The sequence below is a fragment of the Callorhinchus milii genome, unplaced genomic scaffold, assembly GCF_018977255.1.
Source record: "Callorhinchus milii isolate IMCB2004 unplaced genomic scaffold, IMCB_Cmil_1.0 Scaffold3, whole genome shotgun sequence".
NCBI classification, from domain to species: Eukaryota; Metazoa; Chordata; class Chondrichthyes; order Chimaeriformes; family Callorhinchidae; genus Callorhinchus; species Callorhinchus milii.
In genome coordinates, this window is record NW_024704744.1 from 18,559,036 (window position 1) to 18,625,766 (window position 66,731).

The window sequence follows — 66,731 nt, forward strand, 5'->3', positions numbered from 1 at the left end:
TTTTTATCAATTTGCTGTCTGCAAGATAAGTTAGGTTCCTGTATGAATAATCAGATATTCTTGAGGCGCAAAGCATTGTGAAAGAATAGATGGATAAGCACAAACTAATGGGCCTAATAATCTTCTCAGATAATCTTTGTGTAAATTCATCAATGGATGCTGTTAGCCAACAAACCCCATTTTTATCCTTGCTTCTCTCAAACATTGGTTTGTGAGGGTTCACTAAAGGCACAAATAACCGGCAGGAATTTAGGGCATACAATTAACATTTTTTTTCCTTTAGCTCTCCATTTACGTCAGCTGTCTTGTAATTTGCATAGTAATATATATGTTCAGTGTGTAATTTAAAGCACACAGTGCACTAATACACTGTGTTATGCAGTGATAGGAAGTAAGTCATGCCTGTGATTCTCAACATAGTTAGTTCCTGTCTCTTTCAATATGCTTCCTGACAGAGAGGGAAGTAATTTGGAGGGCAAGCTTGAGTGTTTGTTGCTAACCTTCTAGCAGATCTTACAAGAAAGAACTTTTTATTGTATTTTATCATGTCAAAACTTTTCATAACTGTCTTAATAGGTAATTCAGTGCAGTGACTGGTTTTGTGGTTTGAAGCAAATAATTGATTAATCTGGAGGTTTACTGGCCAGGATATTATCTTCACAGAATACAGAAAAATTTCATGCATATTTTATGTTGTTTTATCTGTGGTTATTCACCCCCATCATGGGATTAAAATAATAGGGTAGTGTTTCTATTGGAGTAATTATAATAATCCTTAATAATCCTTGTATTTGATATAGCACCTTTCACATCAGGAAGACATCTCAAAATGATTCACAGGATATAGTATAAAGTGTTACGTTTTTTTTGTAGGTGAATGGGCTGTTTACAAAATTTTCAACAGCTTAATTACACGTGGGTTGTTGAAAACAACAACAAGTTACACTTGTATAGCACCCTTCACATCGGAAAGACGTTCCAGGGCACTGAGAAGTCAGGGTTTTTTTTTAACCTGAGCTGGGATTTGTGATCAGGTGGGGTGGAGGGCAGGGAGGGTGACTGAAGGTACAGTTAAAGAGGAAGGTTTTTAGAAAAGAGCAGATCCATTGAGTAAATGCTTTTTTGTGTTTTATATTTTCCTTTCATTATCTTGGAAGTTTATAATCTCTTGCAAGCTGCCTAACTGTTACTGGCTGCAGTTACCTGTTAACCTGAGCTAAGGCTGGATTGATTAGCTATTAAATTACTGTAGCACTTTACGATTTATTTAGATATCTCCTTTCAAGGACTCTATTCCAAACTGACTACAACCAAATTTTTTTTCTTGTTAAGCATTTCAGCTTTGTAGCATTACGATGGAATGCTTTACAGTAAACATAAAGTCAGTACAGGAAACTAAAGACTAAAAAATAGTTCTTCCAGCTGTTCAAATAGCAATCCTTTTCTACAAACACTCTCTCGGTTTTCTATATTCCGCAATAGAGAGTAACACATTGAACTTTCTTTCAGTGAGCAAGAAGAGAGCTTCATCTTATTATTTCTATTTTACTCGCTGGCTCTAATTCTTTTTTCTCTTTGTGTTGGGGCTCTTTAACTAGGGCTGAGAAAGTTAGCGGGTGTTCGATATAGGTCTTCAGATTTATAAAGGGATATGATAGATTAAAAAGCAATAGGTTCATTCTACTGGTTGGTGCATCAGAAGAAGAATTTTAAAATAAATTTAAGGGTTTGAAAATAAATCACAGAGCACGATTTGAATGTGGAATTTTCTGAAAAAAATTAAGGTTGAAGTAGAGTCCATAATTAAAAAAATATGAATTAGGCAAATGCTTCAAGAAAAGGAATATTAAAGTAGGAGAATGGGATTAGATTCTGTAGCCATGTTGAGAAAATCATCAATGCAGACATGGGTAGAATGGCCTCTACACAGTAAGGGAAAACTGCATGTTGCTGATACTTAAATATTAAAATTGGTTAAATCCTGGCTCATTTTGTTCATTTTTTGTGGTTTTAATGTCAGTGAGACGTATTTCTACTTGAGCACCCAATTTCACCAGCAAGGGCTTCTAAAAAATTAAACAGTAAGTGATTACTCTGCTAAGGTTAGGGATAATAACCTGCAAAATCATTTTGCATCAGAATTTAAAATTGCGCGGAACTGTGGAAAATTCTGAACTTTACCCTTGAATTTTGAAACTGGTTGTTTTCAAGAACTAGAGAAAAACTGCTTCCTTAATTCTAACTTCAGAAGTCTACTACGGACTTCACTGATGTGGATTTTTTATAATAAGGATGATAATTCTTGATTTGATATATCATTTTTATACCCTCAAAACACTTCCAAGGATTTACTATAAAGTGAAGTTTATTTTTAAGCAAATGTTAATTTACTCACAGGGTGAAATGAATGACCAATTTTATCTGGGCGATTGTTGGCCAGGACACTGAGAGAAACTGATTTTTGTTTCTAAATACTACCATGGGATCTTCAACATTCACCTGAATAGACAGATGAGAACTTGTTTTAACATCTCATCTGATGGATGGAAACTCCAAGCATTAGAAAAATGACCTTGGAGAAACATAGGACTAGGGCTCTTGAAAGAGACATTTCAGAGGGCACCTTATTGAGGTATATAAAAATTTAAATAGGATTGAGAAAGTAAACTCAAAATATAAAAAAATTAAAAAATTAATTATTTAAACTCAAAATGGTACTTTTGGATGCACTAAGACAGCAGGATAAAGGACATAGATTTAGAGTTGCAGTTTCGGGACAGTCACCAGAAAGTATGTCTTTATCCAGAGGGTAATTAATGGCTAGAAAATTTAAAGAAACAGCTTGATGCTGTGATGGGATGACTGTGGTGGGTGTACTGGAAGAATGAGATCAAATAGACCACAGGGCCCCATCATCCAAACCTTTCTTCTGATTTTAAAAATCTCAAACCACTTAATTGGTAATAATTATCAAGTATAATGACTGCATTTTGGTTTCCTGGTAGTTTCATAAAAGATTACAAATGTTTGCCACTTTAGTTAGGAAGCGGAGATAAAGTACTTATAGTTTTGAATTCTCTTTGATATGGAAGTTAAAGCAGAATATTTCCAGGTGGTATTATTATTAGAACATTTAATGAATTTTGATATAAAAATGAAAAAAAATTAGCACTGATTTCTAAATGTTTATGGTAAAAGTTGCTAATTAACTGGTTAACTAACAGTAATTGTATAAATGTAATCAAAGACAACTAAAAATTTAATTTGTAAACCTCATCCAGAAAATATTTGCAGTTTTTAAAAGCATCCAGGTTGATGTATAGATTTCACTTTAAAAGCCATTGGTTAAATGTTTCTTATGTACTTCTTCAAATGAAGGGTTCAGCATCTTCCTCCCTGTCAGCTGAAAAGTAATTATTTATATCTGCACCAGGCCTTGGACTCAAAGTTTAAATACCCAGCGGACACCAGCATTTGAAAAGCTGAGAATCTATTCTGTCAGTAATAAATAAACACACTGAGCTTTATTTATTATAGGCTGTAAAATGCACACTTGCAAACTCTCTTCGGACTTCAATTATTTTTTCTGCCACTGTACATAAGCTTATAAACTTCTCTTGGAAATTGAAAGAGAAAAAAAGTTGTGGGGGTGGGAGAGGTGGTATGGAGTTCTCTCTTTATCCAGAATAGATAGCTCCAGGAGAGGAGATGATACCAGCATAGACTCAATGTGCCAAGTGACAGCCTGGCTCAGGTGGTAGCACCTTGCCTTTGAGTCAGGCGAGGTGCTACTAACCTTCTGGGGCTCAGAACCCCAGAAGGCTAAGGTCTGAGCCCCACATTGGGATTTGGAACTCGTATCGTCTAAGGTGACACTTCAATGCAGTTCTTGGGGTCTGCTGTATTGTTGGAGGTCCCGTCCTGTATAATACTAGGATCCTGTTTGGACGTTAAAAGCCCTCTCACTTCTCGACCACCATTGGCGGTCAGCCATTCAGCACCACTGCGCCCACACTCTGGAACTCTATCCTGCAATCCCTCCACCTCACCCTCTCTCTTCCAAGTCCTGTCTAAAGACCTTGCTCTTCGACCGTGCCTTCGGGCACCCTCCTGCCCCCACCCACCCTGCCCTCCACCTCTCCTGACCCCAACTTCCAGCTCAGGTCCAAAAATTCCTGGCTGTCCCAGGCCCTGGAACATCTTTCTAATGTGAAAGGCGCTATACAAGTACAATTTGTTGTTTTTGTTGTTAAAGATCCCATAGCACTATTCAAAAAGTGAAGGGAATTTCTCCCAGTGTCTTGACCAGCACGCACCAAATAAAATTGATCATTCACTTCAGGGCTGTTTGTAGAACCTTGTTGTGCGCAAATTGGATGCTGTGTTCGTGTATAAGATACACAGTTACTACGGTTTACAGTGCATCCGCTGAAATGCTTTGAAACATCCTCTTGACATTGAAAGGTGCTATGCAAAATGCAAGGATTGATATTATTGTAAGTAGCCTCCTCTTGTATTATAATTTCTGTGATTCTATGTTCCATCAATGTATCTGTAATAATCCAAAATGTTTCATACATTATTGGATCATATTTTCATTTTCCCTTAGTATTTTCATCCTTGTGGAAACTGGTCATTTTACTCTCTTCCAAGCAGGTCTGGTCAGGGAGAGTTTTGTGAGCATTGCAGAGCAGCTGCATTGATTTTGATGCAAGCTTTGAAGGTTGATCCATAGTCACCCACTGTGGAAACAAATCCACTTTTATGTATATGCATACTTAATGGATTTTACTGAGTCAAGTAACCCTGAGTCAATCCCCAGGGTGGTCCAAAGCACTGGCTAGCATTAAAATCAATGGATTTGCTCCATGACATAGAGTAGCTACCTCCATAACTTATATCACCTGAAATGGCAGGTTTCCACGTGGCCAAAATATTGTACAAAAAATCTCCTAATCGATAAAGGACGTCATTTGTCATTGAAAATGAGAGAGAGAGAGAGAGAGAGAGAGAGAGAGAGAGAGAAAGAAAAAGTAATTTGTAGAGAAAGTTCTCTTCTTACTATTTATTTATCCTTTTTCAAAAAAAAATCCAGAGCCTTTGTGGTACTTATGTTATGGAACATTTTAAATGTTTATATGCATAAAAAATCCTGTTAAATGGCATTTCACTTATAGTGCTGCCCATATACAGACATAAGTGACCTATGATAATACTTGGAAAGGTTTGGAAGACATCTGGACAGATTACCTGACATGAAATATTGAAACTACTGAATACAAATAATCAACTCCAGAGAAACAGTACTGTGAGAAATATACGGGACTAAGGTGTAGAAAACTAAAGCCTATATTGATGTGCTCAGAATTAAAATGCTCTAAAATACCCAGTGCAGAAAATCAAGACTCATACAGCAATTTATCTTCTTTATCAAATAAATCCAGAAAATTGTACTGCATGGGATATTAATTATATTTTTTATGCATTCTGGTTGATTGACCGGTGGGCCCAATTCCCTGGTAGCAGCTCCTTAATCTTATTAGGATAGGTAGTTCCTTAATCTTGTTAGGTTAGGTATTTGAATTTGAAAGGGGCTTCACAAATGATCCTCTCTAGCAGTAACCCGGTATCTGGTCAGTAAGGGTTGGAATCATTGCTCTAGTGACTCAGAATATTGATGAGATTTACAAAGAACATACAGCATCGAAACAGGCCACTGTCCATGGCAGTGTTTATACTCCACATGTATGTCCATCCATATCTTACTCCCTCCCACACCTTCTATTCCTCCCTCTCATGCTAAGGTCTAGCTAGCTCTTGAATGCAAAGGTACTAACTGATTCAACCACCACTTCAGGCAGCAAGTTCTACAATCTCACTACCTTCTGTATAGTTGTGATGGTAGAGCAGAGAGGTCAAGGAACGTGTGGAGGGCTGGAGTCAGCTGAGCGAAGGGAGTGGGTCACAGAGTGGGGTATAAGCAGTAGAATGTAACAAATTAGAATGTAATGCAAAAAGCCTTCAAGGTGACTGATGAGTGACAACATCATCTATAGTGTGCAAAGTTGTTTAATGCTCTGGTTCTTTTCACCAATTCAGTGTACAAATGTTAAATTGGTACATTTTGAGACGTGCCTTGAACAAGCGATGGAGTGGTTATAATAATAATAATAATAATCCTTGCATTTGATATAGCGCTTTTCACGTCAGGAGGACGTCCCAAAGCGCTGCACAGAACACACTGTAAAGTGAATTGATTGTATATTTGTGGGCGAACGCGGCAGCCAATTGCGCACAGCAATGTCCCACAAACAGTCGTAGATTGAAAATGACCAATTTATTATTGATTTTGGTTTTGGAGGGATTATTATTAGGCGTGTGGAGTAAGGAAACTTGCCCAAGGTTTGGCCCTCTGCCTGGAATTGATCTCAGGTCTCTCGCTTGCAAAGCGAGTGCTCTAACCACTGAGCTACAGGACTCCACGTTATTCCACAACCCTGCTTTTTACAACAGTTCTTTTATAAAATGTCATAAAGACTGTACCAAAATAATTCACAAAAAAAATTGATCACTCAATTCACGACTGTGTGCAATTAACTGCCGCATTTCACCCACAAAATACAGTCATTTCACTTTACAATATATTCTGTGAAGCACCTTGAGACAGCTCAACAACTTGATAAGGCGCTTTATCAAATGCAAGGATTATTATTATTATTTAACTCTGTTTTGAAAGTTCCATGAGAGATTTTTTCTGTTTCACATATATCTACAATACTTTATATTTGCATTCTGTATCTGGTTTGATTGATAAGAGAGCTGAATTTAGAAGCTCAACTGCTGTCTTTTTAATCTTATCTTTGAGCTCCTGTTGGTTAACAAAATATTCTGAAGACCTGTCTAGAAAATCATGATAAATATTTATACATTGAGTAGCATTTGAAGTTGTGTAATAAATGATTGGCAATAAAGCAGAAATTCAAAGGCTAAATGTGTAAATTTTTAAAATTATTTAGATCCTTTGTTGTAACAATCAGGAGTGATATAGAGTCAACACTAGAAAAGCTTTCAGCCCACAGAAAAACAGTAGCAAACAGCAAAGCAAAAAACAACAAAGGCATTCAGGATTTATTGCATTGAAAGCTGGAAATTACATTTTGTTTTCAAATTGAAGATTGCACAGCATTTTGGAACATTCTTAGATTCAGTCTGAAAATCAAAGGTGGTTAATTTTAATAACTGAGGATCACTAACTTCCAAAATAAGGCTCTATTGAATGCTTGTAAAGAAAACTAAAATAAAGGAGAAATACTTATATTTATTGAAGATATAGAAAATCATTCAAAGCCTAACTAATGGTTTGCTTGACTGAAGTTTTCTCCAATAATATCTTCATTTTTTCTATGTATCCAACCATCACCACGGTCATCTTTGCAAGATGTCTATCCTTGTTGTGGGTATTCTCCAGCAGCATCCTATTATACAATACAATTTATATTTATACAGTATCATGCCTTTCATGACGGAAGCATATCTAAAAGCCGCTAGCAATGCTGGTGTGGCAAGCAAGCTGGAAGTAGGAGCTGAGGTAGATGGGGATGCGGAGGGGGAGGATGACTGAAAATGCAGATAAATTGGTACATTTTGAGACGTGCCTTGAACAAAGGATGGAGTGGTTATACCACAACCCTGCTTCTTACAACAGTCCTTTTACAAAATGTCATAAAGACTGCACTAAAATCATTCTTGAATTTAGAAGCCTGATTTTCTTCATTGTGTCGCCTTCTAGGAAAATAGGAACAGAAGGAGTCCGTTCAGCAATTCGAGCCTGTTCCGCCATTTAATTCGATCATGGACGATCTGTACATCAACTAATACTTTCAATTCCAATTTCCCGCTATAGGAACACAGGAAATATTCTAAATGATCCAGGCATCCTTTGCAGAGGAATGCCAAGTGCAATTCTGGTCTTGGACTCTGATTGAAACTCTGCTTGGGATCTGTCCCAGTTTCTAGCATCTTTACTTCTGGGCTTTGAAATGTAGGGCACATTGTTCAGAATCTGGTGCTCAGTGCAATACCTACTGGGGTTATCGAATTCTAACAGGTAGAATACTGTTGTGAAAATTCAGATTCATAGCTCACAATGTGCAGTTCGGTGCAGATAGATTTCAATTTTTCTTCAGTCATGTGACTGGTGACTAGAGTCAGAGAACGAAACACATTTGGTTTGAGAAGTTGATTTCTGGTAGAAGAGTTATAATAATAATACTGATAATCCTCGAATTTTGCTGAAGCACTTTATCAGTTGTCAAGATGTCTCGAAACGCTTCGCAGGATATACTCTAAAGTGATGTGACTATGTGTATTTTGTTGCCAAATGCGGCAGCCAATTTGCACACAGTAATATACCACAACAGCCAAGGCGTGAATGACCAATTTTATTTGGGAGATTGTTGGTTAAGACATCAGAAGAAATTCCCCTTATCTTTTTGAATAGTGCCATGGGATCTTTAACGTCCACAGAACCTCGGTTTAACGTCACATCTGAAGGATGGAGTTAAAATCTCTGAAATCAATTTTGAAGTCAATTGGAATAAAATAATTTGCTAAATATAGATTTTTCTGTCGGTACAGTTTGCTCACTTCAAGGTGTTCACCCATGAACAAGGCACCTATGGAAGAATTTGAGATGTAAGCTGCACTTAGAGTTGAGGAAAAAAACCTTCTACCGATTCACTTTATTCACTTCATTAATGTGGAGTTCTGTAGCAACTTGCTTAGCACACTGGCCTCGTAAGTCAGAGGACCTGGGTTTGATTCCTGGGCATGACGAAACCTTAGGCAAGTTTCCTTACTACACACACCTCTGTTTACCTAGCAGTAAGTAGGAATATTAGCTCATTGGCTGATCGCTTTCCGGGGGTAATAATCTCTCAAAAGAAAATTGAGTCACTCAATGCACGACCATTTGTGGAACAGTGCTATGCACAATTGGCTGCTGGTTTCACTCACAAAATACACAGTCAATACACTTTACAACATATTCCATTAAGCGCTTTGAGATGTTTCAACTACACCATAAGGCATTATATCAAAATACAAGGATTATCAATGTTATTCTCAACCTCACTACAGATGAACCAAAGCCATCATGAGGCTCAGACAAATAGACAGTCAGAGAGGTTCCAGCTCTCCACGCACAACCTCGGTATCTGCCCGATCTTCCCACAGCGACTGCTAACCGCACCTCCACCCACCTTCCTCAGGTTGTAACTTGGTAATTTCACCTCAGTGCCAAACCATATACTCATTGGCAAATTTATCAATGATGTGATAATTATCAACAGCGCTAATTAACACATCACGGGATCCAATTTTCACACCTACAACTCTGACTTTTACACAAGGGACAAGACAGTACAGTCAGCGTATATTCAATTTTGTTTTCTATTTCTGGACAAGGTGCAGAAAGACGACTTTAATTCTTGGTTCTAAATGAGGTAATCAAACAAATTCCTGTTGTACAGCTCAACAGAGAACCAGAATGAAACAAAAAATCCAACTCACATGCACAAGGGACCTGCTAGTAAGAAAGTTCAAGCAAAATTAACTGAAGGTGTAGCAATTTTAAAGGATTTGAATGAATGAATAGTAATACCAAATATTTTGCTCTTTTAGCTTTAGTGAAGGAGATTTCTTCTGAAACTTGAACAGCTGAATTAAAAATGAAGGGCATAGGATTTCAGAATATGCAGCTGTCACAAATTGTTGTATTATGCCAGTGCACAGAGGATTTTTCAAGCTGAAGGGATCATGATTTCTGGAAGATAGAAACTAGCTGCAGGGATACACAGGGATTTTCTAGTATATTGTCTATGTGCTTGGATAATCCAACTCAAAGACGATTACATAAGGGAGCATGGAATGAGCAGTTAATAGGTTGCAGAGCAAAATTCTAAGGTACAATAAGATGCATTGGTACTATTATATTTTAAATGCCGAGTGAACAATAACAGAGCAATTCTCAAATAATTCCATATTATAATATATAATAATCCTATCATTTGATATAGTGACTTTTCACTAAGACAACAATAACAATTGAGATGACAACAACAACAACAACAACAAATTACATTTGTATAGCACCTTTCATGTTGGGAGGACATCCCAAGGCGCTTGACAGCCAGGAACTTGGCACTCAAGCAGGGGGTTGGGATCAGGAGGGGTGGAGGGCAGGGAGTGTAGCGGTAAGAGGGGCCTGAAGGCGCGGTCAAAGAGGAGGGTCTTGAGATGTGCCTTGAATGAGGCAACGGAGGGAGCAAGACAAAGAGTGTGGGATAGAGTTCCAAAGGGTGGGGTCAGAGAGATTGAAGGCCCGACCGCCGATGGTGGGGCGGGCCAGGCAGGAGATATGGACCAGGTCCGGAGTTTGCTGAGTGGAGGGAGTGGACAGGTTGATATGACGGGTTTTCACAGAATATATTTTAAATTGGATTGACTGTATTTTGTGGGTGAAATACACAGTCAGTTTTGATGATTTTATGCTTGATGACTACTTAAATAATTATCAGTTGTCAGTTGACTCACTCCCCTTTGTGGTCAATTTGAACTCAGAGATAGTGGTAACCTTGCATGGTTCTGAGAAAGTGTTGAGCGACATATTATCTGTTTGGTACAACAACAACAAGATTCCATTTATAGAGCGCCTTTCACGTCAGGAGGACGTCCCAAGGCGCTGCACAGTTGGGTCATGACCCGAGCAGGGGGGAAATGGTCAGGGTGAGGGGAGGGAAGGGAGGGAACGAGGAGGGGGAAGAGAGTCGAGAGGGGAGCTGAAGGCACGGTCAAAGAGAAAGGTCTTGAGACCGGCCTTGAAGGAGGAGAGGGAGGAGGCAAGGCGAAGGCACTGGGGGATAGAGTTCCAGAGCCTAGGGGTTGAGAGGCTGAAGGCCCGACCACCGATGGTAGGGCAATTGGGGCGGGGGACGTGGAGCAGACCGGAGCCGGTGGAACGGAGGGTACGGGCAGGTAGGTAGGGGTATAGTAGGTTGGAGAGGTAGGAGGGAGCAAGGCCGTGAATGGCCTTGTAGGTGAGGATGAGGATCTTGAAATTAATCCTCTGGGGGATGAGGAGCCAGTGGAGGCGAGCGAGGGTGGGAGTGATGTGGTCGCGACTGGTACAGTATTACAGAAGGCAGCGTTCTGATAAAATGTGTCTGAGTTGAGCTGAGAAATAATAAGATATCTTATATCATGTTGAGAGTGTAGTAGATGCCGTCCGTTAGTAAACAAGAAATCAAGGACAGAGTTTGCATGTAATTCAGAGAGGTCAGTCTTCTGAGATTCTATACTGCATGAAGGGTGCTATCATAAATGCTAGTTGGTGTTGTTGAGTTGGAACAATAAGCAAGCCTGGGATTAAATTTAATGTAGTCTGATTAAAAATTCAAATACTTAACAACAAAAACAACACAAGAAGATGTCCCAGTAAGCTGATTCCATCACTTAAGATGTTGTAGTTCATTCTGTCATCTTCGTGTTTTCTGGATAAAAGCACTAAAGATCGAATGCTAACAGAATCAAAAAGTTGTCTCAGTCAGCACTGAAGGTGGCAGTGTTGAGGTAATGTCAATTTTGCTTTCTGTCCATTTGTTCCAACTTTGTGCTTTGGATTTCAGAGGATCACAGCTCACCATGGTAATCTGCCACAGCTCGCCCACTCACACACTCGCCCACTCACACACTCGCCCACTCAGACACAAGCACACTCACTTACGCACTAACTCATACACACAGACACACAAGCGGGGGAATCTGGATTTGATTCCCGGGAGACGGGGCCAAACCTTAGGCAAGTTTCCTTATTGCATTCTTTGCATAAGTCATATTAATCATCTTCTAACTCATAAGACAAACACACTCACACGAGCATACACAGACACACTCACACACACACAAGGGAGAGGATCAGGGTTTGATTCCCGCGCAGGGCAAAACCTTGGGCAAGTTTCCTTACTCTAAACGCTTCTGTTTACCTAGCAGTAAGTAGGAACCCACTTGTTAGTCGATTGGCAGATCACTTTCTGGGTGTAATAATCCCTCCAAAAATCAATAAGTAATAATAATATGGTGAATTAATCCATGACTGTTTGTGGGACACTGCTGTGAAAAATTGGCTTCCGCATTTCGCCCACAAAATACACAGTCTAAACAGAGTCTGTTCTGACTAAGGGTCATGGACCTGAAACGTTGACTCACTTTCCTTTCTCCATAGATGCTGCCTGACTTGCTGAGTTTTCCCAGCTCTCTCTGTTTTTGTATCAATTTTTTTAGGCAATTTTCACCTCCAAAAGGCCTCAATGTCACAGGATAACAGGCATTCAGACTTTCAGGGAAAATAAGGGATGGAATAGATATGATAAAATGTAATGAATACCAGTTCGGTTCAAATAATAAAATAACAAAAGTGAGAATAGGGAAAAATGAGAAAAGGTAAGGAAAGTGAAAATAAAACAAGCAAAAGCAGTTTAAAAAAAGCTTAATTAATTAATTACTAAAGCATCAACAATTAATGAGTAATTAACAATTAATTAATTAATGACATTAAATAAGGTAACATATTCCATTTCAGTTTATAGGGATAATTAATTTTTTGCGGGGTCAGTCGGGTGTATGACACAAGCGGAAACCCATCGCCATGCTCAAGAGTACCAAACCAAAATGAGAGTTTCATGCATTCCACCTACACATGGAAATTTCAGAGATATTTATTGGAATAGAATGTGCACCCCCTCCTGTAAGGGATGTGTCCTGCTTACCTAATTCCTAGAGAGTATTAGGATAAAAATGATGAAACTACCACTGACATTGTTATTGTGATTTTAGGGTCTGTTTTAGTGTCACAGTTGATAAGCGCCAATTAGAATAAGAAAGAAGGAGCTTGCATTCCTTTAACGTCTTTTATCATAACAAAAGCATCAGAATACTTCACAGATAATTGCTTTTTATAAAGCATAAAGCAGCAGCGATTTGTATTTTTATTGTGTTTAAGTTTGTTATTCACTCCTAAGAGAAGTAAAGAACTGAATTATGGTGAGGCTGTAAACAGTGGTGTGTTTGGACATCATAAAAAAATCTTTTATTTATTGTATACATTCTGCCTTTCTATTTTCAGCATGCTGACCAGAGTCCTAAAAGGCAATAAGAATAAAAATCGTTCATATAAAAAATTGTTTTACCTCCGCTTCCAGCAAAAGTTGTTTTATGACTACATATTATTGACTGGAGAAACATTAGATTCCAGCAGTAATAGGACTGTAATGCTGTTTGATTTTATCAACCAATGTTGGCCTGAATCTTGTCCAGAGCTTTTTTTAACTGCACACAGATAAAAAATTGAACACAGCCCAAAACATCAAGATTTATGTTATTCTCACAGAAATATAGCACATATTTTAACTATCTGAAGAAAGGCAGTTATCCAATCCAGACATTCAGAAAGTGTTACCTAAACTTTTGAATCACCTGATATTCTTGATTTAATTTCATATTTCAATGCAATGAAGGGCGTTAAAAATGCAAGTTGCTGTTGTACTAGCAATTAGTTTGTGTGAAAACAATAAACAGGTTGTTTATTCAAATTAGAGAGTAAAATAAATGTTTCCATGGGGAACTTCCAACCCAACCACAAAAATTATAATGTGGGCAGTATTAGCCATAACAGAGAGAAAATGGGAGCATTTATTAAGCAATTCCCAGCCCACACTAACCTGACAGTAGAAGGCAATCAGCTGGAATACTTTTACCTATTTCAACCTTAGTTCCACTGGTCCTTATTCTGCAAATGTAAATTACTCAGACAACATTTGCATTTGATTTGACTGGATAAAGGGCAATGTCAAGTGGTAAGGGATATCTGAGTCATGCTCCAATAGGTTAGTCTCCCTTATCACCAACTGAATATTTCTATAATGATAATAATTCTGGCATTTGATATAGCTCCTTATATCCTCAAGATGTCTCAAAGCGCTTCACAGAATGTACTGTAAAGTGAATTAACTATATATTTTGTGGGTGAAATGCAGAAGTCAATTGCGCACAGCAGTGTCCCACAAACAGTCATGATTGAAGTGACCAATTTATTATTATTATAGTTTTTATTTAAGGAATTATTACCCCCAGAAAAGCAATCTGCCAATCGACTAACAACTGGGCTCCTACTTACTGCTAGGTAAACAGAGGCGAGTAGAGTAATGAAACTTGCCCAACATTTCGCCCTGCTGGAAATCAAACCGAGGTATCTCATTTGCGAGGCGAGTGCTCTAACCACTGAGCTATAGGACTTCCATTACAACAACAACTTGCACTTATACAGCACCCTCCACACAGGGTAGCTTCTCAGAGCGCTTACCAGTGTCAGAGCCTGACACCAGGCCAGGGGGAGGGGGGAAGTGGGAGGTGGCCGTAATAATAATAATAATAATAATAATCCTTCCATTTGATATAGCGCTCTTCACGTCTTCTGGACGTCCCAAAGCGCTTCACAAAATATACTGTAAAGTGAATTGACTGTATATTTGTGGGCAAACATGGCAGCCAATTGCGCACAGCAATGTCCCACAAACAGTCATGGATTGAAAATGTCGATCCATTCAGTGATGAGCCAGTGAAACCGGTGAGATATGGGTTCGGAATTTTGGTCCGGGGTAGTAAGCGGCTGCAGAGTTTTGAATGAGAAAGGAAGGAAAGTCTTGTCCTACGTATGAGTGTTAATTATACTCTCCATGGTCTCCAACAAAAAAGGTTACATCCACAAATGTGATTTGTTGCTTCGTTGTTCAGCCATTTTAATCTGATGTGTTGTGTTGAAAGAGAATATTCTGGTATTTTCTGGACATAGTCATGCAAATGCTTTCTCAAAACTCTAAAGATCTTGAAAGTAGCTATTTTTGGAAGTTAGTAGTTAAGAACTCAACATATCCCCCCGGAATGTAGAGGAAATTGTGATGTGGTATTCTGTATATGTTATATATATATATATAACATTCTCCAAGTGAAATATTGTTATCAATAGAAGGTTGGTTCTAAGATGGAACTCATTATATTGCAAAGGCTTGTCAAGGCAACGGCTCAGTGGGAATAATCTTTTCTGTAGTGTTGAAACTAAATCTCTGATAAGGAGAGCTGCTTCTAGCTGTACAGACACAACAAGCAACCAATATTTATATCTAAAAGCAGCAATACCTGCTTTGAAAGAATATTTACCTTCCCAATCCTACCTGCTGTCAAATTTCCCATGGTTGTTTCTTGAAATGTAGCCTGGAGCTTATTAAACAAGAACAACTAGTTGTGGATTAGCATGTATTAAAAGCCTGAAAACAATGGAATTCAAATAGGAAAATAAACCTTTTCTGAACCCCACCTGTTCATGAGGACAAATTGAAGATTTAACTTAAAAATGTAGAAATATTTGCACCAGAAGAAAAGGTCAACGGAATTTGGTGTGTATTTTAACACAAGAAGTCTTTGATTTTTCCTTCAAATTAATTTACTTTCAAATGATTTTGTTGATAGGGAACAGCATAAATTCTAGTCTTAGGTGTCCATATTTATGTATCGGCCTGGCTCAGTTGGTAACAAACACACTGAAGACTCTGCAACAGTAGATAGAGACATTATCCACACTTGTCAAATGCTGGTCCTTCGAAACCTAATAAATAATCACATAGGATTTGAGAGATGTATCTTTCCCTACTTCAAGCAGGTGAGGGACAATGTCCATTCCAACGAAAACCTGGAAAATTCCAAATAAATAGTCAGTCATATCTGCATAATATTACACCAATGGGCTAAGCACAGTGGGCAAAACAGATGGGCTGTCTTGTTTATCTTCTCATTACACTAGTGCATTGCCAACAAACCTGCTTCACACTGTTCTGGCATGAAGCCATTCAAAATAATCTAGAATCATCTGAAGCACATTCCACATCAGGTCTTGGAAGAGGCAGCATCTATACTTAAAGTGTCCCAACAACTTTGCCATCCTCCTCCCACCCACCCACCCACTTACATGGCCAATTATGAATAAGACAAAGTTCAGTTAAAGTAAAGCCAGCAAATACAAAACTAACAAAAAATAATTTTCTGGCTTTGGATACTTATAGTCACCGATGTAATAATATTGCTGTTATTGTCACTGCTCATAATGTACAGTCATTACACTTTACAGTAAATCCTCTGAAGTACTTTGAGACATCACAAAGATTATTATTATTTGCACATAATGTGCAACTTACACAGAGTCATCTTGTATATAACCTTCATTGACTTTCAGGTTGTTAATCCAACCTCCTGTTTGTCTTTCAAGCAATGTTAGAGATCCCCATGGTACTATTTGAAAATAGAAGAGAATTGGTCCCAATTGAACCTGAAATAGTAACTTAAGTAAGAATCTTTGCACCTGATATACCATCTATATAACAAATGTAATGACTGTGTATACGTAGGCCAATGAAGCAGCCAATTTGTGCACAACAACATCCCACAAACAGTCATAAATTTAATGACTTTTTTTATTTGTGGGTTTGTTGGCCAGGAAACCCAGAGAAAATCCCTTTCCTTTTCAAATACTGTAGTATCAGGGATCTTTAACATCCACCTGAACAGACAGATGGGACTTTAGTTAAAGGTCTCACCTGAACAATGGCACCTCCAACAATACAGCGCTCCCCCAGTCCTCCATTGGGATGTCAGCCTTGATGACTTGAGCTGAAAGATCTGACATGGGGTCTAAGCCCAAACCTGTGCTGCCAACGGCCTCAGGCTGACATCTTAAATGGTTCACAAATGGCAAACTAATGGGATCTGTAGGTACTAAAATTGTAATGGTCAGTAAACACAAAGGAGCGAGGGGGAGGGGGGATTCTTGTCTACATTTAACTGAAGAAAGTTAGAGCTCATCCAGGACTTGTGTCTAACAGGCAATTGGTCACAAAAGCAATGACCCTGGAGTCAAGGGAAGAAACAGAGAGATGAAGTTAGGTGTCATCTGAGTACAATAAAAGTGAACCCCATGTCTCTGGATTACTTTTCAAGACCTAACCAGTGCACAATACAGTTTGAGTATGACATCTGGGATCTGAACTCAACTTTGTAATATAGCTCAGCAACTTGGCTTTGGCTTGCTTATTGCTCCCTCAATTATTTTGACATGGTGTGCGATGAGTCAACTAACACCCTAGATCTCTGGATGGGATGTAAATTGCTTTAGAAGGCTGAAAGAGATTTAGAGTGTTAGTTGACTCATTGCTCACCATGTCCTGTAGCTCAGTGGTTAGAGCACTCGCTTTGCAAGTGAGAGATCTGAGTTCAATTCCAGGCAGGGCGAAACCTTGGGCAAGTTTCCTTACTCCACACGCCTAATAATAATCCCTCCAAAACCAAAAACAATAATAAATTGGTCATATTCAATCCACGACTGTTTGTGGAACACTGCTGTGCACAATTGGCTGTTGCATTTCGCCCACAAATATACAATCAATTCACTTTACAGTATATCAAATGCAAAGATTATTATTATTTTATTTATATTTCCACTCCATCTCTGCAAAGTGCTACAAGACATTACCATAGAAATTTACGGCACAGAAAAAGGCCATGATACTATCCATGTGAAAGGCACAAAGGCGCATTATAAGAGCAGAGACATTATACAGAGTCTCTATCCCCCTATTCCGGTGTTTCAGATGGATGTTAAAAGCCTGATGACACTATTTTAAGTGGCACTGTATTCTTCCTGAATCATCCAAGTTCATGAAAAAAGATTAATTGGTTATTCATCTCACTGTTTATATAACCTTACTGATGGAGACCAGTTGCCACATTTTCCTATGTAGTAGTCAGCACACTTGTTCGAATGGAACATTTTTGTTGAACCAAATAACATGGTGAATTATAAAAATTGTAAGTATGATTATTTATTATAATTAGAATTTCTTGAAGCCAGTCTTGAAGGTAGTCAGACAAATAGACAGGCAAGATAGAATTTCATAAACGTTTACAATGTCCACATTTCAAAAAGTAAAAGTTATGATGTTAAAATTATTTAAATTAGTGTCTTACAAATATTATTTTAAAAAATCTCTCATCCAAACTACTGATCTCTTTTAATATTTATTTTCTCTGTTTACAAAATACCCTATTCCAAGTGCCATTTGTTCCCATGATAATTCCTTGGACTAGAAACCGAAAGTGGGTGAGATCAGACAGCTTGACAGGTGTAATTATTACATGATGATGTTACCTTCTCGATGACAACACATTAAACTCACTCAACTAAAGCATAGACTTCCTGAAGGACAGGGCAGCTTTCACATTGAATCTTACGGCTTGTGGTTCACAGTCAAGCACTTGAGCTCCCAGGATGTCTTCAACATATTTTTGTAACACTACATTCTTTTTCAGTTTTGCATTGCATGTCCTAGCCCGTGGAGTTATCATACAGTTCTAACTTGGAGAACTTCTTAGCAAAACATTAAATTCAACAAGATCGATAATTTGTCTCAACGGACAAAAAAGTATAACTGGGACTATATGGTGCACATAAAAGATTTATTGTTGACACAACCAAGTTTTACATCAGCTCTTGATTCAGTGTAAGACTGGTGATACAGGTGCTCCAGTTTGTTAGAAATGCCCAGTTTTTAAATGCTGTAGAAATTTTTGTACACCTTTTCTTAAGGCATTTGCTGTTCAAAAGTTAGGTTGGCTCCTTGTCAGGTCAGCTTTATGAAACAGTATTGAGAAATCATTTAAATTCATTGAATATTACATGCAATTAAACAGACAAACAAAAATGATTGAAATCTGAATCCCATAAGCACAAAATCTACAAAGTAACACAACACTGTCAATCAAAACGGACAAATGCATATATCAAGAGTAAACAAACAGGAAGTAGATAGCCAGGTATCGGGCTTTTTATAAATATCAGAAAGGTCTTCTTCACAAGTATTTGTGAGTCACTGAACATCTGTCCATAGCATTGAAACCCAGGATTCCCCCATGTCTTCCTTTAAAGAGAAAAAACAAAAACAAAATTACAATTTGTATATTGAAGTACAAATCATTCTTGTATATTTATTTTGTCATCATTGTAGCACCAGGTTAGCATTATCATGTTGTTGGGATTCTTTAAAGCACTTTACACAGCTGGCTGGACACCCGAGCCGGGGGGGAGATGGGTTGGGTGGGCGGTCATGGGGGTATGGAGCTGTAAAGGGGTAGGGGGGAACCTGAAATTTGCCCTCAACTCCATAAGATGTAATCATCTTTGAAAACTTTTGGACGTCCCTTTTTTATCGAATGCCTTTCTAACAAAATAAGCTATAACCACTGGATATCTTTTATCCGGTTGGACTGACTGCCAGGTTTTGCAATGAAGCCTGCCATCCTGATGGTTATTGTAGAAGTTAATTATAATAATAGCATCATGTCACAATTGGGGGCTCTTTTTAAAGTTAACACTTCCTCAAAGAAACCCAGTAGATTCATTAGGCGTGACTTTCAGGCTTTCCATTTCTTCCCGATACGTACTCTGTTGCCACTGTTTTTATTAAAGATTCTGAAATGTGAAAACTGTTGTAAAAAAAAACAATTTAACACGTGTGTCATTTTACTTTTCCAAATCTGTTCTTAATTATTTGTCAGCTGTCTTCGGGACTTTGTATTCACATCCAATGATGCTCCAATGCAGGGCTGCGGAGCACTATGTTGTCCTGTGGCTGAGACGTAGACCGGGGTCCCATCTGCCTGTTCGGGTGTTTGTCAAAAATCCCATGGCAATACGTAAAAAGAGAAAGGATACTATCTATGTATCATATGACACCTGGACAGTATTTTGCACAGCTTAATAGCCAGTATCCCACCCAAAGCATTTGGATTCAAAGTCAGGTAGAGGTGGTCAAATTCACAATGGATTAAAGTTGGATGGAGCAGGTCTGAGTTTGTGAGGGGATGGGGGAGAGTGAGCAAGTCTGAGTGGATGTGAGAGCTGTGGGAGGGTTAGGATTTGGGTGAGTCAGAATGGAGCTTGCTGTTGGTGCTGCCTTGAAGTACTCTAATTCTTGCCAATTATATTGTTGTATTGCGTGCGCGTGGGCTGACGTGATTTGTGCACGACTGTGCTGATGTAATTGCAAGCACGTTGTAATTTTTTCTGCAGTCCCACTCTGTGCAATGGTCAAATGCTCCAGAGATTATCTGTGGGGATTGAGGACAGATTGTACAGTGTGATTGGGGAGCAATGGGGTTCCTCCCACACATGGGGAGTTTGAGTGGGTATGGATAAGCACTTGGTATTCCACCACTATATGTGCATTTTTGAATGTGCTAAAAGATAAGAAAAATAAAGAACCTAAAACTAAATGTGCTGTGCACCCGGGATCAATATCACTTACTTATAATGTTAGGCTTCAAAATCAGAATGTCATGCAAACTTCAAGCAATGTCCACTGGCCTGATTGACAACATTTTATTACCTGGTGAAGTGAATAACCTATCAAGCTATGTTTATTTTGACTAAACCTTTTGTCTCCTTAAGAGCAGAATTTTTTGTTTTGTTTTGCTGCTGTATGCCAGATAATGGAACACTGCTCAAAATTAAACACTGCTCAAAGAACAGCAGGATTGGGAATTCATTTCTCTTGGTTGTGACCTGAAGATCGACGTTCCAACCTTAAGACATTTCAGTTCAAATCTCTGAAGACCATTTTCTCTGCTAACAATTGGAATGATCTAAAACATACGGTACCTTGTAATTAAAACATCCTTTAAGGACTCCATCACTCCAACTTCAGCAACTCCACATCAAAGATAAGAGTGGCATTGGGTGGAATGACACCAGGAAAGCCTCTTTCACCATATGCCACATCAGGAGTACAGGTCAGCTTTGCCCTTTGCCCCAAACTCATCTGTTATTCATTTAAAAAAGAATCATTTATGAGTTATCAGACTGTAATCGCATTGATCAGCTTTCAGATTAGTAAAACAAATCAATAACTAAAACAAATTGCACTTAGATAGTGCCTTTTATGGAGGGTGAACTATCTTCAAGTGCTTTGCTAGGATGGAGGATTTCCCAACCAGGAGGAGGAATTTAAGGGTGTTGACCGAAGACAAGGAAAAATGAAGAAAGTTTTGAAAGTGGGAAGAGAGGATGGGAAGCACAGGAATGTTGTGAGAAAGCAGGAGCATAGTGGCTGTAGGCTCGGTTACTATTGGTGGGAAGGAGCGAGTGACAAATGAGCAGTAGAGCAGAGTGAGAAGAGCAGAGGATACAGGCGGGAGAATAGGGCAGAGGTGGAGCAAGGAAAAATTTTGAAGGGATTTGACAATGTCCTATAGGTTGACGAGAATTGTAAGAAAAATTCAAAGTATTCCCCACATTCTCCTTGACTTGGATCCCTCTTCTAGAGGGTCATCCGCCTTTATCCATCTGGTCAATTGTCTTCATTATTTTAAACACATCCAACCAACCAAACCTTTTATTCAAACATCAGCATTACTCTTTCTCCACATTCAAATAGGATAATTGACCTTGAAGCTTGACGTATTATCTAGTGCATTATCTGACATAAAATTGTATCAGATGCCATACACAGCACTAGTTATACACATATAGTTACACTATCATACAACTCTTTACCATGGTTACCATGATAATAATATGTCTAATAACATTTAGTTGGTTAGAAAGATAACATTTTAGAATGTAGACATAAGTAGTGCGAAATACCTGCGCTACACCTTCCTCCCAGCCTTTAATTACTTCTTGTCTGCCGATCTTGAACTTGAAAGGCTTGTTCCTGTCTCTGGAAGAATCAAACTTCTTGCCACACTGTAGCATTCCTGTAACCAATACAGAATTGTCAGAACACCAGTCCATAGACAAAACACAAAGTGGTCTAAGGTGGCTTATTCATCTAATTACATTCCTAGGTGTCTCTTCAGTGTTCGTCTACAAAATACACAGTCACAAATCTTACTTGACAAGAACTAGCTGTTGAAACACTCTAAAGATGTTGGGATTTAATGTTGAACATAATAATAATAATAATCCTTGCATTTGATATGGCGTCTTTTCACGTCGTTGAAACGTCTCAAAGCGCTTCACAGAATACACTGTAAAGTGGAGTGACTATTTCTTGTGTGTGAAACTTGGCAGCCAATTGTCCCACAAACAATCATGGGTTCAACAGCCACATTGTTTTTTGAAGGGATTATTATTGCCAGGTAAACAGAGGCATGTGGAGTAAGGAAACTTGTCTAAGGTTTTGCCCTGCCAGGAGCATTAGCTGTGCAAAGGTTTTATTCTACAATTTTTTTTAATGTATAACATACTTCAACTAGATGGACCGAATGTTTTAACTACAGAATATAAACACTGTAAACTTATAATGGCTGTTTACTGGGACCAACACTAAAACAGGTTAACCCTGTTTTATCACAGTGATCTGGGTCCAATATCTCAGATCCTCACATTAAAATAGAGTGTGAAAAAAAATTGCCACATTCCAGCTCATCAAATCGCAGCTCACGTCACATCCAGTGTGTTGAGTATGTTTGTATTATATATGAGAAGCACTGCTGATGTAACATCAAGTGATATCAGTGACACTTCCTGCACGTAGTGTGATGTCGACAGTGACCTGAAGAAGAAGTTACTATTTAATTAGGCCACAATTTAGCACAGGAAGCCAGCAGTCCATTGAGGGAACCAAGGCTGAATGTGCATTCTGTAATCCAGTACTGAAGCTAATTGTGACACATCTATTGCTGGATTGGCCTAGATTAGCTAAGTTTAGCTCAAAAACAGGACTCTCCCAGACTGTATGGTTCAGATAAAAGTTGTTGAGCCATTACGGGAGCCTTATTTTTCATATGCATCAACAACAACAATAAATTACACTTATATAGTGCCTTTCACGTCATAAGGATGACCCATAGACCCATAGCGCTGGATAGTTAAGGGTTTGCGGGAGGGGTGGAATCAAGAAAGATGGGAGGACAAAGGATAGGGGAGATGGGGTTTGGAGGTTGGCCGAAGGCACTAACAAAGAAGAAGGTCTTGAGATGGGCCCTGAAGGAGGCAAGGGAGGGGATAAGGTGGAGGGATTCAGGATGAGGATAAAGGATGGAGTTCCAGAGGGTGAAAGCAAAATAGCTGAAGGCATGCCCACCAATCATGGGTGGGGGAAATGGAGCAGGCCAGTGCCTGCCGAGCAGACGGAGAGGACAGGTTGGTATGGTGTTAATAGGTGGCAGAGGTAGGGAGGAGCATGACTGAGGAGAGCTTTAAAAGTGAGGACGAGGCTGATCAAGTTACAGATTCCCATATGCACTACACATTTACATTCACCATGTTTGTGCACCGGTAAATATTCATGCACCAGTAAATGCGTTACTCTGGCACTCAGTTTGAAAACAGTGTGGGCTTTTTTCAGTTCTCTATAAAGATACCTCTGCCTTCTCCCACCCCCTCAACCGTGGGCTGAATTGGTTGCATTTGAATCAGCAAATCACTCAAGTTTGCTGTTACCATAAATGTTGCATCACATGGATTCAAGGCTGATCTGCAAAATAACTTTATGTAATTGAGTTACATGTTGTGAAAGCCATATGATTTAGAGGACCACCTCCCCACCCCCACTGCCCACACCATGATTCAGTCAGTCTATTTCAATGACAGATTTGTGTGTCACTATTTGAATCAGTCCAGAATGAGCATAAGGTGACATATTCCACCTGGGTCTAGATTTACTTTATTTATGTAGTATTTTAGAATGTCCAGATTTTGGCAAATTGTTGAATTCAATATCGACTTTGAACATTTTTTTTCTATAAAGTTCATAATTAAAGCTGTATTTAAAAACTTGCCATATTCTGAACACTCTGGGCTAGAATAAATCTAGACCAAAATATAATTTCTCTCTCATAATGCCTATAAAAACGCTCTCACAGAACAAGCCCTGAATGTTGTCGTTTACACATATCTGATTCAAGACAGAATCAAAATGCTTATTTCTTATATTTTTGAAACAAAATGAATAAATGTAATGTTACTGTTGACAGTTGCAATTTGCGTTTTCAAAAGTTTGGTTCTGCTTGACAGTTACTGAGTAACACAATTTACTGGAACACAAAATGTTACAAAAAAGGATTCACATTTTACTTAATTAAGTGTAAGGAATGTGCATTTCCTATCTCTGCTAATAAACTGCAGGTATTTTCAAACTAATGTTATTAGAAACATGATTTTTAACAGGTAAGGTGTTGTGTGCTTATTGTAGCTGCAGTAAATGTAACTATAATAAGCCACTGTAGCTTTGCTAGTATGTTGCATCCACCAGCATACAAATCTCATCCACCACAGACTTTCCAGTATTGTTCAATTGGGACTTTGCAGTGTGACTTGTGTGCCAAACAGACTATTAAAAGATTAATTGAATTACATCACATGACTAACCAAATTATAGTTATGAAAAAATGTGACAAATTTAGCATGATATTTAACACGCTCCACAAGCTGCACACAAAAATATCTTACTAGTAAGAACTGCAAAATGCTGACCTATTTCTGCAGAGTTGGCTGTAAAATGTAGGTCATAGTCTTGCCTTTGGTTGTCTGACAGTGTGCATTAGAGACCACTCAATTGTTATACAGTGATCCATAAATTCACAGAAAATAAATGTCACTATGAATCTTGTAATATTAAAAAACTATTCCCTATGGTGCTGCATTCTGCATTCACTATAGTAACAATACCTTTCAAATAAGCAGTCTCAAAATGTCAATTTCTTGATGTAAGTTGCTTAGTGCAAGTGAAAGCAAGCAAAAAAAGTTGCACATTACATAAACAGTGAACAAAGTGGAGAATATTACTTTCCCATTAAAAATAAATTCACACCATTAATACCTAGACATAAAATTTTGACTGAGCAACATTAACCCATAAAGTACTGATGACATCTATTTATGTCATGGAGCTACCTCTACCTGGATGCTGTCTGCATTTATCTATACAGCTATTGTTACCATTTGAGGAGTCCCATAGTGCAGTGGTTAGAACACTCGCCTCCGATGCTGAAATATCTGTGGTGGATGAGATTTGTATGTCGTATGCAAACAAGAGGACCTGGGTCTGATTCCCGGGCGGGCAAAACCTTAGGCAATTTTCCTTACTCCTCTGTTTACCTAGACGTTAGTAGGAACCTGGTTGTTAGTCGATTAGCAGATCACTTTCTGGGGGTAATGGTTTCTCCCAGTGCGGTTAGCAAGTGGTCTGCTCGTCTCAGATATTCCTCGACGTCAGGTTACACTGCTTGCTACTTAAGAGTGTGGCAGCAGTTTCTACACTATAAACAAATTCATATACCCAGGTGTTCACATTGTTTGACCTACCATCTTTGGATACCATTATTGTAACCATTATTGTTACCATTTATTATAAATATTTTATACATATAAGCACCAAAATTCCATTTAGTTTTAGCCCGTTCAATCAATTTGTCTTAAATTTTAATATTGTGGCAAATTCTTAAACTTTGGTCTTAACTGTGCAATCTTACATTTTAAGACAAAATGACCTTACAGGCTAGGACAAGGTGGAATTTCAGGTTTGCAGTGAGGAATTCAAATAATAACAATTGAAAGGGAAATGGATACATTTTTGAGGAGGAATAATAATAATCCTATAAATAATAATCCTGCATTTGATTTAGCGCTGATTCACATCAGGTGGACATCTCAAACAGTTTCGCAGGACTTACTTTCAGTGTAGTGACTATATTTTTTTTGTTGTAGGTGAACACGGTAACCAAGTTGAATAATAATAATAAGTTTAAATAAGAATTATTTATTAATACGTTGTGCGCAGAATTGTCCCACAAACAGCCGTAATAAAGGGTATGGAGAGAGATTGGAGTGATGAGCTCCAGTAGGGGAGCTAGGTTTGATGGCTCGATGGATGAATGGTCTTCTCTGCTGTGATTTATTGCTATGATTCCACAAATCTATGAATCCTTTCTTTCACAACAACCTACAGCTGTTGTGCCCTTCCAATGACATGGGGCTGAGCCGAGTGAATGGCAGATCATCTCCATTTAGTTTAACAGAGGAACAGATGCTTTGGATTGGCCGAGAAGCACAACCCCATGAAGATACAGTGCTCACAATTCTGAGCTTAGCCTGGGACAGATGGACCTACAACAAATCCCAGGCCAGTCTGTAGTGTCCAAACCCACTGCAAAGTGATCTGCTCTTCTTGCAATGCATTGCACCAACAGACACATTGCTGAGGAAGCATACCGAAAACCTGCAAAGCAATTGGGCTCGCTCATTAAATTATGTGATATTTTTGTAGATATGTTTTTCTATTATTGCTAGAGGAAAATACATTGAACACAAAGTTCTTCTTTCCCATTAAAATTAGTTTGCCTTAAAGTATTTCACTGAAGCATGAATCTCCTTAGATAGGAAACATGTATGAAGAATCAACTGAAATGCTAAATATTTGTGGAATGAAATTATTGTAATTTATGTGAAACAATTTAGGGAACAATGGTATCAATTTAGTTTGATATTTATTGTGATAATTATGCAGAAAGCAGACTCTTCCCCCGCAATGCTGTTTTCAATAATAATAAAATATTCCTTGCATTTAATATAGTGCCTATAATGTCGAAAATATCTCAAAGCACTGCACAAAGTTTCTGTAAAGTGTATTTTGTAAGCACGTACAGCAGCTGATTTAGCAATACAGCAATCTCCCACAAATGATTGACCAATTTATCTGGAGAATTGTTGGCCAGGGCACCAGGGCAGGAAGAAATCCCTCTCTTTTTGAAAAATGGCTATATGGGACTCTGTTTAACATTTCATCCAAAAAATGGCAACTCCAAATACTGCATTGGAGTGAACCCACAACTTTCCGGACATGGGGAGTGAACCCACAACTTTCTGACCCAGAAGTGAGAATGTGACCAGCTCAGCCAGACTGAACCTATAGCTTACACTGAAATGGCTGACTTTATAATTATATTTTTTATAATTATGATGGGTATTTCTTTATGTTTGTTGTTCATTGTTTTGAGTTGCAATGTGTGTCTGGAAGCATATTTCCCTACCAACAACTTATTTTTGAAACACTCCGAAACACTCCGAAGTTTTTGTATTGAAGACAAAGTAAAACTAGGTTATTAGAAATTCATTTTTGTTTCATTTTGTCCAAGATTTCTGTGACAAATTGACACAAACCTATTTAAGAGCAAATCTAGTTTATCATGGGAATATTTTAAGTTTGTTATTTATTTTATGATAAGATTTTAATCTTTTAAGAAAGGAAATGTTTAAAAATTCCTATATGCTTTATTTTCCACTTTCATAAAACTGTAGCACACCCCCCACATTACAGTATATTCTGTGAAGCGCTTTGCGACATCTCAAAGGCATGATAAAGCGCTATATCAAATGCAAAGATTATTATTATTATATACTGTACTGCAATGAGATTCTTGGTGAGGAATGCCTTGCTAATCTGAATTTACTCATCTCCCTTCCCGCATCATTCTTTAGGTCAATTTCTATTATTTTATCCAAAGAAGAGGACTGGATTGTTTCATGGATCTTATCTTAGTAAACTGCTATTGTGGAGAACAAGTTCAATGGAGGAACCTAATTTCCATTATAAGGATGAAACACAAGGTTTTGCTGGTGCTAGCAAATAGTTTATCACTTTTTAATAATAATAATCCTTGCATTTGATATAGCGCCTTATCACATTTTCAAGCCGTCTCAAAGAGCTTCACAGAATATACTGTAAAGTGAATTTAATGTATATTATGTGAAAATGGGTGAAAATTATTTATTTTTTAATATTAAGGTACAGCTACAGCAGCTCTTTGCATTGTAGCTCTGACTACATAAGTTTGCTTCAAATAATAGTAAGCCTTGTGATATTGTTTGAAGCATGACTTTGTGGAAGCTTTCAGCGAGGCTTGGTTTGTTCAAAGTTGGAGAGGCAATTGAAACAAGTTCAGTGGCCTGCTTAGCTTTGGACCGTACAGTTCAAAAATAAGCCTTAAGCATCCTTTTCTCTACAAATGTGTGAAAATGAAAGATATCTCTTAATCTCCCCACTACTGAAGCTTCCAGTCAGCTGTGAAGCGCTTCGAAATGTACCTCTGACATCAAATGTGCTGTAAAATGTAAACTGTTGTATCATGCTTCTTTGTAGCATAGCTTGGGTCAAGAAACTGCCAAACACCATTCAGGCCAATCGTTTTCACGCAAAGCAATTCGAAAGCTGAGTCCTCACTCCTCAACATTCAAGTGGAATTCAGTTTGACTTTCTCCAGACGATCTGGCCGTTCTCATCAGTGACAATGTCAAGGTTGAATGGCCTCTTCATGTGCAGTATGATTCTATAAAATGTTTAATCGGATTATGCGACATTATCGCTATCATATGATATCATATTTTATTATTGATATCTCTTTCCCCTCTGTATGCGCTATAGGTTTAGGCTTGCAGAGTTAACGGCAACTGAGTGGAAAGAATTCCTTCCCCATCCATATCCTACCAAGTCAGACTGGCGGATCTGTCATCAGCAGTGCCCTGGAGTAATGTTCAAGAACTCGACTATCAAGACCGTCACAAAGAATTGACTCAATTCCAACATTCTGTTGCCAAACATGTCACCTTGGAGCCAGTTGAGTTCCAAGGAGACGCTACTTACCTTCCACCCCACTCCCACCTCCTAGAATGATAGTCACTCCTGGTACATAACAGCACAATAACATGTAGTCAGTCTGGCTCAGTTGGTAGTACTTCCGAGTCAGTTGATTGTGAGATCAGGCCCAATCTCAAGACTTGAATTCATATGACTTCGACGACAACTTGCATTTATATAGCGCCCTTCATGCGGGGCAGAGTCCCGGAGCAATTCAATGCAGTACCGAGTCTGTGCTGCGTCATTGGAGGTGCCGTCCTTCTGATGAGATTTTAAACCACGGTCCCATCACCCTGTTCTGGTGGATGTTACAGAATTTCCCGATATCCTGGCCAACAATCCCCAAATAAAAAATTGCCATTCCCTTCTTGGCAGTTTGTGGGACATTGCTGTAAGCAAATTGACTATCCCATTTGCCCTCAAAGTATACAGTCACTGAACATTCCAGTAAATCCCATATAGCTGCAGTGTTCACTATAAATAATATAATAATCCTTGCATTTGATGTAGCACCTTATCACGTTGTTAAGATGTCACAGAATATACTGTAAAGTAGTGACTATTTTGTGGGTAAAATGCAGCAACCATTTTACGCAGCACATAGCAATGTCCCATAAACGATTGTGCATTGAGTGACCAAATTATTATTATTTAAATTTATTTTTTGAAGGGATTATTACCCCCGGAAAAGCGATCCGCCAATCGTGGGCGAAAGGCGGCAGACAATTTTATAATTTAGAAATTGATTGTACGATTCATACAGATCAGACTTATGCGAGGATAAATGCATAAAGCATTAAAAAAAACAGACATGACCGAGCTAATAGCCCCTGAATTCCTGTTTGAACAGGAGCCGGCTTGCTTTTGGGCCATTCCCTGAAAATTCCGATAAAAGGATCGGATTCCAGATCGTGGAATCATGTTTCATTCCTGCAGTTTCCTCTCTCCACTGTGCTCTCCCCTCCCTTACACTGGATCTCTGGTCCTCACAGTGCCATGGCTCAATCACTCACTATAACTTGATCTGATCTGTGCCCTTTGATACTGCAGTGGCAATTATTTCTTTCAATTTTCAAACAATTTTTTCATGCTTTTCACTTGCCCAACTACTAGCTGAAATCTTTTACCTTTGATGCTTTTGCTTAATGCTTTTTCAATTTGCACTGACATTTCTGGCCTCACTATCTCTTCTAATCTTAAATGCTGTGCTCACACTCTTTCACCACTGAAGCTGTCCCCAAAAGCTTGTTTTCCCCTTTTGTTTAAAATAATTAAATTCCCCACAAACAACTCTTAACTGTTTATAAAGCCCCAGTTCCCTCACGTCCATTCATGACATTAATACTGCTTGCATTTCTGGGAGATTGTTCCAGTGACTCTTTCAATGTAGCAAACAGAATACAAGAAAAAGACTTGCCATTTGATATATGATCTTTCACTCACCTCGGAGCTTCAATCTCTTTCCATTGCAAACTTTCTAGTCTCACAATCTGATGCGTTTTAGTCATTGTTCCTCTGAACTTTTGTCATTTTCCTCCCAAGCTGCAAATATGATATCCTCTTCGCTGTATATTTATACTGGAATTGAAATAATGCATCTGAACCACTCTAAATTATTCTGTCTCTGGACCCAACGATTGTGGAAATTCTTGCCTCCTTCAGTTTTCTCTTCCTCTGACAATTCAGAAGCTTTTAAAGCCCAATATTGAAGTAACCTAAATATCAATTCTCAATGTACTTTATTTTCTCTCCTATTCAGTCAGCCTAACTTCTCTCTCCCCTGAAGAAGTTCTGCTCTTTTCTTTGACGTGAGGGTCGTGGACCCGAAACGTTGACTCACTTTCCTTTTTCCATAGATGCTGCCTGACCTGCTGAGTTTTCCCAGCTCTCTCTGTTGTTGTTTCAGTAGTGGGGAAACTGCTAGAGATATTAATCTGGAACAAAATAAATTTTCGCTTAGAAAACTATAGGTTAATAAAGGACAGCCAACATGGATTTGTTAAAGGCAAATCATGTCTAACGAACCTAAGAGTTTTTTTGATGAAGTAAAGGAGAGGGTGGATGAAGGTAGTGCAGTTGATGTAGTTTATATGGATTTTCAAAAAGCGTTTGATAAAGTGCCTCATAAGAGGCTAGTAAGCAAAATAGAAGCCCACGGTATTAAAGGGACAGTGGCAGCATGGATACAGAACTGGTTGGGAGACAGAAAGCAGAGAGGGTGGTGAATGGTCGTTTTTCTGACTGGGACCACTGCTGTTTTGTCACTGCTGATCCTCCGCCTCGCCCCCTCCCTTGCCACCTTCAAGACCCATCTGAAGACCCTCCTCTTCGACTGTGCCTTCGATCTCTCTGCTTTCCCCCTTAACCTCCATCCTCCCCGACCCCAACCCCCAGCTCGGGTTTGAATCTCTGTCTGTGCAGCGCTTTGGGACGTCCTCCCTACGTGAAAGGCGCTATACAAATGTAATTTTGTTGTTGTTTTTCATCTATATTGGGTATCGGGAGTACAATTTCCCAGTTTGCAGATGATACTAAGCTAGGGAAAGTAGTCAACAGTGAGGAGGATAGTAGCAAACTGCAAATGGACAGAGACAGACTGGTAAAATGGGCCGACACGTGGCAGATAAAGTTTAATGTGGAGAAATGTGAAGTAATGATTTTGGGAGGAAGAATAAGGAGAGGCAATATAAGCTGATGATACAATCTTAAAGGGGTGAAGGGACAGAGAGACCTGGGGGTCATATAAGTAAATCTTTGAAGATGGCAGGACAGGTGGTTACAGCTGTTAAAAAAAAGCATACGGAATACTAGGCTTTATAAATAGGGGCATAGAATACAAAAGTCAGCAAGTTATGATGAACCTTTATAAAACACTGGTTAGACCTCAGCGAGAGACTGTGTTCAGTTCTGGGCACCACACTTTAGGAAGGATGTCAAGGGATTGGAGAGGGTGCAAACAAGATTTACCAGGATGGTACCAGGAATGAGGGACATCAGTTATCAGGAGAGGCTGGAGAAGCCAGGATTATTCTCCTTGGAGCAGAGAAGGTTAAGAGGAGACTTGATAGAAGTTTTCAAAATTATGAGGGGATTCGATAGGGTGAACAAGGAGAAACTATTTCCACTGGCGGGTGGGTCAGTAACCCGAGGACACCGACTTAAAATGGTTGTTAAAAGAAACAGAGGGGAGGTGAGGAGAAATTTTTTTTGTTCGGATCTGGAATGCATTGTCTGAAAGAGTGGTGGAAGCCGATTCAATAACAACTTTTAAGAGAGAAGTAGATAATTATTTAGGGAGGACAGGTTTACAGGGCTAGGGGGAGAGGCCGAATGGCCTCTTTCTGTGCTAATAATTCTATGATTCTATGATTCTTTAAATTGATGGTGAATTGTACTATGGGCTTTGACCTTTCACCTAAATTTTAAATATGTAAAAATGTACTTTGTGAGATAACTATTTTGTGTTGGTCTGACCCAGTTGGTAGTCTGGTTGCCTGAGTCAGACGTTGTGGGTTCAAGCCCTATGTTTGGACTTGGAACGCATATAATCTTTGCCGACATTCCAGTGTGGGGATATGCTTCACTGCCGTTCTTCAGATGAAACATTAAACTGAGGTCACTTCTATTGTCCAATTGGACTTTAAAGGTCCCATGCTACTATTCAAAATGCTTATCCAGGTGTTCTGGCCAATGGACAGATAAAATTAGTCACTAATTCCATGGCTATTTGTGGGACATTGCTGTTTGCAAATTGGTTGCCATGTCAACCAGAAAAATAACACGTCACAGCATTTTACAGTATATTCTGTGAAGCACTTTGATACTGAACAACATGATAAAGTGATATACCAAATACCAGGATCAATAGTATCTTGAAGGACTAACCCCTCCATATTCCCACTATTTTCTCAGTGCAGTGGCTTGTTGGCAAGTGGAAGCAGATAGATAGGTCAAACATTGTAAGTGGGGAGCAGGTAATGGTTTTGATTGAAGCAAAAGAGCAGAATCAGATAGAAGCATTTAATTACACTGATAGGTATCTTCCTTTTGATTTTTTTCTATGGTGTTTACTCCTCTTTTTTCACTTCAGAGCAGGCTCAGAGGAATTCACCAGCAAAATACAGTTCAAAAGTTTCTTCTGATGCACTGATGAAATTGAAATAAAAGTGACTGCTTTCAAATTTCAAGTGAAAGTAATACGTCTTCAAAATGGTAGTGTTTTTGTTGGTGGGTATAATGCCTAGATAACAGCGTGAAAAGACTTAGATTGGGTAGGGAGGGTGTGTCTAGGGGGGAAATAACAACTAATTTCACTGGAGGATATAACATTTTAAGAGCGACTCTGATCTCTGCAAAATTACAATAACTGTTCCATGAAAATGAAAAAAAAGGATGACTCAGAACAAGAGGAAAGAACTAAGGAAATAACCCAAGGGCGAGAATTTTTATTAAATACAAGGAGGGGATAGTCATGTGTTACACAACATAGCAGCATCGGGTAAAGTTGCCTGAAAGGAAATGTCCTTGTGATTTATCTCTGCTTTAGCTTTTCTGCTCTGCGCATATAAAGGCTTATTGTATCTTTCTATTCTTCATCCTGCTGTTTTTATAGTCCAGAGACTGGCAATGCAGTTTTTAACATATGAGAATTTAATCCAGATAAATGTATTGTTCATTAAGAAACTGAAGTCCTGTATCAAGAGTCAACGATTTACGATAAAAGATTTATTTGCAATATAGTATTTGATCTGCCATCGTAGCTTCCTATCCCTCCCCCATTGAATTAATCACTTATACTACCAATTTAAATAGATTTTTCAAAATTACAGGACATCTCCAGATTATTAGAAACTGAATAAAATGATGGTTAAAGCCCAAACAGACCATTTGTCTAACCAGTCCATGCCAGTATGCAATATGCAAAGCAATGAAAGGAAAGTCAAAATTACTCTCTCTCCCTCTGTATATATATATATATATATTTATAAAATGACCCTATATATATATATAGGGTCATTTTTGCACTGACTAATTGCGTGAAAGATTCCATAGATAGGAAACAAAATGGGAATTATTTCCAAATTGGAATTCTGTTTGGATTAGAATTTTGGGGTTGATTCTACTGAAATATAGCGAAGAGAAATTTCATCTGTTACAATTCTTGACAATGTACACTACAGTATGTTCTAGTAAAGGGATTTGTCTATTAAAAGTGCATCTGTCAAGTTACCGCGCTTAACGGCAAGAGGAATTTAACATACATAGGGTCATGAAGAAAGTTGTATTTTGGTCACCCAGGCGTCTGACACTTGCAAACCCATCACCATGCTTAAGAGTATCCAAAGCAAACAAAATTTCATACATCCCACCTAAACATGGAAATTCCAGAGATGATTACTGGTATAGTATGTATACTTTCATCCCCTCGAGGGATGCATCCTGCTTACCAAATTAGCTAAAGTATTAGGCGCAGGTTGGCAAGAGCCAAATCTTAGGGACCCCAAGTGTGCATTGGAATACTGCTGGATTCTAAGAAGTTAAAATTGCAAAGCTTGCACTGTCTGGCAAGCTTTCCTGCTGCTTGTCCAGCTATGACCACCCTACCAGTTAGAGGTTTGATTTGCAGGGTAAACAGGAGCTGAGTGGAAAGAGTCTCTGCCCCCAGTTACTTGTTTGCCCTTCCAAGTCTTGCCGATGAGACAGACTGGCTGTGCTATCATCAGTACTGCGGACCCAGCTGGCTCAGATACTGGACCAACGAGAATGCCACACAGGGCTTGTGCGATTCTGCCATTCCATTGACAAACAGGCCACCTTGGAGTCAGTTCAGCAACATTGTTGGGTGTGAAGTTGTCTCTACAGTTCCAGCCTGGTAAGCTTCACATCTGTGCCAGTCCTTGTGATATCAACTTAATGTACCCATCCTTCAACAGGCAGAATGTTCTGTGATGTGATTATAAGCACTGGTGATAAGTATCAAGACACACGTTACACTTGATATCATCTGTTTACATGCATTGGGTTTACATATACTGCACTGAACGGTACGATATTTACTATGAAAAATACAGTCAAATCATTTTACAGTAAATCCCGTGACGCGCTTTGACACGTCTCGACAACGTGATAAGGCGCTACACCAAATGCAAGGATTATTATTATAACTGTACTTACTACGTCCTGTACTGTACTTACTGTGCCTTTCTGTTGTGCCATGCAGAACCTGAGGGCTTTACAGACGTTCATGTTACAAATACTATCTTTAGTGCAGGCAGCTGGCCTGCAGTCAGACAGTGTGAAGCAGTTTTACAGCCTTCTCAGAGTGAACAATGGATCCCGATCCTAATAAATCATTCAGTTCCTATTTTTAAAATCAGTAAGCAGTATAGATAAGTCAGCGGTAATCTGGGCTACATCTGTCTCAATCTACATACATGATTTTACACAATTGTATCATTTCAAGTGGAAGCACAGCAAATGGTGTTATATTTGCCTCCCAAGATTCAAAAGCAATAAATTGCATTTATATAGCACCTTTCACGTCGGGAAGATGTTCCAAGGCGTCGAACATTCGAGGGCTTGCACCCAAGCTGGAGTTGGATTCAAGAGAGATGAGGGCAAATGGGGGCGGGTTTGGGAAGATGACCAAAGGTGTGGTTGAAGATGGAGGTCTTGAGAGGGACCTTGAAGGAGGCAAAGAGACTCCAGGATGGGGTTCCAGAGAGTGGGGCAGAAAGGCTGAAAGTAAAACTGCTGACGCTTGGGCGGGCAGGGCAGGGACATGAAACAAGCCAACGCCTGCTGAGTGGAGGGAGTGTGTGGGTGGTGAGGTTTTGGAAGGTCACAGAGTAAGACTCAATACTCTGAGAGATGGGGACCCAGTGGAATAGTCTCATGGAGCCTGGTGCGGGAGAGGACACGAGCTGCAGAGTTCTGAATAATCTGCAGCTTGTGGAGAGAAGAGCTGGGAAGTCCAGTGAGCAGGGAGTTACTGTAGTCAAACCTGGATGTAATGAAAGCCCGGATGAGGGTTTCAGCAGCCCGAGAGGAGAGGGAGATTCAGTTTCACCTTGCACCAAACTTAAAATTAGTGACACCTTAAGTCCACTAAATTTAGCTGCAGCAAATTGCACCTGCCATAGACAAACTAGCTACATTGAAAGGACAACCAAGAAGTTCACAATTTTTCACAGTCCCTATTAATGTGAAGTCTGAATTATTGCACCTAGCTGCCTATGCTATAACCGAGTTGCTCTATACATTGATAAGTTATAAAGAAGCTGCAATTGTATTGTGTTTGCAATGGATTTCTACCTATTCTGCCGATTCTACTTGTAGATAGAATGCCAAATTTAGATGATTTTTTTTCCCCATCGCAATTTAAAGCTTCACTTCTGGCAAGATAAATGTAGTGGAAGATCACGTAGTATCACACTACAACTCTGCATTACATTGAAGCACTTCAAACTCTATTTCAGCATTCTCACAATAAGCATTTTTAGAATCACAGAATGTTTTAGAGAGATTCCCAAGGAACTGGCATAGCATTAAATCAATGTTCTTTTGTTTGAATAAATACTTATCATTTAAACTGCCTCTGACAACTGACTGCTCTTGCAAATGAGAATAAATGGGTGTATGAAATTTGAAGGCACTACAGAAAGCTTTGATAATTTAAGCTTATGAGGGATGCTTTTCGATAAAAGATTAATTTTAAAAAAAACAAAGCAACATTGTCTTTTGAAACAAAGGTGTACAATAGTTAATCAGAGCAGACATATGGTTTGTTGGCACAAGCAAGAGTTATATAGAACTTTACAAATAGCGACTACAGTGAACTTCATCTTGCCTAGAAAGCAGCACAAGAAATAGAAAGAACAGCACCCATTCGGTTGTGAAACATGTACAAATTGAATTTCTCCCTAAAATAGCAGAAGAAATTAGAATCCTTAAAAACAGCTTCTAATAATAATATTATAAAAACAGTTTCTCTTCAACAATGACAAAAGATTTACAATTACATAGTACCTTTCGCATATTTATTCTAAACAAAATACTGACTTAATACTGTGGCAGTTCCTTGGGATCATTTAAAAATATTCACAAGAATATTGTCTTAATAGCTGTAATACTATAGAACACATCTCTACTACATTAGCACAATGTATAATCCCCTATGGTGACTATTTGAGATTAAAATATTGAAATTCATAACATCTTTATATATTAAAGTTTCCTTTTAATATCTTTTTCAAAGGGCAGCCAGAGTAAATGGCTTGAATTTACCAATTAACAATGGTTACTAGACTTCAAAATAACTTGTATAATACATTGAGACACTTGGGAAAATAAAGTGGAATACCAAATATAAATCCTTGCATTTGATTTAGCACTGGAGGGCATTTCAAAGCTCTTCACAGTATTTACTATAAAGTGTATTTTGTAGGGCAATGCAGCAGCCAACGTTCCCCATGAAGTGAATGACCAATTTTATCTGGGAAATTTGTCCATCAGGATATCGGGAGAAACTTCTCTTCAAATATAAGCAATAGTTTCAAAATTACACTTTGCACCCAATTATGCTCTTAAATCACCAAATAAACAATATTAATTACGCCTTTGTTATTAATTTCAGGTGTGGAGTGAGTGACGAATAATAAGATGAGAACAGCCCAAGGCAGAAGAAACAGTTCATAGGAACATAGGAACATAGGAATTAGGAGCAGGAGTAGGCCATTCGGCCCCTCGAGCCTGCCCCGCCATTCAATAAGATCATGGCTGATCTTTCTAACCTAACTCCATCTGCCCGCTTTATCCCCATATCCCTTAATCCCTCTATCCTTTAGAATTCTATCAATCTCAGTCTTAAATATGTTCAAGGACTGAGCATCTACAGCCTTCTGGAGTAGAGAATTCCATAAAGTCACTACCCTCTGAGTGAAGTAGTGTTTCCGCAACTCTGTTCGAAAAGGCTGACCCTTAATCTTAAGATTGTGACCCCCAGTTATAGATTCTCCTACCAGGGGAAACAGTCTCACACTGTCTACTCTGTCAAGCCCCATAAGAATCTTATATATTTCTATAAGATCACCCATAATTCTTCTATATTCTAGAGAAGTAACTTGTATGATACATTGAGACACTTTACTCAACCTATCCTCAGAGATCAATCCCCTCATCCCAAGAACCAATCTAGTGAAACTACGTTGCACCCCCTCTAAGTCGAGTATATCCTTTCTTAAATAAGGAGACCAAAAGTGCACACAATATTCTAGGTGCGGTCTCACCAAGGCCCTGTACAGTTGCAGCAAGACTTCCCTACTCTTGTATTCTAATCCCTTTGCAATAAACGCCAACCTGGCATTAGCCTTCCTAGTTGCTTGCTGTACCTGCATACTAACTTTTTGTGACTGGTGTACAAGGACACCCAAATCCCTCTGAACACTGACACTATCTAGTCTCTCCCTCTCTAGAAAATAATCTGCTTTTCTGTTTTTACTACCTAGGTGAATAACTTCAAACTTCCACACATTATATTCCATCTGCCACCTTCTTGCCCATTCAAGTTCAATGTGGCTTCCCAGCACATCCTCATTCAGATAGAGCTAAACAGGATAAAGAGAAGAGAGAAAATGGTATCCATGGAATTATTGTTGTAAATGAGCAGGTGTTGACATACTAAAGGTCTGTTCGCACTTGCCATTGTTTTAATTCTAAACTTCTGTTCTCAGTAACTAAGATGATTATGTTCCATGATGTGTTTGATGCAGTGAGACATGGGTAGAGATTAACATCAATATTTTACACTGTAAAAATGAAATCATACTTGCTAATCCATTTAATAAATTAAATGCTGGTAGCAGCAATTTGTTTTCAATATGATAAACTCACATGTATTCTGTTCCAATAATAATAATAATAATAATCTTGCATTTGATATAGCGCTTCATGTTGTACAGATGTATCAAAGTACTTCACAGAATGTATTGTAAAGTAGATTGACTACATATAATTTGTGGGAGAAACGCGGCAGTCAATTGCGCACAACAGTGTCCCACAAACAGTTGTGGGTTGAGTGACCAAACTTTTTTTTAAATTAATAAGCCAAATTAACACTCAGAACTCCAAGAGAAAATAATTGGCATATAACCATCGCTTAACCACTACCCTTTCTCTTTGTACATTTCCTCCATTTACAATGTTGGGAGTTTACATTAATATTTATTCCCAGTTTTATAATAGTACAATTCATTGCAGTAGCCAGTAGAAAAGTAAACTGCACAATACAAAGCATGTCATTCAAAAAAAATATTATTCACAAACATAGATCACCTGAGAAGGAAGGATAAAATATTTCAGGGCCAAAAATGAAGGTGTTATTTGCAAACCATTCATCTGGGACTATAATTTTGTCATACATGAAATACAAAAGTGCAACCATAGAGCAAACATTTGTAAGAGCAGCAAACAATTACAGAATAAGTTGTACCTAAAGTGTTTTATTTTCCCCCTAGGAAAATAGATAAAAGAAATCTTACCAAATGAGTGTCACTACTATTTTGTGTTTTTGTAATACATAAGCAGTTCTACACAACAACATTACATGGTTCACTGTAAAATCTGAGGTGAATGAATGGGGAGGATTCAACATTCAGGACACAGTGAGTCTTTTCTGCTATGGCAAAGAGGCCCATGTTTGAATCGTGTGGTCTCTGATTGGGTTCAGGCTCGATCCCCAGAAATGTCCTGGGAAGATGTACTTGTGGATGTGGTGCATTGGTGGGCATTAAAACCACGCTTTCACCATCAGGGTGCTGGCACATTGTAACATCAAAGTTCCTTCCTGTTCCTCAACAGTCACACTGCTTTCTTCAAAAACATGCAGTGAGGTCTTCAGCATTTCTGGCTATCTTTCTACCTCTCCACCTTACTTACTCCCCAATCCACTACCCGCTGCCTCCATTCGACTAGCTCCAGCCTCCTGCTTGTCACTCGTGCCCTCCTCTCCACCATCTATGGCCCCGGTTTCAGCCACTGTGCCCCGAAACTCTGGAACACTCTTCCTCAATCAATCCACCTTGCACCCTCTTGCCCCCTCTTCAGGTCGTGCCTGAAGACCCTACTCTTCAACCACGTTCACAATCACCTCCTCTCTCCCCCAGCTCGGTGTTGTGCTCCCCCACTGTCAGATGCTCTGGGATACTGTCCTGTGTGATGGGCGCTATATAAATGTAAGTTGTTGTTATTGGCCTCCAACTGGAATTACCAGCCGTGACCATGTGGAGGTACAGGAGAATTGTGTGCCAAGTCTCGTACCTCACACTTCTATTCCAAATAACACACAATAAGGTCATGTCTCAGCCCAAAATGTTCAATATTCCATTGTGTTGTTTGTCAGGGAGTTTGTGTTTTGGCACAAATAAGATCATTGCTGGTGAAGCACCCAAAACACAATTTGCCTCAGGACTAGCGGTATTCCAAAAATAATTACCTGTACATATAAATAGTGATCAACAGTCACTAGACCACCATATTTGTAATTAATGGACTATCCACTCACAAGGTCAGCATGTGACATGTACACCCTAACAATGTTAGACTGCTGTATGTATAGTTTATAGGCTATCCCCTCTAACAATGCCCCCAAGATATAAGTGGTTAAATATATACTGTATTAAAAATCAGTTGAAGTGGGGTAAATACCACAATAAAACATGGGTCTGTCTAAATGCAGCTCGTTATTTTTCATAGGTCAGCGTATTAAGGAATATGGGGAGAAAGCGTGAAATTCGAATTGAAAGGATTAGTTGAGGTACAGATCAGCCATGATCTAATTAAATGGTGGAACAGGCTTGAAGGGCTGAATGGTTTACTCCTATATTCCTATGTCCTATGTTAAATTACCTAATTGGTTGGTTCAGACATGCTGGGCAGCCAAAAGATTACACAGGTATTTTTCTCCTCAACAGCCTCTCAGCAGACCTGGTAAGATTGGCCCTACAATTTGGAGCTCAGAATTCAATGACCGGTCAAGACCCAAAGAAAAATTAATCTGCATTTTACTGAAAACACAAGTATAATACCAACACACCACCAATTCAGACTGAAGATGGATAGTATAACACAGATCATCAGATCGTATAGTGAAATAGATTCAAGTTTTATCTATTGCCAATTCCATTACGAGATCCAAATTAACTCTAAGTTACTCCCAAAATTCCAATCTCGCAGTCCTAATGTTACAGCAGTGGCTTTATTCAATTCCTTGTTCTCTCTCCTGCTTCCAAGGCTGAAGCAAGATTTTATGTGGCTAAGAACAGCTGTGAATGACAAAAATCCCAAAGTCTGCATAAAAGCTGTGGCTACACCTTTATACTGGTACCAATTTGTAAAGTAAAAGTGGCATTGGATCCTAACTCGCATATTCAGGTGATAAGGAAGTACATCTTAATAATGTACATCTTAATGATTAAAACATGGCTTGACAAATTCAGAACCTTCTGATCTTTACACATCAAAGGGGTCTAATTACACTCTGGTTTAGTTCCCTGGCTGTGTAGAAAAAAACTTTTTAAAAATGTGATAACACCCAATGGAACAACACAAAATAATTCTAAAATGTTATATGAATTTTGCTCCTAATTCTACTATCACCGAATGGTGTTAAAATGTACCTCCAGTCAAGAAGAGAACCATTCTATCACAATGTTCACTGACACAAGGGAACATCACTATTTCCCCCATAGTTGGGGAGAAATTCCATCTGGATCTAGAATTAATCTACTTACATTTAAATTATCCAGAATTGGCAAAAGCTTTAATTTTGACATTTTTTAATATATAACTACAAAAAAGCAGCTTCAAGTTATTATACTTATTGATACTCCACAAAAGCCTTCAGTTTTCCATACAATTACAATAAAAAAAACTACAAAATTAGATTTGCCTTTCACGTTGGGAATCCTGTAGCTCAGTGGTTAGAGCACTCGCTTTGCAAGTGAGAGACCTGAGTTCAATTCCAGGCAGGGCGAAACCTTGGGCAAGTTTCCTTACTCCACACCCTAATAATAATCCCTCCAGAACCAAAAACAATAATAAATTGGTCATTTTCAATCTACGACTGTTTGTGGGACATTGCTGTGCGCAATTGGCTGCCGCGTTCGCCCACAAATATACAGTCAATTCACTTTGCAGTATATTCTGTGAAGCGCTTTGAGACGTCCTCCCGACGTGAAAAGCGCTATATCAAATGCAAGGATTATTATTATTATCATTAGGACCCGAGCTGGGGGGGGGGGAAGGGGTTGGGATCAGGGAGGGTGGAGGACTGAAAGGGTAGGAGGGTGGCCGAAGAGGAGGGTCTTGAGGCATGCCTTGAAGGAGGCAAGGATGGGGTGAGGCAAAGGGAATATGGGATGGAGTTCCAGAGGGTGGGAGCAGAAAGGCTGAAGGCCCGACTGCCGATGGTGGGGCAGACTGGGCGTGGGACATGGAACAGGTCGGAGCCTGCTGAGTGGAGGGAGCAGACAAGTTGATAAGGGGTTAGCAGGTCGGAGAGGTAGGGAGGGGCAAGGCCATGGAGAGCCTTGAAATTGAGGATCTTGAACTCAATCCTCTGAGGCATGGGGAGCCAGCGGAGCCGGGCGAGGGTGGGTGTGATGGGGTCACTGAGCCTGGTGCAGGACATTTACAATGTAAATGTGAATATATAGGTCCACAAATAATATTCACTGAATCCCTTTTTGCAAGTATCTGAGAGAAATCATTTATTCAGTTTGGTAAATATCCATTGAAGCATCGCTGCGCTAAAACAAATCAATTAGAGGAAGTTTTTAAATACCTTATTGGTATTACCATACCTTATGAATATCTTATTGGTGGACAAGGATACTGACCAGGGAGTGTTTAAACAAAAGTACATTTCGGCACAAACACCAGTTTTCTACATCCCAAATTTCAAAATGATGACAGACAGTCAATGAACCAGCTCAGTAAAAATCCAATAAAAAGATTGAGGTGACAAGTTCATATTTAATGAAACCGTGACCAGAGCATAAATAATTCTCCACATGCCCATATTTGTATAACCTCCAGAACTTCTACAATATGAAATGCATACTGTGTGACGAAGCTTAATAATGTATTCGTATAGTATTGCATACTGAAAAGGTTAATCTCCTTTATAGCCAATTTTGTAATATTACACTAAAACAAGAAACCACTGTTGATTGGGTTTCAAATGGTCCAGTGGAACGAGTGGCACAACAACTAATTCATTTCTTTACAAAGTAAGGAAATACTTATGAGCATCAGAGTATATTTAAAAACACTGAGTAAATTACATTTTGCTACTGTAGTCTTGTATTAGTTCACCTCTTATTATAGTTTAGTGAAGAAGACATTTTTGCAACTGATAAGCTATTATAACTTTAATTTCCTACAGTATATCCTGTGACGTGCTTGGGATTTCCTCCCAATGTGGAAGACACTCTACCAAATGTAAGGATTAATTATTATGAGTATAGCGGATACACTGAACATTATCTGGAACAATTGAAGTGATGAAGGATTTGAGTACAAAAGGTTGAATGTGCAGTAACTTGGTAAACGTATATTTTATTCAGTTTGAAATAACACAAAAACTCTCAGGTCAGAAAGGTACTGTTGTTAACAGCCTTGTGCATGGAACTTTGGGTGCAGGAAAATACATTGAATTAGAGCCGAGCCTTAGTTCAGTTTCCTGGGGGAGAAGGAAAAATATTGAACAAAGAGGAAGCGCTTCCATTGGGGAAAGCAGAATCCAAGAGAAGTTCTGCTTAGTCCCATTGCCATAACCACTGTGTTAGTGTTGTTCAAGAACATTTTGGCCACTGTCCCAAAATTAATCTAATTAAAAAAAACTAAGAATAAATTACTCTAAAACAGGTAGTGAATAGAGTTTTTGTATGCATAATAGTGATTCTTTAGTGCATACATTTCAATATTAATATCTGACCCATTTTATCGTTGAATGAATACATTAAAATGAAAGAAGAAAGAAAAAANCAACCTCAAAGGAATATGAAAGGAAACAGGGAAAAGGCAAGCAAACCAGCACAATACAAACTGGAAATGAATGATACATAAATATTTAACAAAGATAAACATAAACCTAGAAAAGTCAAATTAGCCAGGAAAACAACATGAACGAAACAAACATAAGAATAAGCACGCAGCACTAAGAGCTTTGAGACAGAAAGCAAATGGAAAACTGGCACAAAATGATTGAAAAGAAAGTAAAAGAAAAGTAGTCTAGTTCGGATTTGATTACTTTGACCCAGAATAGCTTTCAAAAACACTAATGTTGGGATTCCAGATGTGGCAAGTTGAAAATCTTGGCTAAGGAATTGGGTGAGGTCCAGGGTAAATCTTAAAGGCAATTCCCTTAAGGGAAGGTGAGAAGCCAGGGGAAATCAAAGGGTTATCACCTTAGAACACACTTGGACACTTCACAGCAATTGGTTCAGGAATGGCATTTGCCAAAGTTCTTGGTTTGAAACAGTGTATGATGGAGGATGACCTAAAGAGGGTGAGAAAATATATTAAAAAATGGGAGAGAATATATCCTAATATAACAAACATGATTCACAGCAGAGGAAGATTTTTAAAATAATTCAGTAGTGTGATGTACCTGAATGAAGGTCGTCTAGATTTGATCTGAAGTAAAGCCCATTGTCAAAAGTGCAGATCCCATAATATTTAAAAGTAGTACAAGTACCACAACCTTGTTACAACAATTGAAGCTTTTGACCAATTATTCTTTTCTTGAAACTGCTCTACCCAAAGTCTCAATGGATATATCCATTGAGTGTTTTCATATAAAGTCTCAGGTTCATCCCAGTCTGTGGTTTTGAACAGGTTACCCAGGCTGGGGAGGGAGGGAGAGGAAGGGAGCAAATCGATTGACTTCAGCATCCTTTTGATACACTACATTTTTAGAGATCCAGCTGAAATAACATGTATGCAGATGTTAGGGTAATACAGAATCTGGCTCATCATCTATGGTGACCTTCACAGTGAAATGACCACTCAATGGTCATCTTTTATGTTCAAACCTGAAAGGTAGCCACTTGGTAAAGTGCTCAGTGGCCAACACTAATTTTGTACCTACAACAACAACTTGCATTTAAATTGCACCATTCATGTGGGGTAGCATCTCAGAGTGCTCAACAGTGGCAGAGCTTATCGCGGGACCAGGGAGAGAGGGGGAGGTGATCATAGGCATGTCAAAGAGGAAGGTCTTCAGGTGTGATCTAACGGTGGGTAAGGAAGAGACAAGGCAGAGGGATTGATGGAGAGTTCCAGAGTATAGTGGCTGAAAGCATGGCCACTGATGGCAGAGTGGAGGGGGGATGTGCAGAAGGCCAGAGCCAGCTGAGTGAGGGGAGAGAGTCGGGGGGGGGGGGGGGGGGGGAGGGGGGGGAGGTGTAGAGGAGTGGGATGTAACTAGGTTGGAGACGTAGGGAGGGCCAGGGTATGAAGTGGAGTCTGGCAAGGACTGGGGTGATGGGGGTGCAGAGTTTGGTATGGATAAGGATATGGTGGGTGGGAGCTCGGAGTTTTGAATTAATTGGTTACCTATAACCTCAGCAAGAGTATATAGTAACAAATATTGCAACAAAGGGGATATTTTATTTCTGAAATTTAATTTTGAATCATTAAAAAAAATCACAATGTTCCATCTGTATCAAGATTAAGACATCTCACTTGGAATTAGAAAAACTTGTGAGGGAATTCAAGCAGCTAGTGCTTGGGCAATCTTTGAATTATCTAACCTATTTTTCTTAGAATTACTTATTATACAAAGGAAACCTACCATAGCATGGAATTCAGCCTGGTCCTGCAGCTCTTAAAATAACTCATTTCAGAGCTCTTTGCACTAGATGCTAGTGTAGTATTTAACATTGACAGGCAATAAAATGTATGAGTCCTCTGCTCAGACAGCTGTGATAGTGAAGCATTTAAGTATGGCAGGAGGAAGCTTTTCCCTCTGTGACAAATATCAGCTGAACATCAAAGTAGTATTTCTTTCAAAGCCAGAGATATAACGGCCGCTAGCTTCCCCATCATCTATTAAATAAGGTTGTGTGAAAACATGAGCTCAGAAAAAAAATCAAGGGAAAGTAAACAAAGCCGGTTTATGCTAATATATTTTTTGAATGTTTGGGTAAAAGATTTTGTGTGCACAAAATTAATCCAAATACTGCATGATGTGATCCTCAGAGCATTTGAAAGGGATGGACCATTGGTGTGAAATTCACATGGTCTTAGACCATAAGCTTAAAATTTAAGAGGTCTGAAATTCAACAGAGTTTGAATGACCAACTCTTTGGGGTTGAGTTGGCTCTAATGTGACATGCCTGGAAATGGAAGATCCATGTGAAGTCATTCTTCTGTGGTACTTTGATACCCAAATCAGCCAGGTCTGTAGTACTCTGAGGCATTGTTAATGAAAAACCAACTAGCCTGGCTCAGTAGCAGGATTTATGGAACAGATTTATCACTGGGACTGGCATTCTTCCCACTTGGCATCTGTTAATCTTGTCAGCCAAAGTCCTAACAGGGAGGTTGTGTTAGCTGGACAGGCAGCAGGAAGATTTCTAGTTTTCGTAATGGTAAGTTCCATGGTGTTAGCTGATTAAACTCTATTTGTACCCCAAAGCACACGCTGGGAACATCAAATTTTGGCTCTTACCAAACTGCACCTAAACCCTCTTAGGTAAAGTATGGTGTGCCCCTCTAGAAAATAGTACACACACGTCATTCCAGAAAAATAAAAAAACAATGTGGACTTCCTAGTAGTTTGGTCTGAAAAAGTTTGGTGCTGTCACATAATTGACAGAAATTTAAAAAATCAATCTTAATTGCGAAGCCAATTCTTTCTTAAAATACTTGTGGGAAAAAAAATTTCCAAATTAATTTTGAGCCTAAAATTGTGAAGAACTGTTGAAAATTCTGAAAGATAATCTTAGTTTTGAAGCCCTTTTTTGCAAATAATTTTAAACTTCTATGTCAAAGAGAGTAAAAATGATTGAAATTATTATGATGGACAAGCAAACAAATCAAGAGGCAGTTATCCTTAATTGGAACTTAGTAAATCTTAACAAGATACTCAAAGTTGTTCAACCCTTGGTGAATGGCATTCAGTTTGGTCATCTTGAAGTATACAAAGCTTTCAAGCGAAGATGTTTTAATCAATATGAAGATTTATGAAGACAATGGGATTTAGAACAGTGAGCAGTGTTCAAGAATGCTACCACAGCAGTAACTGAAAAGCAATAACATTCAGGAAATGAGTAAATTAATGCATGAGCAACACAAGAAACTTAACATAGATGTCAAGGCACGTGACAAACGTGGCTCTGCGAGCAAATCACAAACAAAACAGAACAGGCAGCAGCAAAGGCAAATCAAAGAAGTTTATTTCAAGCTACAGGGATCTTAGCAGATCAGAAAACTGTAAAATTACTCCTAGTCAAGAACAAGGATGAAATTGCAATATATAAACAAAGGCAACAAAAAAAAACAAATGTTGAGTGCACAGTCTGATCCATTGTTTCCACCATCCACTAGTCTGTTTGAAGAATTAATTCTTAACACATCATAAAGGAAAGATAAAATATTTGCAAGGAAACTTCTCACCTTAAAAACAGTGCCCATTAATGTAATGATAGCATTCCAATGTAATAAACTGAAGAGTTGGAACATTGATTCAATCATTGTATATGTTTTTTTCATTCATCTACTTTCCAATTGATGAACAGTAAAAACATCCATCTGAATACACGACAGAACACGTACCAACTTCGCTTTGCAAGATTGACTGAGAAATTACAACAACAGCAGCAACTTGCACTTGTATAGCACCCTTCACTCTGGGTAGCATCTCAGAGCACTTAACAGTGGTGGAACCTGATTCCGAGCCGGGGGTGGGGTAGGGGGGGGAGGTGGCCGTAAAGACAGTCGAAGAGGAAGGTTTTCAGACAGGACTTGAAAAAGGGGAGAGAAGGGGCAAAGTGGAGGGATTGTGGGAGAAGGTTCCAGAGTTTGGGGGCGTAGTGGCTGAAAGCGCGACCTCCGATGGTGGGACAGAGGATGCGAGGGACAAGCAGGAGGCCAGTGCCAGTCGAGCAGAGGCACCGGGTGGTGGATTGGGGAGTGAGGAGGTCAGAGAGGTAGGGAGGTGCCAAGGAGTGAAGGGATTTGAACACGAGCGTGAGGATCTTGAAGTCGATCCATTCGGTGATGGGGAACCAGAGGAGCTGGCCAGAACTGGTGAGATGTGGGTACAGAGTTTGGTTCGGGTCAGTATGTGGGCGGCAGAGTTCTGAATGAGCTAAATTTTTGGAACCTGGGGAGACCGGCGAGGAGTATGTTGGAGTAATCCAGGCGGGAGGAGACAAACACATGCAGGAGGGTTTTGGCAGCATTTGGGGTAAGGTATGGTCGGAGGCATCAATGTGGCGGAGGTGGAAAAAGGAGATCCTGGTCAGGGGCTGGATGTGGGGGAGGAAGGACAGCTGGGGGTCGAACCGGACGTCTAGATTTTGCACTGGCTCAGTGAGTGTGAGGGAGACCCCAGGGAGGTGGAGGAGTTCAGATCCGTAGGAGTGAAGATGTTGACGGGAGCCAAGGAGTATGGCTTCCATTCCACATTCAGCTGCAGCAAGTTTGCGCTCATCTAGTCCCTGATGTCTGCCAGACAAGCTGATACAATATCGGCGGACCTGGAGTTGGTACTAGAGGAGGCAAAGTAGATTTGTGTGTCATCTGCGTACATGTGGAGGTTACCTTGTGTCTGCGGATGACATCGCCCAGAGGGAGCATAGAGATAAGGAAAGGAAGAGGGCCAAGGATAGAACCCTGGGGTACCCTGCAGGTGACTGGGCAGAGGCAGGAGGACAAACTATTTGCCGAGATGAAATGGAGGCAGTTGGTTAAGTAGGACTCGAGCCATGTGAGTGTGGTCCCACTAAGGTGGATGAGGGAGGAGAGGCAGTGGAGGAGGATGGTGTGGTCAACTGTGTCAAACGCGGCAGAGAGATCCAGGAGGATGAGGAGGCAGAGGGAGCCCTGGTCACAGATAGAGAGGGCGTCATTTATGAGTTTGACAAGCGCTGTCTCTGTGCTGTGGGCAGGGCGAAAACCAGACTGCAGGGCTCAAGGAGGGAAAGTTGTGACCGAAGGTGACCTGCAACAATGAATTCCAGGACTTTGGCAAGGAAGGGTAGGTTGGAAATGGGATGGTAGTGTGAGAGATTAGAGGGATCAAGGTTGGGTTTTTTATGGAGGGGTGTGATAACAGCGGTTTTCAGGGGGAATGGAACAGAGCCTGAGGAGAGAGACTGATTGACCATGTTTGGCACGGGGGGGGGGGGAGTTAAGTGACCAGCAACTGGGTGGGGAGGGGGTCGAAGCAACAGGTGGTGAACTTCATCCGGGTGATTGTGATTGAGAGGGAGGAGGAAATGGGGGTAAAGGAGTGTAAGGAGGGGCGAGTGGCAGCAGCTGTGGCGGAGGGAGAAAGGGGTGTGAATGGTCTGGGTGTGGTGGAGGGGACATAGGGTGGGGAGGATGATGTAGCCAAGCGGATGTTTTCAATCTTTGAGGCAGAGAAGTCTAGGCCCTCTTCTCACTTGGTGCTTGATGTGAGGATAGAAGGGTCTTAAGGGGTTGCATGGGGGAGGTGATGGGACAGTGGAAAACAGCATCTTTGGATTGTTGTTTGCCTCCAGGATGACTTTGGAGTAAAAGTCAGTTTGGGCCTGTGAAAGGGAGAGGGGGTAGGTGCGATGGTGCTCGAGGCACAGCTGGCAGTGAATCAAATTTGCTTATTGTTTACACAGAGAAAGTACTCAATTTATGATGCTGAAATCAATAAGCAATAAGCTTGATCATAGGTTATACAGGGCATAGACAGATCTAGCAGATGGATAGATCTTTAGGATAAATATTCTACCCAACACAAATTTGAATTTACATGGCGCCTTTCACATAAGAAGAACATGTCAGAGAGCTTTAGAAAGACTGAATGGAATACCGAGCTGGGAGGGCGATAGGAGAGATGAAGCAGAGAGGTGGCTGAGATAAGTGTTTATATAACAGAAAGGTAGAGAGGGAGAACAGAACAATTTTAGAAGAGAGTTCCAGAAGATAAGTGCAGCCCACCTGCTGATTGAGGGGCAGAGGGTATAAAGCTTTTCAACAACATGATTAGATGTCATATGAAATGCAAGGATTATTAGATTATCATTTCCAATGGCTTCTCTTCCCATCCTTGAACAACCACCTCTCATATAGCTCAGATGTATCTATCTTTGGTCCTTTCCTACAATGCTGCTCCTTAGCAACAACATTCACAAACAGGGTTAATTTCTATAAATCTATATGTTGATATACAACTCCCTCCTCTACCAACACCCTTGATTCCTGGACTGGTTGTTGATCTGACTGACATCAATGAATGAGTCATAACTTTCTGCAGCTGAACATCGAAAAAAAAACCTGAAGCCACCCTGTTAGGTTCTTGTCAGGATCTTCATACATCAGGTTCCGATTCAATTAACTTTTCTGGCAGCTTTCTCGGGTTAAACCAGATGGTATGAAAGCTTATCCTTCTGCTTGACCAAGTTTAGTGTCAAATCACCACATCTTTCAGAACATTTCCAGAACATTGCCTATTTATGTCTTTACCGCACCCTACTGCTGTTGAAAATCCTTACGTGTGCCTTCTTCAACTTGCGAATAGATTTTCTTTCCAACAGTTGCCTCACCAGCTTCCCTGTGTCCACTCAGCTGAAGCTTCAACTGATCCACGATGCTGCACCCTGATGGTCACTCACACCCTTATTATTCTCAGACTTGCCAAGTTCCACTGGCTCCCAGTACCCCAGAATATTGAGTTTAAGATCTTTATTTTGGTCTTAAAATTCGGTTTTGTCCCATTCTATCTATGCAATCTTCTCTAGCCCATTCCATTCACTCTTCGAATTCTGGTCTATTCTTTGCTCATTCATGCCTTCATCACATCCTGGCTTGATTATTCCAACACTGAATTTGCCAGAATCCCCGGATCCTCCCTATTCAAGCTGCAGACTATCAGTAACTTTACACTTCTCTCCTACACTAGGCTCCATGAGCCTATCACTCCTATTCTCACTTGCCTGCACTTGCTCCCCATCCCCCAGCAGATCAAATCCAAGATCCTCGTTCTCACAATCAAATCCTGCCATGGCGTCGCCCTCCACTCTGCCTCCTCAGTATCCCTACCTGCTTGGTCATTTCCTCCACGCAGCTGACAGTGTCCTCCAATCAATGTACTCAATGTTCAGTAAGTAAGCTTCCAGACATTCTGCCCCTCACTCTGAAACTCCATCCCAGATTACCTCTGTCCCTTCATCGCAGAGTGCCTCTGCCACTCCATCCCAGAGTGCCTCTGCCACTCCATCCCAGAGTGCCTGGGTCATCTTTCTCCCCCATCTCTTCATGTTGCTCCCACTTTCCAGGTACCTAGTTAGCTGTCGCATGAAAGGCACTATATAATTGTAAATTTTTCTCCACAACCAGTAGTGTCAGAACGTTAATATATCTTGCTCCTTATTGAAACTCTTCCAAAATCATTTTACATTTCTACCCTGACTGGATTTCTTCAACACCTTCCTCACTGGCTTTCTGAGCTCAACCCACCATAAACTACAGACCATCCAGAATAATAATCCTTGCATTTGATACATCGCCTTATCACATCTTCGAGACATCTCAAAGACCTTCACAGAATATACTGTAAAGTAAAGTGACTATATTTTGTGGGCGAAACGCGGCAGCCAATTATGCAAAACAGTGTCCCACAAACAGTTGTTAATTGAAGTGACCAATTCATTATTATTATTATTTTTTGAAGGATATATTACCGTTGGAAAAGCAATCTGCCAAACGACTAACAACCGGATTCCTACTTACTGCTTGGTAAACATTGGCGTGTAGTGTAAGGAAACTTGGCAAACATTTCGCCCTGCCAGGAATCGAACCCAGGTCTCTCACTTGCAAGATGAGAGCTTTAACCACTGAGCTACAGAAATCCACAGTTTGCATCCTTTTCTGTATCGGGCCCCCGAACTCCAATACCCCCATGTTTTCCAGGCTCCACTGGCTTCATTCTACCCAGGGGATTCACTTCACTATTTTTCTAATGCTTCTATGCCTTTTCTTCACCCTACCTTTGTGATATCCACTCTGCTAACTCAGGTCTGCTTTACATTCCCCATCCTCTCCATCCCACCATATATGGGTACTTCCCAGAACTCTCTCTGTAATCACTCTACTTTACACCCTATGCCTCTGTTTTCAGAAACCTGCCAAAACATCCTTGCATTTTAGCATAGCACCTTTCGGGTTAAGAGAATATTCCAAAGCACTTCACAGGATATATTATAAAACGGAGTGACTGTGTGTTTTGTGGGGGAACCTAGCAACCAATTTTCACACAATAGTGTCCCACAGCCTTGAAGTGAATGACCAATTTTTATTTTGGGGGATTGTTGGCCAGGGCACCAGGAGAAACTCTCTTCTCTTTTCAAACAATGCCATGGGATCTTTAACCTGAACAAGCAGACAGGCCCCTCGGTTTAACACTACATGTGACAATGCAGTGAACCCCCAGCACTGCATTGGTGTAATCTAAGATTATATGACGCTCAAATCTTGACTTGGGACTTGAACCCACAAACTCCTGAACTGAATGCTACGAACTGAGCCAGCCTGACACACTATGAAAAAAATCTTTCTCTTTAACGGTGTCTTTGGTCACCTCCCTCCTATATTCGATATCTGGTGCAGTAAAATGTTTTCCTATGTGAGAAGTATTATATAAGTGCAAGTTGTTGCAGCCTTCAAAAGTCTTGTGCAAAATATATCTTTGACCATACTTTTGGTCAACTTTATGAAATCTCCCATTTCTCTGCTCGATCTGCACTCCATTTGTCAAGCACTTTAAGGTATTATTTTATCAAAATTGCATTATATGCTGTAAATGCAAGTAATTTTTGTGATTTATTGATTTTAAGGAGCCTTCGGTGGCAGAGAGGCACTATCTTTGAAAGATTCTTTAAAAGCATGAATTTTTTAGGACTGTAGAGACCTGAAGCATATTGGTTAGAGCACTTGCCTCAGAAGCGAGAGGACACAGGTTCGATTCCTGGGCAGGGCGAAACTTTAGGTAAGTTTCCTTACTCTGCGTGCCTCTGTTTACCTTGCAGTAAGTAGGAACCTGGTTGCTAGCTGATTAGCGAATTGCTTTCTGGGGGTTATGATTCCTTCAAAATAATTTTTTTTAAATAAATAAATAAATAAGTCACTCAATCTACGACTGTTTGTGGGATACTATTATGCACAATTGGCTGCTGCGTTTCACCCACAAAATATACAGTCAATTTACTTTACAGTATATTCTGTGAAGCACTTTGAGACATCTGAATGAGTGATAAAGTGCGATATCAAATGCAAGGATTCTGATTAGCCAAGGAAAAAATTCTCAACTAAAATGCTTTTAATAGATTTAATTTTTGTATTAAAAACGAGGATACAGGTGGGAATTATTTTTGATGGACAGATGGAAAGATATGGCATGGTAACACCCATTTGGCCTAACTAATCTGTGCCAGACTAATTGACAGATTAACCATCATTATGATTTTGGAAAAATATATGAACGTTGTACACTGTGGTAAGTGGTCTTAGGACACTCCCCAGAAGGAAAAAGGTTCTAAGCTTCACGTCAAATTCTATGTTGCTCTCCTGATTAAATATTTGAAAAGATAACCTTCCCTCAACCGATAAACTGATAATTGAGACAACACAAAAAATTACAGGAAATGTGACTGATGTAAGTAAGGTAATGTAAATACTTCAATAACTTGAAGGATTCTTAAGATAATATTCAGGGTTTTAAGGATTAGGGCCCCATGAAGAGTCTTGACATTTTTACACAATAGTCTCAAAAGAGAGATCTAAAGATTTATTCATGCAATCAGATGAATAATGAACGTTGAAACTGGATTTTAAAAGAAATCTCAACAGGTCTACTCGTGATTCTTTTTATTTCACATACTTGTTTTCGGTACACCCACAGAAAATTTGCCACAGGAAGAAATAGAAGAATCATCACTGATCCAAGATGTATAAGATTCTAAAGAGTGGTAAAACACAGTACAGCAATTTCCACTTATGTAGTGCCCTTCGCAAAGGATAACGTCTCAGAGCGTTTCTCAAAGATGGAGTCAGACACTGAGCAAGGGGGGAGGGGAAGGGAGGAGGGGCATGACCATAGGCATGGTCAAAGAGGGTTTTTAGGTTGCACTTAAAGATAGATGTGGTTTTAGCTGGTTAGACTCCAGTAGTACCCTAACACCTGCTCTTGGGTCCCCAGTCTTGGCTGTTGCCCACCTGTGCCTAATACTTTCTGGAATTAGGTAACCAGGATGTGTCCCTCCAGTGAGAGAATGTGCATTCCATTCCAACAATCTGTCCCTGGAATTTCCATGTGTAAGTGGGATGCATGGAAATCTTAGCTTGGTTTAGATTCTCTTAAGTGTGGTTATGGGTTTCCGCATGTGTAAGACAGCCGGCTGACCTAAACAAGAGAGGAAGGGAATGAGATGAAGGGTAGAGGGAGGGAGTTCCAGAGGTTATAAGGGTAGTAACTACAGAAAGGAATGAGGAAGCAAACAGGAAATACATCAGCCATTGGTTCTGCATGAGGAAGAAGTGGTTTCCATGAAAAGCTAAGATTTGTGGAGTAAATGAGGAAACACTTTAAAATGACAAAGAATTCCCCAAATCTTAGAAAAGGAATGATACAAACTTGCTGGGTAGATGCCGTTAAGAGGATTGGCAACGTGGTCAGGCTGGCATACTGAAACTTTAATTATAATAATCCTTGCATTTGATATAGCGCTTTTCACATCTTCTAGACGTCTCAAAGCGCTTCACAGAATATACTGTAAAGTGAATTGACTGTATATTTGTGGGCGAACGCGGCAGCCAATTGCGCACAGCAATGTCCCACAAACAGTCGCAGATTGAAAATGACCAATTTATTATTGTTTTTGGTTTTGGAGGGATTATTATTAGGCGTGTGGAGTAAGGAAACTTGCCCAAGGTTTCGCCCTCTGCCTGGAATTGAACTCAGGTCTCTCGCTTGCAAAGCGAGTGCTCTAACCACTGAGCTACAGGACTCCACAAATGACACTAAGGAACAGAGGGACACAGAATAACCTATACAGACTATAGCTGTGGCAAGGAATTATTAGTAGTGGGATAACAAGCCATTATACCATGATGTAAAAACATTATAATTAAGGCTCCACTGTTGAAGGTGCCAGAACCGTTGGGAATACAGGAGGATGCATCAACTACAGGAAAACTACCATTTGAGTTTACATTATTTATTTCAAAAACCATTTCATTTAGGCACAATATTAGTCTTTCTGCTGCAGACTATTATTCTAAACAGGACAGCCGGCTGTAATGGAAATAAAACACAAATTGTGCAGAATCAATAGATACAGCGCTACACTACTGAGCATTTTTTTTTAATAACGTCATTGACAAGTAACCTTACCTATATAGTGAACAACACAGGTCTGTCCCTTCTTGGGAAATGTTCTGCCTGAGAGAAAGAGAATAAATGTTTAAGTGGACAGACTTATTGCAACGTGGGACTTGCAGCTGCAGCTTGAGAGGAGTTGCAGGCTGGACACACGATTCATTTCGTTCCGAGAGACCGCGTTCAAAAAAAAAAAGAGAGAAGAAAGAAAAGAAAAAAGAAGGAAAAAAAAAAACATTTTAAACTTTCAGAAGGAAAGAAACCCCGGAGCGAGGAGTTCCAAACAAAAAGGGGAAACCACTTGAAATCTTACGACCAGGTTTTTGCTGATGGAGCATTCAGCCCAGCATTATTATTAGGCTCTCAACCTTTCAAGGATGTGATTTGTTTTTAAGGCAGGGCTAGAGTTTAAAGAGCTTCTCATTTTTAATATTAATTATCATCAGGGGCAAAAAAAAAAGGAAAGAGGCTGCTGCTTTTTTTTTGGGGGGGGGGGGGGCACAATGCACAGCACAGGAGCATTCTTGGGAGATCTGGGGTTTTGCACTCTCTCTCACACACACTCACACACACACACACACACACACAAAAAAAAATCAGTGAAATCCCCACAGTTGCTCAGTTATCTCTCTCCTTCCCAGTCAGTGCGAGCCTTGCGCAGCTGTCAGCAAATGCCATTTAAACATCCACAGCCACACCACACACACACCACACACACACACACACACACACACACACTGACTGCATTGCTACCAAATTTGTCTAGACCGGCGAGACAGGGCAGCTTTTGCAAACAAACCTTTGCAACACAAGGCACCACAAGCACGAGCAGCAATCCCTTCCCCTCGAAATAAATGGTGCAATTACGATTGCCTTACCATCTCCTGGGGATATTGTCTCGATATCCACTCCCATGATTGTGGCTGCAACAATTTATTTTATATATTTTTTATATATATATGTGTATATATATGTTTATATATCTACTGTACAAAATCTCTGCTCGGGGTATTGCCAGTCTGGACCTCGGGCTGCAGCAGACGTCTGCTCTCGGCTCCGTACCCAGCGAGACTCGAACCACCCACCAGCCGCGCAGACCTGTCACCGAGAGGCCCGTGTCGTCATTGCGACATGTCAATCATGCCGGGGATTGGGCAGTCGGCGTCTCCTCGAGCAACGAATCAGCGTCCGGCGGGGGCGGGACTCTGCTGGTGACCAAGTTTGGATGGTCCTCCTGCTCAGGTCCTCTCTGCTGGACTGGGTGGCCTGGCCCTTCCCTCGCGGAGGGTTATTTTAAGCTCAGGGAAGGTTGCTGCCCCGGGGATCCCGGTCGACTTGTTCAGTGCCCGGCAGGGCTCCAAGAGAATAATAATCATAATAATCCTATATAATAATCCTTGCATTTGATATCGCGCTTTTCACGTCCGGAGGACAACAACAACAACAACAACAAGATTCCATTTATAAAGCGCCTTTCACGTCAGGAGGACGTCCCAAGGCGCTGCACAGTTGGGTCATGACCCGAGCAGGGGGAAATGGTCAGGGTGAGGGGAGGGAGGGAGCGAGGAGGGGGAAATGGTCAGGGTGAGGGGAGGGAGGGAGGGAGCGAGGAGGGGGGAAATGGTCAGGGTGAGGGGAGGGGAGGGAGGGAGCGAGGAGGGGGAAATGGTCAGGGTGAGGGAGGGGAGGGAGGGAGCGAGGAGGGGGAAATGGTCAGGGTGAGGGGAGGGGAGGGAGCGAGGAGGGGGGAAATGGTCAGGGTGAGGGGAGGGAGGGAGCGAGGAGGGGGGAAATGGTCAGGGTGAGGGGAGGGATGGGAGGGAGCGAGAAGGGGGAAGAGAGTTGAGAGGGGAGCTGAAGGCTCGGTCAAAGAGAAGACGTCCCAAAGCGCTTCACAGAACACACTGTAAAGTGAACTGACTGTATATTTGTGGGCGAACGCGGCAGCCAATTGCGCACAGCAATGTCCCACGAACAGCCGTGGATTGAAAACGACCAATTTATTATTGTTTTTGGTTTTTTTGGAGGGATTATTATTAGGTGTGTGGAGTAAGGAAACTTGCCCAAGGTTTCGCCCTCTGCCTGGAATTGAACTCGGGTCTCTCGCTTGCAAAGCGAGTGCTCTTACCCTGAGCCACAGGACTCCACAGAACGCGACGCAGCTTCATCCGTTACCATCGAAAATTAGGTTAAGATCGCGGCGGATTTTTTTTAAAAAAAAATTCGCCGGAATCTGATGACGATCATAATAATAATCTTTGCGTTTTTGTCGCGGCGCCTTTTCGCGTCTTCGGGACGTCTCGAAGCGCTTCACGGGAAACACCATAAAGTGAATTGACCGTATATTTTGTGGACGCAACACGGCAGCCAATTGTGCACAGTAGTGTTCCGCAAACAGTCGTATAATTATTATGGAGATTGCTTGAGCACAAGCTATAGTTGTAGCATGCTCGTTCTGACTAATGCAGGTCTTATAATTTTCTTGCAATTATAATTTTCTTACATGGAGGATGAGTGGGGCAATGTTACATTTTGGCTGGCAGAGCCAGGTTCAAATCCAGCTGAAGGGATGAAAGTTTGTTGTCTATAAGTTTCCTGTACAGTATAACATTTCTATGGCAGGGTTCATCCTATTCCTTCAGTGGGCATGGACTCACAGGATAAAACTCCTCCTAATTTGCCCCATGGGTTTGCAGGTTAGTGATGACTGGGCAAAGCCAAGAAAGTTGTTTTCACCCTGTGGTTGCTCACTGTGTAAGATTGCAGCCTGGCCAGTTTCAATCTTCCGTAGTTGTTTTGTTCTTGGACTGGCTGGTTAGAGGTTGGCAAAAGACAAAAAATTCTTCAAAAATTATTTTTGCCCTTTCATCTTCTCTCAGTGAAGTAGCCAGTTCTGCTGCTTTATATTGTAAGTCTAATTTGTATGTTGTGATATCCATGAGCAAACCCATACACAGAAGTGTCCTTAACAACAACTTGTATTTATGTAGCACCCCTCAAGCAAGGTAGCATCCCAGGGAGCTTAACAGTGACGGAGCACGACTCAGAGTCGAGGGGAGGACGGAGGTGGCTGTAGGCACCGTCGAAGAGGATGATCTTCAGTCGCGACTTGAAGATGGGAAGGATCGGGCAAGGTGAAGGGATTGAGGGAGAGTATTCCAGAGTTTCAGTGAGTAGTGGCTGAAAATGCGGCCGCCGATGGTGGAACAGAGGGCACGAGGGACAAGCAGGCGGGCGGAGCCAGTCGAGCGGAGGCAACCGTTAGTGGGTTGGAGAATAAGCAGGATGGAGAGGTAGGGAGGTGCCAGGGCATGAAGGATTTAAAGACGAGTGTGAGGATCTTGAAAATCCATCCATTCGATCAGTGGAGTCTGGCTAGAACCTGTATGATGGGGGTACGGAGTTTAGTACATGCAGTGGAGTTTTGGATTAACTGGATTTTGTGGATGGCGGAGTTGGGAGCCTGGTGAGGAGGGCAAATGAGTAGTCGAGGCGGGAGGTGACAAACGCATGGAAGAGTGTTTTGGCTGCCCTTAAGAAAGAACTTGCATTTTCATCGCAGTTTATCAAATGGAAACATCTCAAAGAGTAATCACGGCCAAACACAGCAGCTATTTGTAACAAGGTTCCACGACAGCTATGACATGAATGGCCAAATAATTTGGAGATTCCTGGTCAAGACACAAGGAAAATCTCGCTTTGTCTCAAACAGAGATGTATGGCACACAGAGGTCATTGGATCTACTGTATTTGTGTTGGATGCTCATTCAGTGAAGTCATCTGTTCTGGTCTGGTGGCTGAATCGTGGCACAGGACCTCAACTTTAACATTCTCATTCAGGAGATAGCACTTCAGCATTTTTTACAACAACAACTTGCATTTATATAGCGCCTGTCACGCAGGGTAATGCCCCAGAGCGCTTATTAGTGGCGGAGCATGATTCCGAGCCGGGGGGTTGGGGAGATAACCAAAGGCACGGTCGAATAAGAAGATCTTCAGGCACGACCTGAAGATGGTTGTTAGTCGATTGGCGGATAGGTTTTACGGGGGTAATAATTCCTTCAAAAAAATAATAAATTGGTCACTTTAATCCATGACTGTTTATGGGACACTGCTTTGCATAATTGGCTGCTGTGTTTTGTCCACAAAATATAGTTAATTCACTTTACAGTATATTCTGTGAAGTGCCTTGAGACATCCTGAAGACATGATAAGGAGCTATATCAAATACAAGGATTATTATTGTATATATGTATATAATCCACTGATCCCAATTGGAGCTCAGTTAAACAGGATTCTGTTTTTTTNGGACAGTCAAGTGTCTCACAAATGCGAAAACCCATTACCAAGCTTAAGAGTATCCAAACCAGTCAGAGTTCAATATATGTATGCCATCTACACAGGGAATTGGACTCTCTCTTTGGAGGGATGCGCCCTACTTATCTAATTCCGAGTGTTAGAAGAAGATTGGTGAAAGTCAAGATTTGGGTACACCAGAGTGTGCTGTTGGAATTTAAAAGGCTAAAACCACTTAGTCTGCCATTGTGCATCTTGTCTAGCAAGCTATTCACAATAATACAAAGCAGCTGGTGGCCCCGATTTAGAATTTACTAACTGTATGCTCCTTCCTAATTACTTAAATTGGGTGGAACTTATGCACTGCAAGATGACTGGTGAACTGGCCAATGAAACCTGGAATTCAGAGAAAGCTGTCGAGCACTGTCGAGCCAGTGAAAAAAATCCCTTGTGGGTAAAAGTCAAGGAACCAATGGGAGGGAGTTTCCTCACGGGAGGTAGAGCAATCTGAAAGAAATAAGTGTTAAAAGTAGAGAAAGAGCAGGTAATGACATGAGTCAGAGTTTGTGGACATGCTGTGCAGCAAAACAGAGTTGGAACAAGAAGGAGGATAAAATAACTGAAGAGTCATATCTGGCAATGGCTACATGAAAGGGCAAAATAACTCAGACGTGTGTGGTAAAGTGGGTCACAATAGCTAAAAGGAAGTAACTGTCCCTGTTGCCAACTCGGCCCCATTTCAGCTAACCCCAGTTTTAATAGCACCATTCCAATTAAGGCTGTTATTTTTCATTGCATAACATGGCAATCTTATCTTGTGGGGCCTTGAAAGCCCATCGTGTAAAACATATCTTCCTGTGATTCAAAAGAAAAAGCTGATTGCATCAATTGACGACTGGCCACATTGAGTTCACTGATATCCTGTCTTGCAGACATACTATTCCAGTCTCCTGCTCCTAAGTAAACATCCACACCCTTCAACAACATGTTGCAACTAGTAGTCGAGTTCAACCATCACCATGTTTATTGTGCATTTGAACCTGACCCCATCCCTTTACAATACATGGCAATCCCCTTTGGTTGTGAGTTTTCTGAGGTGCCTTCCCATGACCCTTGTTCCCAGCAATGGTCTCTAATTTGTTGAAGCCATGGGCCCCTTTACTGACCAGTCAATATAATAGCTATGAACTGCTACCCTGCATGCAGGGCCCTATATATAAATGCAACTTATAATAATAATAATAATCCTTGCATTTGATATAGTGCTTTTCACATCGGGAGGACGTCCCAAAGCGCTTCACAGAACACACTGTAAAGTGAATACACTGTATATTTGTGGGCGAACGCGGCAGCCAATTGCGCACAGCAATGTCCCACAAACATTCGTAGATTGAAAATGACCAATTTATTATTGTTTTTGGTTTTGGAGGGATTATTATTAGGCTCTGTGTGGAGTAAGGAAACTTGCCCAAGGTTTCACCCTCTGCCTGGAATTGAACTCAGGTCTCTCGCTTGCAAAGCGAGTGCTCTAACCACTGAGCTACAGGACTCCACAACTGGCCACATTATACTTGTCGTATAATGTACTCTGGTTACATTTGCGCAGAGACACTGTCGTGCTTCCTCTAGTATTGCGGTTTCCAGCGTGCCAAGTCCATCTCCTCCCCCAGTTTTTAGCATTGAAAAACAACTCAGTTAAGATCTACCCACACATGCACCAATGTTCCGATCAAATTCCAAGTGGTTCTAATTAAGATACAGCCAACATTCAGATCTGCATTGCCAGGACATTCTGTGTGATTGGAAATCTAACCTCACCACAAAGATGTGGAGCACCCCTGTCCATCAAGTTAGAAATGTACTTGCTGGTATTTTAAAGAATCCTAGATACATGGCTATGAGGGGGAGATTTGCAATGCAAAAGTTCATGGAAAATAAACAAAATGAGAAATATCCTAGATTCTACAAAAAGAACTTTTGTGGGAAAAATAATAATCCTGACAATTAGCTATTAAGGATCCAAATTAGTTCATAACAAACCTAAATCACTTGAAGTGGGATTCCACTAAGATAACTGCAGTGAAGGTGGAGGAGAGTATTTTTCTGTGTAATCTGGGCAACGATTCTGAGATTGAGATCTGTGATTGCTCGCTGCTTTTAAGTTGCAAAATAAATTTTTACTCAAGCTATTTTAAATGGTAACCAGAGAAACAATGACCACAGTGACTCAAACTAGATGTAATTAACAACAAAACATTCTGGTTATTTTGCATTTTCTTTTAAAAAATGGCTGCAGAAAACAATGGACAATGAATGCCAACTAAAGACAGTGTGGCATTTTTTCCAAAAAAGTATTGAATATCATCCACCCAGTGAGCAGATCCTACATCCTACTAAGTTTGCTCCAACTAAGTTGATCTCACCTGATGCAACAGATGGGGAGGAACAAAATAAGGCAGGGATCCCACTTATAACTGCTACATAGAAACCCCTTCTGAAAGTTGTATTGGAAGCATCAGGAAAGGCAAGAATTTAGTTTGACTATGATGCCCCCTGTGTTGAAAACTGAAGCAGAAAAAGTGACAGGTAAAAGTTTTTTAAAAATATATATATGTGTTCTAAGAGGTTTGCCAAACCTTTCTATTATTTGTTCCTACACAACAACAATAACAAACTGCATTTGTATAGCACCTCTCATGTTGGGAGGCTGTCCCAAGGTACTGGACAGTGAAGTGTTTGCACCTGAGCTGCAGGTTGGGACCAGAGAGGGCTGGAAGGCAGGGGGTGGTTGAGGAAAGATGACCAAAGAGGAAGAGGAAGATCTTCAGATGGGCCTTGAAGGAAGCAAGGAAGGAGGTAAGGCTAAGTGAATCCGGATGAAGTTCTAAAGGATGGGGCAGAAAGGCTAAAGGCCCAAACACCAATGGTGGGCAGGCAGGATGGGGGAAATGGAGCAGGACAGTGACTGTCCTAGTCTGCAGGCAATCTTGGAGCAGAAGGATGATTTAGCTGAGGTGAGGGCGAAGCAGTAGGTTATTTTACACAGAAAATTGTGTACAATGTGATGCAACTCTAAAATGTAATATTTTGTCACTTTAGTGTGATGATCCCATGAAAAAATGTTTCAAACTCTATTTTTTCCAGCTTTTGACAAATACTGTTTTCAGGGAGGAGGTTATGCTTGGTTGCAGAACCGGCATAATATGGTTAAATGAGAAAATGGAAATACACTAAAGTATTTCCGTTTTCTTATAGAAATAAGGTTAACAAAATAATAATTTTAGAGTTACATCACATTGTACATAATTTTCTGTGTAAAAGTTTGTGTCCGGAATTAGAAAGTGAGAACGGGAACTTTGAGCGGTATGAGGCAAAGGAGAAAGGGATTTATTTAAAAAAAGAAAAATAACACTGGGCAGTATTTAAAAACATGCTTTTAAATGCAATATTTTCTGTCCAAATAATGCTACACCAATCATCTACATGGTGTTATCAGGCAGATAATGTTGTTCTGACCATTTATACTGCTGTTGAGTGAAGAAAAGACAGAGACAAACTCATGTACATGGCATGATGGTGATTGAAAGCAATTGACAGGAGAGTCAGTTCCTTTTGATAATTAGAAGCGGGTAAGGTGGTGAAGTGGGATGATTGTGTGAGTTTGTTGTTATTAAAATTTAGAACTTTAATATTTTACACTGAAGCCAGAACAAATCACCAACGACATAGGATCACCTCGTCAAATGTTACAGAGCCACCAGATTAGCAGAGTTTTACTGAAGATCTTGTTGGAGAGTAGAGCTATGCAAAGAAATTACACCACAGGAAGAGATCATTCAACCCATTGAGCTAGGCTGATATTAATTCTTCTACAGGAGCTGTATACTTTAAATCCAAATTCCATGTTCTTTCCATTTACCACTTTACCTTACTACTCTTATCCGATGCTCTTTGAAATGCTAATACATTTTAAGTCTTCAGAGTATATATATAATAATAATCCTTGCATTTGATATAGTGCTTTTCATGTCTTCTAGATGTCTCAAAGTGCTTCAAAGAATATACTGTAAAGTGAATTGCACACAGCAGTGACCCACAAACAGTCGTGGATTGAAGCAACCAATTTTATTATTTTTTTTCTTGAGGGATTATTATCAGGCGTGTGGAGTAAGGAAACTTGCCCAAGGTTTCGCCTTGCCGGGAATCGAACCAAGGTCTCTTGCTTGCAAAGCGAGTGCTCTAACCACTGAGCTACACAGGATCTACAATAGAAAGCAATTAAAGCTCCTCCTATTCTAACTCAATGAGGAAATTAACCTGTCTGTTCAAAAATCACTGTTAAATATGTGAAAATATATTTATATGAACACAGAGTAAACTAGAAATAATGAGGGAGCTGAAATAAAAATAACTTTTGTCAAAAAGATGTGAAGGAAATATCAGATATTGAGAATTAAGAGGATGGTTGAAAATTGAAATATGTGGAGGGAAGGTGGGCTCTGAAATATACATATATATGCATACAATATATATAGAAAAAGTAAATAACTGATTAAAATTAAAAGCTTTTCACAGAAATGTTATGTTACAAATTTGTATAACACAATACTATTTTAAATAAAAATTTCTAATTTCTTTGAAATTAAAAAATAATAATCCTTGCATTTGGTATAGCGCCTTTCACATCAGAAGGACTTCTCGTAGCACCTCACAGCATATATTGTAAAGTGCAGTGACTGTATGTGTTTTGTGGATAAATGTCTGACACATGAGGAAACCCATCATCATGCTTAAGAGTATCCGAACCAAACAGAAAGTTCCAATCATCCCACCTACACATGATAATTCCAGAATATTTATTGGAATGAAATGCGTACTCTCTCCCTAAAGGGACCCATCCCGCTCATGTAATTCTGCAGAGTATTAGGCATAAGTTGGCAAAAGCCAAGGTTTGGTGACCCTAGAATGTACATTGGGGTACTGCTGGAATCTAACCAACTAAAACAGCATAGCTTGCCATTGAAAGTCCTGCCGAGCAAGCTTTCCCGCGTACTCTAAAAGAAAATTTTCAGGGCCTGAAAATATGGTAAAATGTTCCAAATTTGTAAGGTGTATTTATTATGAAGTGAAGTGTAAAGGGTAACTGTACTAAGTGAACACAGCAACCAATTTACTCACAGCAATATCCATGAATGTAAAAGAATACAATACAAATTTACATTTATATAGCCTTTCATATTGAGAGGATGTCCCAAGAAACTTAACGACAATGGGTTGGCACCTAGAGATGGGTGCAAAGGAGAGTGGAGAGGGGAAAGATGACAGCGTGGTCAAAGAGGCAGGTCTTGAGACAGACCTGAAGAGAATAATCAATTTTATTGGGGAATTTGTGGCTAGGACATCAGGATAAACTCTTCTCTTTTAAATAGTGCCAAGGGATCTTTAATGTCCACCTGAACAGACAGACAGATCCTCAGATCAATGTCTTAATTGAAGGATGACACCTCCAAAAATGCAGCACATTCCCAGCACTGCATTGGACTGTCAACCTGGACCACCAAAGAAGGGTTCCACTTATTTATTATTTAAACTAATAGTTGCCAATATTCAGCAAAATAGTGAGGAATATTCATCCTTATTGCTCATCAAGTGGCTGAAATGAATTGGGGAGCTTTTGCTGTCCCCAGGTAGCAAATAAAAATTAACTGGAGATTAATTGTTGAATATCCCATAGGATGTAAATTATACACCATATGTGGAAATGCCTATTAATTTAAATGCATGGAAGTCAGGACAGAGCCACCATCATGAAAAGTGGCGTGAAAAAAATATCTACATCCCACTGGTTTCATCATGAATTCTGTTCACACTGAATACAAGAAAGCAAAGCTTAGGAAAGCACTGAAGCAAATAACCTTGGGTTTATATCTTAGGATGACTGGCAGATCTGAAGAGACTATTCTTTCCAGGAATACAGTAATTCTATTTTGTGGTCCAAAACATTCATTAACCCATGGTTAAAGTACAGGGGTTTTACAATTATTGTGTCTAATTTTATTTGCATAATAATAATAATTTACATTTGGTATAGCACATTTCATGTTGCATCTCAAAGTGCTTCACAGGATACACTGTAAAGCACAGTGAGTGTGTATTTGTGGATCAACTCAGCAGCCAATTTGCGCACAGCAATGTTCCACAAAGAGCCATGAAATAAATGATCAATTTTATTTGGGAGATTGTTGGCCAGGACACTCTTTTCGAAAAATGTCATGAGATCTTTAACATCCACCTGAACAGACAGAGAGGACCTCTGAAAACGGCACCTCTAATGATGCAACACATCTCCAGCATTGCATCAGAGTCACCAATAACAACAAATTACATTTGTATGTACCCAAGCTGACATAATTATTATTATTATTTATTGTCCATGGTAGAGGTAGGAGTTCTAATGTATTTCTCAGTGATATTTTTGAAGGTTCAGATAAAAGTTATCAATGACTCAATCTGATGAGTGCAGGATTACTTGGCACACAGATTTAGTGGGGGTGATCACACTTTATTCAACAAAGTATTGTACATCAAACACATTTCTGGCAAGACGCATCCAGTAGCGCATGAAAGATAAGATCCAGCAGGTATTTAGATGTTTTGCTGAATCTGATCAGCAATGATATTCTTAAAAGAATCTTGCAGTGGAATTTCTGTTTGTGGTAACTTTGGCAATGGTGGAGGATATCTAATTTGCAGCATTTTTATGGAATTCCTTAATAAAAAGGAGAAACTAAATCCAGCAATTTCTCCCTCTTCTACTCACTGCAAGATCCGCCCTCCCCCCCACAAAACAATCAAATACAAGCTGTGAAACAGTGCATATTTTCATGTATTTTATGTTATAAAGTGTCAAAGAAATTAACTTTCAGTTTTTCACAGCGGGATTACTCTGCCTAGCTCCCAGAGTTCCTTTACTAATGATGACATAAATAAGCATTAAGCCT

The 66,731-nt window shown here is 40.0% G+C and overlaps 1 protein-coding gene across 2 annotated transcripts; it reads right to left on the minus strand.

Annotated features, from left to right (window-relative positions):
* Positions 1–18,598: 18,598 nt before the first annotated feature.
* Positions 18,599–56,541, minus strand: fkbp1b (FKBP prolyl isomerase 1B). 2 transcript variants are annotated; one of them, XM_007897035.2, is made up of 5 exons: positions 56,313–56,541; positions 55,450–55,497; positions 21,800–21,912; positions 20,816–20,975; positions 18,599–19,076 (listed from the first exon to the last, which is right to left on the minus strand). In XM_007897035.2, the coding sequence occupies exons 1-4, from the start codon at positions 56,347–56,349 to the stop codon at positions 20,847–20,849; spliced, it is 327 nt and encodes a 108-aa protein (XP_007895226.1). In that variant the 5' UTR covers positions 56,350–56,541; the 3' UTR covers positions 18,599–19,076; positions 20,816–20,846. The 2 variants fall into 2 exon arrangements, with proteins under 2 accessions (XP_007895226.1, XP_042189452.1); XM_042333518.1 differs by lacking the exon at positions 56,313–56,541 and adding an exon at positions 56,234–56,289.
* Positions 56,542–66,731: the final 10,190 nt, after the last annotated feature.

Bases quoted from the DNA above. Each gene is read 5' to 3' on its own strand.
- fkbp1b (XM_007897035.2), bottom strand. From the start codon at position 56,349: ATGGGAGTGGATATCGAGACAATATCCCCAGGAGATG. The intron at 21,913-55,449 runs GTAAGGTTACTT...TATTGGTTACAG, and splicing joins CTGTGTTGTTCACTATATAG to GAATGCTACAGTGTGGCAAG. The intron at 20,976-21,799 runs GTATTTCGCACT...AATGAATAACAG, and splicing joins GGGAGGAAGGTGTAGCGCAG to ATGAGTTTGGGGCAAAGGGC.